Source organism: Microtus pennsylvanicus, chromosome 1 (assembly GCF_037038515.1).
Source record: "Microtus pennsylvanicus isolate mMicPen1 chromosome 1, mMicPen1.hap1, whole genome shotgun sequence".
Classification (NCBI taxonomy): domain Eukaryota; kingdom Metazoa; phylum Chordata; class Mammalia; order Rodentia; family Cricetidae; genus Microtus; species Microtus pennsylvanicus.
This window is the reverse complement of record NC_134579.1, coordinates 78,185,569-78,257,657: the sequence shown is the minus strand read 5'-3', so window position 1 is coordinate 78,257,657 and position 72,089 is coordinate 78,185,569. Positions and strand designations below refer to the sequence as shown.

The 72,089-nt window shown below is 39.4% G+C and overlaps 2 protein-coding genes across 2 annotated transcripts; one reads left to right on the top strand and one right to left on the bottom strand.

The window, feature by feature from the left end:
* Positions 1-25,516: 25,516 nt before the first annotated feature.
* Snai2 (snail family transcriptional repressor 2) lies at positions 25,517-28,997 on the bottom strand. The gene is made up of 3 exons (XM_075970595.1): positions 28,763-28,997; positions 27,581-28,126; positions 25,517-26,717 (listed from the first exon to the last, which is right to left on the bottom strand). Exons 1-3 carry the CDS (start codon positions 28,839-28,841, stop codon positions 26,536-26,538), a joined length of 807 nt encoding a protein of 268 aa, XP_075826710.1. The 5' UTR covers positions 28,842-28,997; the 3' UTR covers positions 25,517-26,535.
* LOC142845357 (vomeronasal type-2 receptor 116-like) lies at positions 28,840-59,414 on the top strand. The gene is made up of 5 exons (XM_075964022.1): positions 28,840-28,909; positions 29,009-29,424; positions 49,824-50,051; positions 52,328-52,451; positions 58,498-59,414. Exons 1-5 carry the CDS (start codon positions 28,840-28,842, stop codon positions 59,412-59,414), a joined length of 1,755 nt encoding a protein of 584 aa, XP_075820137.1.
* Positions 59,415-72,089: the final 12,675 nt, after the last annotated feature.

Sequence of the window (72,089 nt, the reverse complement as noted above, 5' to 3'; positions counted from 1 at the left end):
AGCAAACATAACAAAATACCATAAAGCAGAAACCATGAGATTTAACCTAGCAAGGCAACCAAACAGAAAGAAAAGAACCCCAAGAGCGGAAATAAGAATCAGAGATCCACTTGTTCACATACTCAGGAGTCCCATGAAAATGCTAAGCTAAGAGCTATAGGATCTGGTTCAGAGGACCTAGTACACAGACCCGTGTAGCCCTCTGCCTTTTTTGCTTCAGACTCTGTGAGTTCATGTGAGCTTTGCTCAGTAGACTTAGAGGGCCTTGTTCTGGTGTCCATCATCTCCTCTGCACTTATCCTATTTCTTCCTTTGCTTCTGCAGGGTTCCCTGAACTCTAAAGGAAGTGATTTGATGAAGACATCCCATTTAAAGCTGTGTGTTCCAAGGACTCTCCATAGCAATATCTGGCTGTGGTTCTCTGCCTCTGTTCCCACCTTCTGCAGAAGGAAGTTTTTCTGATGATGAATAAATGAGGTACTGATCTCTAGGTACAACAGAATGTCATTTTATTGATACTTCCCCATACCATTTTAGATCAGCTCTCTAGGTATAACAGAATGTCATTTTATTGATACTTCCCCATACCATTTTAGACCAGCATTGTTTGGTATTACTCTAGTTCTCTGTGCTATCTAGACTCTAGTTCTTGGTCATTCACATAGTTTTGGGCACGGGTTCTTTCTTGTGGAGTGGGACTTAAGACAAATAAGACATTGTTTGGCTAGTCGCCAGTTCTGTGCCATCACTACCATAACATGTATTGTAGAAAGGACAGTTTGCAGGTTCTTTTATGTCTGGGCTGTTTTTTTGTTTGTTTGTTTGTTTTGTTTTTTGTTTGTTTCTCTTTTGGTAGCCTGAAGATCATCTTCTCGCATCAAAGGCACTAAAATGTACAGGTGAAAGCTTCAAATGAGCACGAGCTAGACCTCCTCACACTCAATGTGTTGTCTTCAGCATTAGTGTCCCGCTGTCTGTTTACAGAGAGCAGTCCATTGCTTTAACAGCAGTCTGGATTCTTTAAGGAGTTCCATCAGACCCTATTGACCAACAACTCAGTTGAATGCAACCCAGTATTGGAAGTCTTGTTTGTTGATAAAAGATGGCTAGTTTGGATTTCAGATCCCCCATCATTAAGAGACCTCATTAGGATTAACTTCATATATTTTAGGAAGTTTCCACTGTGCTAGGTTTCCAAACCACTCTTCAAATGTCCCTCAAATCCTGATTTCTCTCCTTGCATTCCTACCCTCAACTTTATTTCTCTTCCCCTTCCCAATCTGTTTCTCCCATTCCTGCTCCACCATCCCCAATCCACCTGTAAAATTTATTCTATTTCTTCCTCCAAGGGAGATCCATGCATACCACTAGTCCCTTCTTCTATATCTAACATCTCTGGATCTGCAGATTGTAGTTGATTATCATTTATTTAACCCATAATATCAAATATAAGTAAATACATACCATATCTTTCTGGGTCTGGGTTACGTCACTAAGTATGAATCCTTTATAGTTCCATACATTTGGCTGAGAATTTTATAATGTCATTTTTTTAAAACAGCTAAATTCTATTCTGTAAATGTATCACATTTTCTTTACCAATTCTTCAGTTGAGTGCCATCTAGTTTGTTTCCAGTTTCTGGAATAGAGCAATAATTGACATGGTTGAGTGACAATCATACCACATGAACATATGCTCAACTATGTTCATAGCAGCATTATTTGTCATAGCCAGAGACTGGAAATAACCTAAATTTCCCTAGACTGAAGAATGGATAAAGAAAATGTGGTACATTTATACAATGGAGTATTACACAACAGAAAAATTAATGACATCTTGAAATTTGCAGGCAAATGGATGGATCTAGAAAACAGCACATTGAGTGAGGTAACCCAGACTCAGAAAGACAAATATCATATGTACTCACTCATAAGTGGCTTTTAGACATAAAGGAAAGAAAATCAGCCTACAATTTACAATCCCAGAGAACCTAGACAACAAAGAGGACCCTAAGAGAGACATACATGGATCTAACATACATGGGAAGTAGAAAAGGACAAGATCTCCTGAGTAAATTGGGAGCATGGGTATCATGGGAGAGGGTAAAAGGGGAGGGGAGAGAAAGAGAAGAGAATGAAGAAAAATATATAGCTCAAATAAAGCAATTTAAAAAAAAGAAAAAAACATGGTTGAATGAGTAACCTTGTGATAGGATAAAGTACCGTCTGAGTATAAGCTGGATATAGAGGTTGATTGGTTCCCATCTTTCTGGGAAACCACCATATTGATTTCCATACTGTCTGTACAAGTTTATATTCCCGCCAGCAATAGATGTGTATTTCGCTGACTCCATATTATCGCCATGAGTTGTGATGACAGCTGATGACATCCTGAGCTGTCACTTGTGTAATTGATTTTAACCATTCTGACAGGTGGAAAAAGAAAACTCATAGTAATTTTAATTTGCTTTTCCCTGATGGCTAAAGAAAGATATTTAACATTTCTTAAGTCAGGAATTTTTATCTTTGCTAATGCTGTAACCCTTTTCAATACAATTCCTTATATTGTGGTGATCCTTAACCACAAAATCATATCATCTCTATTTCATAACTGTAATTTTACTACTGTTTTGAGTAGTTATGTAAATTTATGATGTGCTAGATATATGTGACCCCCAAAGGGATTGCAACCCACAGTTTGAGAACCACTACTTTAAGTGTTTTTTCAGTCATTTGAGTTTTCTCTATAGAGAATTCTTTGCTTAGATCTTACCTCTTTTTTATAATTGGATTATTTGCTTTTTTGATATCTTGAGTTCTTTATATAAGTTAAATATTAGTCCTCCATCAGATGTGGAGTTGGTAAAAATCTTTCCAATTTGTTGGAACTACAGTGTCATTTGCGTTATAGAAACTATTTTAAGGTGCCAATTATAATAATTTATATAATAAAATATAATAATGCTGTATAATCAGTGTTCAGTTCAGAAAGTCTTTTTCTGGGCTGATGAGTTCAAAGCTATTCCTCACTTTTCTTCTGTCAGGTTCAGTGTATCTAGTTGTATGTTGAGATATTTGGTCCACTTGGATTTGAGTTTTGTGCATAGTGATAGATATGGATTTATTTGGATTCTGCTATAGGCAGCTATACATTTTGACCAGCACTAATTACTGAAGGTGCTCTCTTTTTTTCTAGTGTGTATTTCTAGCTTCTTTATAAAAAATCAGATGCCCATGAGTGTGTGGACTTACATCTCAGTCTTCAATTTAATACACTGCTGATTGTGTCTGTTTTGTGCAATACCCTGCTGCTTTTATTATAGCTCTGTAGTACAACTTGGAATAAGAAATGATGAGATCTCCAGCAGTTCTTTTATGATTCAAGATAGCTTTAGCTATTCTGAGTTTTTGTTGTTGTTATTTTTGTTGTTTTTCCATATGAAATTGAGAATTGTCCTTTCAAGGTCTGCAAAGAATTGTCTTAAAATTCTGATGGGGATTGCATTAAATTTGTAGACTGCTTTTTGTAGGATGGCCATTTCCTTTCCATCTCCTGATATTTTCTTCAAATTCTTTCTTTAAAGTTTTGATATTTTTATCATACAAATTATTCATTGCTTGGTTAGAGCTACCAAAAGATATTTTTTTTTGTTATCATTTGTAGCTATTGTGAAAGGCATTTCCCTGATTTCTTTCTGTGTCTGTCATTTGTACATAAGAGGACTCTTGACTTCTGTGAGTTAATTTTATATCCAGCTACTTTGCTGAAAGGTTTTTATCAGCTATAGTTGTTTCCCACTGGAATTTTTAGGGTCACATGTATGCCATCATATCGTTTGCAAGTAAAGAGACACTTTGACTTCATTCTTCCCAATTTATACTCCTTTGATCCCCTTTAATTATCTTATTACTCTAGCTAAGCCTTTAAATATTATATTGAATAGGTATGGAGAGAGTATACAACTTTCTTTCCCCCCTGATTTTAGTGAAATTGCTTTGAATTTCCCTACATTTAAATTGATGTTGGCTATAGGCCTGCTATAAACTGACTTTACTATGTTTAGGTATGTCCTTCTATTCCTAATCCCTCCAGTACTTTTTTCATGAAAAAGTGTGAAATTTTGTCAAAGGCCCTTTCTGTATCTAAATAGATGATCATGTGATTTTTTCTTTCAGTTTATTTACATGGCAGACTACACTTATTGGTTTTTTTTTAATTTTTTTATTTTTTTTATTGAAAAAAAATTTACGCCTCCTCCCAGCCTCCCACTCCTCTCGCCCTCCCCCTCCCAGCACTCTTCTCCCCCTCCCCCCACTCCTCTTCCCCTCCCCTACTCCTCTTCCCCTCCCCCCACTCCTCTCCCCCTCCCTCTTCAGTCTGAAGAGCAATCAGGGTTCCCGCTGTGGAAAGTCCAAAGTCCTCCCTCCTCCATCCTGGTCTAGGAAGGTGAACATCCAAACTGGCTAGGCTCCCACAAAGCCAAAACATGAAGTAGGATCAAAACCCAGTGCCATTGTCCTTGGCTTCTCAGCAGCCATCATTGTCCGCCATATTCAGAGAGTCCGGTTTTATCCCATGCCTTTTCAGTCCCAGTCCAGCTGGCCTTGGTGAGCTCCCAATAGATCAGCCCCACTGTCTCCGTGGGTGGGTGCACCCCTTGTGGTCCTGACTTCTTTGCTCATGTTCTCCCTCCTTCTGCTCCTCATTGGAGCCTTGGGAGCTCAGTCCAGTGCTCCAGTGTGGGTCTTTGTCTCTATCTCCATCCATCGCCAGATGAAGGTTCTATGGTGATATGCAAGATATTCATCAGTATGGCTATAGGATAGGATCATTTCAGGTTCCCTATCCTCAGCTGCCCAAGGAACTAACTGGGGACCTCGCCTTGGGCACCTGGGAGCCCTTCTAGGTCCAAGTCTCTTGCCAACCCTAAGATGGCTCCCTTAATTAAAATATGTGCTTCCCTGCTCCCCATCCAAACTTCTTTAATCCCAATCATCCTGTTTCCTCAAGTTCTCCCCATCCTACCCTTCTCACTTTTCTCTCCCCCTCTCCCCTTACCCCACTCCCATCCCACCCCCACACTTATTGGTTTTTATATATCAGGTCATCCCTGCATCTCTGGGATGAAGCCTACTTGATCGTGATGTGTTCCTGTATTTGGTTTGCAAGCATTTTATTAAGTATTTTTGTATCTATGTTCATAAGGGAAATTGATCTGTAGTTCTCTTTCTTTGTTAGGTCTGTATGTTATTTGGATTTCAGGGCAATTATGACCTCAAAATGATTTGGGCCATATTACTTTTATTTCTATTTTGTGAAATAATTTGAGGACCATTGTATTAACTCTACTTTAAAAATCAGGTAGAATTTTATGCTAAAACAGTCAGGTCCTGAGCTTGTTTTGGTTCAGAGATTTTAATGACTGCTTCTTTTTCATTAGGGGTTACAGGTCTATTTAACTTGTTTATCTGATCTTGACATAACTTTGGTAAGTGGTATGTATCAAAAAAAATATCCATTTCTTCTCGATTTTCCAATTTGGTGGAGTATAGCTTTCTAAAGTATGTCCTTGTGCTTCTCCAGATTTCCTCAGTGTCTGTTGTTATGCCCCCCTTTCATTCTTATCATTTCATTGGATATTCTCTCTGTCATTTACTTACTTTGCATAAAGGTTTGTTAATTCTAATTTTTAAAAAGCCAACGCTGTTTCATTGATTCTTTGTTTTGTTCTTTTTGTTTCTATCCTATTGATTTCAACCATGAGTTTGATTATTTGCTATCAAGTACTCTTGGTGATTACTTCCTTTTGTTCTAGAGCTTTCAGATATGCTTTTAAGTTGGTACTATGAAATCTCTTCAATTTTGAGTGGCTTTGTTTTTAATTACATACTTAGTACTATGAACTTGCCTCTTAGGACCACTTTCATTGTGTTTTGTAAGTTTGGATATGCTATATATTCATTTTCATTGAATTCTAGAAAGTATTTAATTTCTATGTTTGCTTTTATCTTGAACCATTTTTCATTCCGTAGAGACTTGGTCAGTTACCATAAGTTTGTGGTCTTCCTGTTGTTCCTATTGTTTTTTCATATTCAGCTTTAACCTCTGGTAGTCTGGTAAGATGCAGGGAGTTTTTCTTAATTTTCTTGTATCTGTTAAGACTTCCTTTGAGTCTGAGCATGTGGTCAATTTTGGAGAAAGTTTTGTAAGATGCAGAGAAGAAGGTATAATCTTTTATGTTTGGGTGAACTATTCTGACAGATTACTTTTTATAAGAACAAAAATGTCCTCAATTTAGTTACTACTATATGAGATTAAGATTGGAAATTTGTCCTGAGAAATCTTTCAAAGAATATTCTTTTACTTACTCAGCCGACATCTGTGTTTTGCTGAATGTGAGCCCGGACGTGTGGAGAGAGTCTGGGAGAGCCTATCTAGTGTGGGTGGGCTTGTGGAAAATGTGTGAAACCATATGACTGTGGAATCTACAAGCTTGCATAAAACACTGTAATGTTCTGATCTCATCCTGAACAAGGACAAGTCAAATACTCCTTCAAATGGCAATGGCCTAGCATGCCATAGAGGAAAACTAGAGCTGACTGGTTAGGGAAAAGGAAAATCTGGAGATCGTCACCTGTGAGCAAAGTCACAGAGGAAAGAATTGGTCTCAGATCACAGGAAAGCCGAGTGTGCAAGTCAAGAGCAGTTTAATTTTAAGATTATGTGTTCTGGATCCCTGTCTTTGCACTTGGGAGCTAGTTACAAGCACGAAGAAGACTTTAAAGGCTTGTTTAAAGTCAGCATTGGCTTCTGCTTAAATGTTACTCAAATTTTCACCAGAGTTGAAAGTGTCTCTTGGAAGCCATTTAATTTGTTACCCATCTCAACCGATCTTTAACATTTTTCTTATTTTGTTAGACAAGTGTTATTGCAGTGGTACCCAGTATTCTCTGGGAGGAAGGGGGGAACATCAGTGTGTGTAAGGGAAAGCTTGTGTACAGGAGGGGGATGGGAGGAACAATCTCTCTCTCTCTCTCTCTCTCTCTCTCTCTCTCTCTCTCTCTCTCTCTCTCTCTCTCTCTCTCCTTAAGACACAGAGCAGTGCATAGTGCATTTCAATTCTTTAACCATACACTCCCCTTCAGTGACACCAACAACTTCAACTACAACCTTACAGATGTTGCCATAGCTTCCTGAAACCTAGCTGGATTTTTCCTGGCATAAACAGTCAAGATATTTCCTTTTGGTAATGTAATGAAGATTGAGTATTGTTGCAACTTACAGATTGATGGTATTTAATGTATTTGTCCATTTAAAAGTGGAAAACAGAGTAGGACTTGTTTGGGCAGGTACATTGGAGTGCATGGTCTAGCCTAGCAGAAGGCAATAGAAGTGTAGGTTCCAAGGAGCATGCAAGTACTTAAGGGCCTATGCAGTTTTATGACCTTGTTCTGCTTCTTCTCATAATGGTGCTTTCCTCTAGGCTTAGTCTGTGCTTGGTAGCTCTGTGAAATGGAAAGAGTAACCACCCCATCCCACAGGGTTTGCTTGAGTATCGAACCACTTACTTTTCCATGACACTTAAGCCATGTCTGGTAATCAATGTTTATTTTCTTCCTTGTAATTTTAACATCCAGTACACATTTGATGACTGAGTATTTATTGAGTACATAAAAAAAGTGAGAACAGTAATGGAAGCGATTTGTGCCAATGGTATATTTTTGCTTATGGTACATGCTACCAATACAAAACACATAAACATAACACACATGTAGCCGATATACCCACATGCCACACATACATTGCACACATCATGTCCATGCATCATAATAAATACCATAAAATGTGCCCCTATGTATATATCATATATAGTAGTCACATGCATTATGCAAAGAAATATAACAAAAAGATACATTATGTACACACACATACACACACCTACTACCACATCATGTGTGAACCATGCCTCTATATACATCATGGACACATGTAGCTACCCTGCATCCCACACACACATACGCCACAATAAGCATACATCATACTGTGTCACACACATTAATACGTATGTATTGTATACCACATATCTGCATCCTCATCCATCCCATAAACACATACCACATTCATACATATACCACATAGCACAGGTACCACATTACACCCATGTCCTTTTCGAGATGAAGAAATATTCTGTCTCATTCTTGTTATGAACTCGCCTATGTGTCTGTTCCTAAGTGAATTCTTGATATCACAGCAAAGATTCACCATTAGCTATTCTCTAAACAAAGTCTGGAAGCAGGGTTCTGTGACGTGTTCAACAAAGAAAAATTTTAAGAGTTCTAATGGTTTTGAATATTGGATCACTCAAAAACAAAATCTGTGGTTCAGTAAAATTGAGCCCAACCAGTGTGCAGTGTCCTGTTGAGCCAGATACACTGATGTAGCATTTCCTGAGCAAAGCTCCTGGCTAGGATGTTGGGATCAGGGAAACACATGGTCGGATCTGAAAAGTAGAGCTTCCAATGATGCTGGGGAAGGCAGAGTGAGCAGCATTGCTGAAGTAGTCTGGCAGAGGTCAAAGGAAATCTTTGGACACAGCTTTTAAGTCATGTTAAATGAAAGCCTTCGACCATATTTATTAATGCAAGATGTAATGCTGAGGAGATCTGCATATTGTACATACAGATAAGAGTCTTACTACTTTGGTTGTACTTGGCACAGTTTGGCACAGCTGAAGAGCCAGATCCTCATAACACTGCTGGTATGTTTTCAAATAGACCTAAAGCCTACCTTGAACACTGTATTCCTATTCACTTTTAACATGGCGTCTTTAAGTGAATTTGAATATATCCTTTGTTAAAACATCTGAACAATTTGATAAACAAATACTGCCTCTGGGATCAGCAGTTTAGATTCACTCTGTCTGTAGGTAGTTTTTTCTAAGTGAAGGGGAAAATGAACATGTTCTTTATGTATGGTGGGGGTGTGCCAGGGTCTCTGAACTATATATCTGAAGACAGTGCAATGCCCTTTGAAATCATGACTGTGGCTTCCATCGCTGTTTACAGAAATTTGTACTGGTCAAATGTTAGCAGACGGGCCATTAAGGGGTCTTGTTCTGAAACTCAGTGGGTGACCTGATATTCGCAAGGTGACCACAATCTAAGATATGATGCCATGGCACCTACAGAGTAGCATTTATCTGTAGAGTGGGAAAGCTAGTGTCACAATAGTTGGGAAGAAAATAAGGCCTAAATGACAAAGTACATACTCAAATTTATGGAAGAATAAAAAAGCAGAGAATTCTTGGTGGACTTGAATGAAGTTATCCCAGAAACTATCCCTTGGTTGGAATGGAGGCACTCAGCTTCAGCATTGGCACTGCCTTTCAGAAGTCCATAATCGAACTTTCCTTTCATCATCAGAGATTTCTTCAACTACTTATCCACTGAGATGCACAATCCGGTGTCAAATGAAGACATAGACAACCAAGTCAACTACCTCTGGGCATATGTCTGAGAAGGGAAAACATTACTAAAGTTGATTTTTCAAATATTTATATTAAAACTGTACATTATAAAGGATAAAGTAGGTGTGGGTTGAACAGTGAGATGTGTAGAGTAAAATGACATGGAAAATTTTTATGTTTTTACAGAAAAATGAAGATGCAGTTTAAGTTCTTCTTAGTAATTCATGGAGGCATTTGGAAAACACCAAATGCAATATATGTTAAGTGCCAAACTTCTAATTCTTGGTAGAAAGTATCCTAACTGGAAATATGAAATAGATACTTAATGGGGTTTATTCAAAATTAGAGTACTTAAGAGGAAAGAAAGAGGGCGAAGAGAGCAGGGATATCTCTGAAGTTTAGTTCTGGTAAATATGAAAACAGACATGCTATCTTAGGTATAGAAATTTCAATATTTTAACATCAACAGCAAAGTACTTTCCAAAGAAAGAATTTCAGGTAAACATGCCTCACCTGGTCGACATGTTCGTCTGGGTTCCTGCAATGCTAATCCACTGATGTACACCTAAAGATTTCATAAAAGAAAAGAGTCATGCCGGGATGTCAAAACAATGCTTCCACTAAAGAACAATGACAGACTATTCACAAAATGAACTATAATTCTTCCAAAGAGAGAAGTAGAGACATTTGTACAAGCTTCCTTCATGTCTGTTTTTTTTTTTCAAAGTAAGAAAGAAGTGTAGCAGAGCAGCCTGAGCTGGGAGATGCAGCTACACAAGTGGGTGTGAAGCAGGGATGGTAAACCCTTCTGTCAGCACACCTTTCCCTTGCTCTCCCAGCCCCATTATCTCTGGCTAGCACAAGGTTTGTTTAGAATTTAAAAGGCATTTCTTCAATGAAATAGTCACTAATTTTTACCAATTATCAGATTCCAAGATACTGATCACTAATATATACATATCTATTGGTGTCAGCTTGCATATAGAACATATATAATATAAATACTCATATATGCAATTGCATATGTAATGTGTATATGTATATTATTTATTTGTTTATAAAAAGATCAAAAACCTGATAAGAAGGGAAAAAAAGGTGAACTCAAGTTTCTCTATATGCTTCAGAGGGAAAACTTTGTACACTATTCCATTTTTCTTTAAAACTGCCCTGGTCAGAGTGCGTGTGTGTGTGTGTGTGTGTGTGCATGCCTCTGTGTGTGAGAGACAGAGACAGACAGACAGACAGACAGACAGAGAGGGGCATGAGAGCAGAGAATGAGGAGATAAATATGTATGGCACCCCCCCTACCTGGGCACCTCCATACACACACCAGCTTGATACCTCTTTGCCTGTGAGGTCAGGAGAACACAGGCAGGTGTTGGGTCCCTCCCATCTTTTATGATATTCTGAGTGTCATAGGCTACAGATGTCTAGGAAATGAGAAATCTGCCACCCACATGGAATGGGAAGTTTTAGGAGGCTAAGGATGTGGACAGTGGACAGTTGATGCCTGAGAACGAGACTCAGAGTGATCTTCAGAGTTACTTGTTTATCCTTACTTTAAAAGGAAAAAAAATCAGAAAAGAACAACAAATCTGCTAATCTATTTGTTTCTTTTTGATATTTATAATAATTTATATGGAAGATTTTAAAATATGTCTTTAGAAGCCACAGTAAAACTAGAAGCAGACAAATGTTGGGTTTAATTGAGAGTTTTAATTTTCGTGTGAAGGGGGCACAATTTGGGTAGCTTGCCTTACTTTAGGACTGGTGATTTCAGCGTTCTGTGGGACATGGAAGAATGGACAATGAAAACATGGTACATTTATGATATGGAAAATTATTCAGGGCTTAATAAGAATTAAAGTATGAAAATTGCAGGTAAATGAACGGAGCTAGAAAATAAATCATCTTGAATGAGGTAACCCACACCCCAAAAGAGAAACACTACATGTTTCCTTTTATATGTAGATGTTAGCTTTTATCTTGAGATATATGTGCTTTTGATATAATGAGAGGTGAAGAAACTAGAAAGGGACCACAGGAAAGGAGAGGAACTTCTAAGCAGTGGGAAATAGAATATAGTGTTATAAAGGGGTAGAAGAAAATTGGAATAGGAATGATTAGAGGAAAATAGGAAAGGAAGGTCAGGGTGGTGGGAATATAAAGAAGGAAGGAAGATTAACACTAAGAGACTTTTTAAAAAGCTATATTGAAACCTACCACAGAAGAAGATTCCTAGTATAAATACATAAAAAGAGTTTAAATGGAGTTTTGCTATAATGGCGGGACAACTACCAACTAAATACTATAAGCCATCAATTAAAAGCCCATTACTAGGAAGAATTCACATTTTTATGAGTTGTTGACTGGTTGGGTCCCATAGACACCCATAGATTATAGGCTGTTGCAATTGCTCTTAGCTGTACTCTAGCATGCAGAAGTAACATCCTATAACTGAGGACATCACCTACTCATGGAGAAATAAAGAGGATAATTTATCTCTACTGCCTATCATTTTAGGATTGTAGTCCTAAAAGGTATTAGGTATGATATTGGAGGGAAAAGGTAATGACCAGTCTTACACAGACATGAACCCTGGGAGCTACAGTGATATATCTAGCCAGATAAATCGATTGGTACAAAAATAACACAAACATTACAGGAGTAACCAATCCCTTTCTTAGTGGATTTAAGGCCAGCTTCATGAACTAGTATCCATGCCTAATATTTTTAATGGGGCCAAGAATTTTTGGGTATACAGGTCATAGACCAGAAGAAGAACACACTACTATTGTTCTGCTAAATGGACATAGTACGAAAATGTCTACTAATGACATATTGCTATGCCCATATATCAGTACATCTCTCAATTCTCAGCAGTTCTGCTTAATTGGAGCATATGCCAATAAAAAAGAGACATACAAATGGCCAACATGTAGAGAATAAGAGACTTTGGAGTGCTCAGTCTTAAATGGACAGGAAATTTGTAAAAGTCAATAATAGCTGATAACTTCAATGAAACAGTATTTTATGTACACAACAGGGAAGACACATCTGCAAACTAACAGCAATTGTGACAACTTGCACAAGGCCAAGCCAAACAAAATCCGTGTATTAAGAGTATGCACATAGTCTCACCTTTAGTTAAGGAGATATTGTCATTTTACATCTACTTTGAAAGGCAGAGTCCATTTTCTTTAATGGTGTGGTCTATGGTATATTAATCATACTCCAGGGCAGATCCCGAGTAGTGTTAGCCAGCAAAAACTGGACATGGTTGATGGAAAAAAACGAAAGGAATCAGTTGGATGAGTAGAGAGGTAGGGATGTATCTGAGAGGAGTTTGGGGTAAATGTGTCAAGCTTTCTTATGTGACATCTTGAAAGAAATAATAAAAGTATTGTTTTAAAAATCTACATGAGGTGACAGCACTCTGCCCCAGAAGGAGGCACTAGTACAGATGCCTGTGTCCTTGTTTGAGGACGCAGATTCTGGCCTGCACATTGCTTTCTATGACTCTACTTAGAAAGAGGTGAGATATAGGTTTAGAGGAGTCCTTATTCTCTGCCTTTACCTGTGTGGCTCTTCCACCACTCAGAATTTCCCTGAAGAAACCTTTCATGACCATCTTTCTGCCCTTTCCACTTCAAAAAAGAATTCTAGAAATACTACGGATCTTTACAACTAACTCTTAATGTCAACTATCCCCACCTCTCTTTGGTCATGCTCACAGTATTTTGAGAATAAAACCACATACAAAATCCAAAAGGCAAAAATGTCTGATGGCCATAATGAGCTGTATATGTGGGCATATTTAGGGCAAGTGCTGGACTGTCCTGGACATGGGCCAAGCCTCTAAATATTATCAGTTCCATACTCAGTGGCCTGCAGAGCTGCTGTTCAGAGGCCTGCTCCAATAAGTCAGAGAAGTATACAACAGCCTTTTGATAAGAAGAGCACATTTTAAAACTGAGTTCTTAAAACACAAGTAGTCAAGCTTGAATTTGAAACAAGTGACTGGTGAGTCCCCTACAGCTTGTCTTTCAACTGCCTTCCACTAAACTTCCAGGAAAAACACCTCCTTTATTGGGAATAAATATCAATTATTATTTCAATTTGGTAGAAGAAAAATCTTTTTATTTTCCTACAGTGCCAATGTGTATTTCTTAAAGGATAGTGGCCTGGAACCTTAATGTTTACCGCACTTGTCCTCCAAAAATCCAGCTCCTTGAGATGACTCCAGTGAGTCTGGAGGGGAAATTAAAAATCTCCTGAGAGAAGTTTGCAAAGCCAGGCAGTAAACCTCTGCTTCTTTCTTTCTTTTTTTTTACAGTGTGCTCTCTCCAACTTGCTCTGGGCAAAATCCCCTTTCATCAAGCTGTGGGATAAATTCAAAGTGAGTAGCAGAAATGACAACTTATCTTTATTTCTACATGGAAATGTGGTTTCTCCAGATGTTTCTAATGTTCCAAATATTCAACCCTGAACAAGGCCACTGGTCTAAGAGGCTGTGCTCAGTGATGATGCTTCTGTGTTACACACATACACACACCACACACACCACACACAGACATACACACCACACACACACCACATATACACATACACACACACATACCACACACAGACACACACACACCACGTGCACACACACACATACACACCAGTGACATAGCTTAAATCTGAATACAAAAGAGCATCTGAAGTGAAACTTTTCTTCTTGGCCATGGTGACTGGTTAGACATAGATGCCAGGCAACTGCCTTGTTTATAGACTAACTAACAGTGTGAGAGCCACTATTCAACCCAGAGCATGGAGGAGTGGGTGAATCATTCCCAAGGCTGATTTCCAAGACCACAGTCAATCAGAACAGCAACCCAGAGGAGACATCAAGAGAACCCCACACCACAGGAAAATCTCCTGTGTGCTGAGGCTCTAGAGATCCAGAGCAAAGGGATGACGAGAGACAAAGCTTCCACAGCTGGCACATGGCTTAGCTAAAACAACTCTTTGGGATTGAACTTTCCCATAGGGAAGGGATAGAAGCTGTGGCCAGAAGATGAGGCCTTCGGAAGAGTGTTATGATAGTGTAGGCTACTGACTGTGGCGCCAGACATTTATAGATAATCAGCTATAGTATTTCTTTTTTATAAATCACATGTAGCATTCCTTCCATGTTGATGTTAGTGAGATCAGTGTGATATTTCACAGTGCACATTGACCAAACTCGGCATCCCACTATCTACCTTACACTGTTTCCCTAATTTTTAGTAATCATTGTTTAACATTATGATTTTTATTTTTGTAAACCTTCTAATATGAGAGATGGCATGTGGCATGTGTCATTCTATGTCTGGCATCATAACCTCCAGTTTTGTCAATTTACCTTCAGATATCAGGGTTTCATTCTTTAGGACTCAATAATATTCCAATGTATAACTGCTACAAGTTTTTATTTACCAAGGAAATCACCAAATGTTTTTGGAGTTGGGTAATATCTAAACACGTACAGATAGTTTCCTTGGTGTCATGTAGTAAGCATTTCTGTATTGAAATCATTTTCCTATGTTTGAAAAAGAAGGCCACGGATGGCTTTGGGACTTCTCTGCTGTCTCTAATGATGACTGGAAGAGTCAAGAGGGCAATTCTGTGAAAGCCCAATGCAGATGTAATTACTAAGTCGGTGACTTCATGTCTGCCCTTGAGTTGGGCAAGGAGGTCACTTTCATTCCTTCACTCCTGTTAAGGGATCAGGTCTGGAGACAGGGCTGAACCAGATACCTTGATTATAAAGGTCACATTTGGATAGTAACGCCCCAAATAATTGTCTCACTCAGGCATGGACACTCTCTGCATTCTCTAGGACGTCCTGACTCTCCAGTGTAACTCTTATTCAACCTCCTTTGCTAGGGGCATAGCTACCAAGAGTTAACGGGAAGGAATCAGCCATTCAACATAGTTGATGAGTATTCTACAACATTTTGGAATGAAAATGAAATGTCCTGGGCTTTTAGTACATATTTGGTAAAAAGGTTATTTTGTGAAGTCAAATGACTAACATGGAACACTTTTATTATCAGCTTTTAGCTTCTTCAGTCTTTTCAGTTTTTAGGCTCCAGTATTTACTTAGTACTTTAAAAATGTCACCTTGTGGTTCTGGATATCAAAAATGCTTCTGTGAACAACAAGCAATGCCAACACTCTATTGTCCTGTACTGTGAACAACAAACAATGCAAACACCCTGACTGGGTGTTTCTTTTCTCAATTTTCCTCCCTGAGTGAAGTGGCTGGAGTTTAGAAACAAATTCATGAATATAGGACTGTTTCCCACCAATGACATACAGGCACACATCTGTCTGCAACTGGATCCAAACAAATTGGTAATATTGATCATTGCCTTATCTGACAGCCCAGTGATTTCTATTTTTATTTCTTTAATCAATATAGAAAATAAAACAAAGATTTCCACCTATCAATCTAATTTCTCTTTCATTTCTGTGAATGACAGGTAGCACTCATTGTTATTAACTAGATAACTTACAGAAAGGAGATGAAGTAGACAGTGGGGACATCTAATCAAATCCTAGATGAATCGACTTCTTATATTTAACTCTACTGTACATGACCTACTCGTCCTTGTGGGAGTAGCTACCAGTGTCCACAGCAACCAAACCTTTGCTTAAATCTCAAGGAAATGTCAAATAAATTCTCATAATTCTAATTATCTCTATTTTTGTGTTTTGTGTCCAGTCCCAGATGAGAATGTTGGCAAGAGTAGTCATGGACATCAGGTGGCAATTGTGTTCATGAGTAAAATAAGTTAATTGATCCTAATCTCCACTTTCAGTTCTGATTATATAGACTTGGAAACACTACTTTTTGCTTTTCTGAATAAATGCATTTGCTTCTGTTTTAAAAACTATTTCACTGTTTCATAGATAAAGTTTGTGGAAAAGAATCAAAAGTTAAGCAGTGGGCGCAAGGGGAGGAAACAACAAGCCTTAGCACTGGAGCTGTAATTTGATGAACCACTTCTGACTTTATAAGTTGGCCTTGTAACTAGTTGTGCATGTTATGTATATGGAACAGTATTTTTTACAAGGTGTTCTCATACTGACTAGATGATCATGCACTTCAGTAGTCTGTAAATTTGAGGGTCAGCTTTATGTCTCTGGAGGTTGTGTATTTCACTGTATGGATATGCCATCCACACATATTCATCTATGAGGCAAACTTCTCATCATTTCTGATTTAGGCCACTTTATGTCAGTCAAGGACAAGGAAGAGATGAGAGACCCATGAGGGAAAGAAGAATACTTCTTTCCCGTAGATAAAATATTATTTTCAGTAGAGAAGAGGTGAATTTTAAACCCATTTTATAGCATCAACATGTATAAGTTTAACATCATATTCTACTTTAAGAAATAAAGTGCTTAGTTTTGATATCAGTGAGAATGAAATTCTGGCACATGTTGGCTAGAGGTTCCTGCACCTACCTATGATGTCTACCTTCACTGTTGCTGCCTGTCCTCTCAGCCTCCATGGAGTTGATGAGATAAAGGGCATCTTTATCTTAGGACCTTGTAAGGTGTTTGCAGTTTCAACTGTAGTCAGTGGGATGATCTCCCCTGGCTATTCCTTCTGCTGATAAAACAAGACCAGAACAGCCTGGATTAAGCCATGACTGCACCCATGGGTTGTTTTAAAGGGTAGTATAAAGGCAGAGGATTGTAGCTTAGTGGTGAAATGCCTGTCTCACACGTGTACAACTGCGGGTTCTGTTCCTAACAGTGCAAAAGAAAACAAAAAGAAAGAAACCAGACATGATTACTTTAAGCAGTCAACAGAAGTTAGTGCAGGACAACTAAATATGTAGGCACCCTCTTATCAAAGACTTAAAAGTTTTAAGATTAATACACACAGAGAGAGGTGGGGTGGGAGGGTTGGAAGGAACAAGCTTTTAAAGTGAAGCCAGGCTGGAGACTCTTGGAAAATTACCTAAGCTGTTTTATCTGCCATGGACATAAGCAGCTATGCGAGGTAGGACCCTCACAGTAACATAGTCCTCCTTGATCCAGCAGTACATACTGGTAATAGACTCATGTGGAACTATAGAGGCTATAGAGTTTTTCCTAATTGTAAAAATCCAAGAGTTGCATTTTAGAATAAAGTTTTTTTTTCTAATTTTTTTTATTGCCTTGTTTTGCCACAGGGAAGCAAATGCACATTGATCTTTATAAATTTAAGAAAACGAGGTCAGGGCTAGGTGTGGTGGTGCACGTCTTTGTTCCGTACACCCAAGGAGGAAAGGCAGGCAGGTCTCTATGAGTTCAAGGCCAGTCTGGTCAGGCATAACAAGTTCCAGGCCAATGAAGAGAAACAAAGTGAGACCCCATTGCAAACAACAAAAAAGAAAACAAAACAAACTCAACCAGCAACAACAAAACCAACTATAAAAGGATACAAACAGAAAAACAAGAAAGGAAGTAGATTTGCTTGCCTTACAGGCACAGAGAAGCCAGGTTTGCTTGATGCTGCCCCAAAGCCATCACAGTTAGGGGGTTCTTCAGGTACAGCTTCACTCCATAGACTCTTTCCCTCAGAGAGAGATGTTGACACATGGTGTGCCCTCCACACGTATTTTTAAACACGACTGTTTCTGAAAGGAATTGATAAATAATTGGGAATCACAAAACCTGTGGGAGACTCTTTCTTTGGTAATTCAAGAGTCTTGATTAATAATTCTTCCACTGTGCAGCTGATGCAGCCTCAGACCGCGAGGAGGCAATAGTCAATGGACAATAGAGAGAGAAAGGCTTCTAACTGTAAAAAACCCAATCCACATGCACTGCTAGTAATCACAGCTATCTCCTGCTCTTTGCCCCCACCTCCTCTTTGCTCCAGCATCCTCAGAGTAGGGTTCCCCACCCCCACTGTGTCAGACTCACCTGGGAACAGACTGGCACAGCTATCTCTGAGCCCTCTCATTAGACAGTCTGGAGACAAACCAGCAGAGGATCCTCACCACGCTTGTAGATTTCCTGACAAAGCCCACGTTCCATCGAAGCACATGGTGAGATGCAGAAGAATGCCTTAACCCACTTATTTGTATAACTTCTATTTATGCCCAAGCACTGCAGGAGGAGTGATGGAGGAAGGTCATTGGTTAAAAAATAAAGAAACTGCATTGGCCCATTTTATTGGTTAGAACATAGGTGGGTGGAGTAAACAGAACAGAATGCTGAGAGGAAGAGGAATGTGAGCTCAGAGAGACGCCATGCTCCCCTCTCCCGGGCAGACGCACGCGATGAAGCAAGCTGCCAGGTCAGACATGATAAATCTTTCCCGGTAAGACTGGTGCTACACAGTTTATTAGAGATGGGTTGATCGGGATATCAGAATTAGCCAGTAAGGGCTAGAGCTAATGGTCCAAGCAGTGTTTAAAAGAATACAATTTGTGTGTTGTTATTTTTGGGCATAAGCTAGCCAGGCGGCCGGGGTGCTGGGGATGCAGCCCCGCCGCTCCTATTCCTACAGAGGAGGGCACAGTTTGGTTGGCAAACAAGTCCTAACTATCTCACTACCCACTGCCCTAAAGACAGCCATTGACCTTCTGTGATGTCTTCTTCCACATATACGGGATGGTTTTCACTGATGACAAGTGAGGCTTGGGGACTGAACCGGATGTGCATCTGCCATAAAAGGAAGCTGACACTAGCTGGTTATCTGCATGCTAGGGAATAAGTAATGCTGTTCTGTGTGGCACTGTTTCCCAAGAAGGAAAGCTGACTTTTTAGCTCCTTTCTGATCAGTTATAGTCATTGGACTCAAACTTTCACTTCGTTTAGCTTTTGTAGCCTTAGGCTGTGACACTTTTATTTATTTATTTATTTATTTATTTTGCAAAGCATGGTTTTAAAATTAGAGTGTTCTATACAAAATTTGAGAACACAATGCAGAAATTATACTGGTAATTACACAGATAATAATACGAATCCTTCTCAACACTAAATCTCACCATAGCATAAGCAAGAGGTAACTCCTTCATATATATGCATATGTATACAATGTATCCGACAGAAACAAAATGAAGAGGGATTTGTTTTGCCTCAGAGTATCAGGGGATTTCAGTTTGCCATGTTGGGGAAGGAATGGCTGTGAAGGCAGCTCAGTGTGGGCCGGTAAGTGCATGAGCAGTCAGGTTGGACACACTATGGTGCCAGCTACAACTGGAGGCATGAATAACCTTCAAAGGGCCTCCTCTAGTGTCCTAAATTTACTAAGATGGCCTCACTTCTTCAATATTCTAGAACCCCCCCCCCAAGAAATACCACTTGCAAGTGGTTTAAACACATGGTCCTGTGTAGGACAGTTTAGTTTTAAACCATCACACACACACACTACTAGGAGTATATGTTGGTTGGTTTTATGTCATCTTGACACAAACCTGAATCATTCAAGGAGAATCCCAGTTGAGACACTCTCTTCATAAGACTTGCCTGTAGGGAAGTCTGTAGGGTGTTTTCATAATGAATGTTTGATATGAGAGGGTCCAGCCCTAGAGAGGTAGTGCCACCGCTGGAGAGGTTGTCCTGGAATGTATAAGAAAGATGACCGAGCACACTAGGAGGGGAAAGTCAGTAAGTAGTGACTCCTCTGTGGCTTCCGTATCAGTTCCTACTTCCAGGCTCCTGCCCCGCTTGAGTTTCTGCTATGATTTCCCTCAGTGAGGGACTGTTAGCTGCTGTAGAAGTCCTGAGATAGGGAGTGTGAGGTAAGCTGACCAGTGCACCCTGACAGAGATTTTTGGGAGCCTCTCTGCTCTTCTTCATGTTGCAATAATATGTGGTCTCTAGGATCTGTGGAGAGAGTTACCTGGAAGGGTAAGATAAAATGAGCCGTTTTCCCCTGAAATTTCTTTTGGTTATAGTGTTTTCTTACAGAATTAGAAACCCCAGCTAAGACAGAGAGGAAAGCTTCTTACAAACGCATACTAATTTTTGCAAGTGAATGTCTATTTGCAATGTTATATACTAACTAATAAATGAATAAAATAAGATTAAATGAATAATAGTATCCCAAGATCTGGAGAAAAGCACACCAGATACTACCCACTTGGCAAAATGGCAAATGTGTGTGTGTGTGTGTGTGAGAGAGAGAGAGAGAGAGAGAGAGAGAGAGAGAGAGAGAGAGAGAGAGAGAGAGAGAGAGAGGCCAGTCAGGAGAAGCATGAGCCTTTCTCAGGAGAGTGTCCTCAGATTCTCCCAGAAGAAGCCCTGAACTGCTGAACTGCACAGAGGATACTCTTTTGTGACCATAACTGGAAACCTCCGACTGGTGTGTGAGGTACCTTCATTCCAAGTTCTGGTGCAGACATTTGTCTGAAATCAGCAGGAGACCTGAGATGGTGCGTTTAAAGTAGCCTGACCAGTGCACGGACTGACAGGCAGACCAAAGAAAGCTTCTACTCATGGTTAGTGGCACAATTGCACGTGGTTCCCAAACTTTCATGAGAGATTACACTTAGAGGCCTCATGCTGAGTACTAAGCCAACCAGCCTCCCAGTTATTAGTGAACCAGTAAGAACTGGTATGACACCTCCCACTCCCTCCCCTTGTTAAATCATTTAAGCCTTGTCAGGACTCCACTACAAGAGAAATTAAATAGAACCAAAAGGCAGTCTTGTCAGTCTGCTGCAGGGTCCCTCAAAAATCCGCAGGGTTCTCCTTCCAGGACCCTCTAGTGCCAAATCCAGAGATGTTCAAGGGCCTCAAAAATTAGTAGTGTTTGCACACAGGCTACTAACTCTTGTGTATAGTGTAAATTATTTCTCAATCATGTACAATGCCTAATACAATATAAGTGTATGTAAGAAACTGTTTTACTGTATTATTTAGGAAACAATTATTAAAACATTTCTATATATTTAATACTGAGGCAGTTTTTTACAAAAACAATTTTGATATGGTTGAATCCATGGATTTGTCAACAGAGGATTGGCGATGCATCAGGAAGTGCGGTGTTGCTGATTATTGAGGAAGTAAAGAAGACAGGAAAAGAAAAGGGTTGGTATTGGTAGAAATCTCTGTGTTCTTGCTTCCCACCTCCCTCTTAGGTGTACATAGAGAATAAACACTTTCTAGGCTCCACTTGTGCCTCACCGTTCTCCCCAGTGACCACTTAAGCTGTATATAGTTACTCAAGAAGCCAGGACCTTGAACTGGGCTTAAAGACCTGCTACTTCCTGGGTGCAGGTAAGACCTGCCCTTTGCAGAGGACATCATCTGGGGTAGAAATGCTGACTTTTGAGCCCCTCAGAGCCAGCTAGCAGTATATTAGCAACCCATGCAGAGGACAAGACACACTGAAATCCCTCATGCACTAGCCCTGAGCAGACAGGACCACAGACTGGAGAGCTCAACAAGCCAGGTATGGAAAGAGGCAAGCACCTTTTGTACTGGCCTTTCTGCTTATTCTCTGGGGGGAATATTTTAACACAATATAAGAATGTCGTATACCTCTTTACATCTTTATGTCTATATGGAGTGAAGTTGGAGCTTAGGGGAAATATGGTTGCGTTAATTGTCTTTGGTAAGAGAAATTATCACTGTTTTGTTCAGTTGGAAATTCCCTCCTCATTCCTTAGCGTCAGCTGAGTGTTTAAGTCCTCTGTTGCTCCATACCTGGAAGGCGCTTGACTCAAGCCCCAGAATAAACCAGGAGACAGGATCACATCCTCTCCACCATCCCAGCTGCTGAAGCAGACAAGTATCAGGCGTTACCTTCAGTTAGGGACAATTTAAAGGACCTCTGAACTATTTCCATGATTCCGTAAGAAGAAGCTGAGTGGATTCGACTGTTACAACCAACGAAGTGTAATGAAATGAAGTGGTTCACAGTGTTCAAATATTCCTGCTTTCCCTCCGAGCAGTCCTCCTGATCCTGCTATAAATACCCACCCTGTTCCCTTTGGAGTCAGAGGACATGGATATGCTGCCATTTCCTCTGCTAATCTCTCATTGTTTAGGAGTCTGGCCTGGTGCCACAGAGGAAAAGCTGCCATGCTTGCTGCTCTGTGCATGTGCTTTCCTCACGGGAATGATTGCTTCCTGGAGAGCTGAGGACCTGGGCCCACCGCTCACCAGCTATCGCCTCCTGTGCTGCTAGACCATGCAGACTCCCTGCTAGGAACAGGATTTCAGAGCCTCCCCATGCAGCTATCTTAGGTGAACGAGCCGCGACAGTTAGGCTGTCCTCTTGGGCAGAAAAGAACATCATCCTATTTGAAAATTGGTTCTTCCCTGGAGGAAAGAATACTGAATTTCAAATTAACTTTGTTGAAATGTTTCCTATATTTAAATAGGGACAGCTTCCAAGATGTGGCTGTTATCCAGAAAAGCCTTAAATTTTTCAAACTTTTGGTTGTCTTGTTACACCAAAGTCCCCACGTTTTAGCGGAGGAAGAAATGGCTGTTTTGCTTGGAAGACTTTTCAGTCTGAAAAGATAAAAGCAGGATGAGGAGTGCGGGTGTGGGAGGGAGCAGCAATGGCCTTCAGAAGATGAAGTGTTAACGCTCGGAGGATGGAAAGCAGCTGCTCTTCATCCCCACCGAGAACAGGCCAGAGGAAATGGGTTCCCATGTGAGATGTGGGCCTGAGGAGCTGTGTGGACAGCAAGGGGGTCCCAGGCTGGAGCAGGAGGAGCCAGCAGGATGTCTACAACGTGAGGGAGACTTCTGACGAGTGCTGATATCTGCAGTATAATTCCTGAATTGAGTGTCTCCCGAGTACAGCATTAACACATTCTTTTTCAGGATGTTACCATTGTCTTCCTTACCAAGCTTCTAACCAAGACCCAGGTTGTATACAAATGCACTACGTTAAGTGGAGGTGAGGAAACTTCCACATCTTCATGGTGTGGGAAGCATAGAAACTTGGGGGCAATAAGTCCAGTTATGCTTTTCTGCTCTGCAGCTTACCCCCTTTGCTACCTTGGGCCATTTTCAACCCAAGTTCGGTACCTATATCGGTGAAATATCAGTGTCCTGTGTTATTATCTCGGCAAATCACAGGCACAAGTGCATGTTCTACACAGCACCAGTGTGTACTATAGTTATACTCATATAGTAAGCATTAAATAACAGTCGTAGGGATCTTGTAGAAGCATTAATGCAAGGGCTCTTCAGTTTGTTGTCTGTGGTACTGATATGTTGTGCTTTAGGAAATGAAGGCACAGTGTGATCCCAAACTTGCATAAGGACATATTAGCAATGGGGGCAGGGATTTTCTTGAAAACTATCGTAACAGCAGTAATAAAGAAATATACTGACTCTCTGTGGACTATGTAAGTTTTTCTCCCAGTTCTGCTGCTTTTTCAGTCAATTCATTTAATCTTTACTAAAATGCCATGCTAGTGCTGTGCTGAGCACTGTGAGCTTGCACACTGAGAATGGCCCACATAGCGAAAAGGGAAGACAGCCACCAAAGCTTGTGACTTAGCAAGTGTCATCGCATGGATGGACAGAACATTTCCAAAGCTCTGTGAGTTGCAGAAGGGCAGATACGCCGTTAAAGTCACAGTTGCAAGTTCAGGTGTATTTAAAGATTAGCCTAATATCTACTGTACCTTCGGACCCCTGATACTTTTCTAACACTGGAATATTTAAATTAAGAATAAAATTAGGATGGTGGGGATATGATGCAAAAAAAAATGTGTTATTCTTTCCCTGAGAAATTAAATAATGAACAGATGTTTCCATCTGGAAAGGTAGCTGCTGAAATTTTGACACCAAGAAAATGCTTACACCTCTAACTAGTGAGAGAGGGAAATGGGGGTAACTGTGGCTCCTGAGGCAGCCACCAGAGCTGTCACAAAGACTTGACTCAGCTTTTCCCTTTACAGGACAGTCCTCGTGTTAGCTGGCTTGGAGACTCTCAGATTACGACCGCAGTATTTCTGTCCCAGGTACACATAATGCAGCTGGCTTTTTAGAGCGACTTTAAGATGCTCCAGAAAAATGATGGGCCATCACGTTCACCACATAAACAGCTGTGCCAGATAATTGTGCCTCCGAGAAATATGGCCTGAGATATCCAAAAACTCACAAAGTACAATATTCAGCTGGCATTTTCCATTAAATCCAAAGTTGATTAGACATACCATGGGCTCCAGTGTACGTGTAAGATGCTCCGAGAGGAAAGCACCAGCCTAGCAGTTATTATAGCTTCCATGGTAGTGGTCTATTAGTAACATCTTTTGAGATACTGATACCAACTTCGGCTTGACTCAGAAAAGTATGAAGAGAAAGAGATGATTTTACAAGTCCTGGTCATAAACACAGGGAGAACCTCCTGTCACAACAGCCCTCAGGTCTGGGTTCATTTATTCCTGGTACCCACATATGCACTTAGACAACATGAATTTGAATATGGAATGTTTGATTAGATAATATTTGATGAAATACATCCTGGGCTTGGGTGGAAACCTGCTTAACTTTATCATACCATAAAAGGACACTTTAGTTTTCTAGCTTACCCCTAAGGTCACCATACATCTTACCTACATTACTACCAATGGGCTTTTGTTTATACAGTCTAATTTTTCCAGTGTGTATATTACTTATGATAATTCTATTTCGCTCTTGTAGGCTTTTTATGCTTCTCTCTTTATCTCACTGAATAGCATTTCCTTTAGAAATCTTAAACTATTTCAATGGCACATGAAAAGACATAAATGATCATAATTTGTCTTCAAAAAGTCAGTAAAATTAACATTAGAATATTTTAACAAGTGTTTTTGACTATTCAGATGACCTTTTTTTGCCATAGAATCTTGCTAACAAGTTATCACCATGTTATCTTTTCTGCATGTGATAGTACTTAAAGCGTTTAAAAAGGCAGTTTACTATAATCTAGCACAAATTGATACTTTATATGTATAAAAATACCACTTATGCTTTCTCTTAACACAAAAACAAATTTCAGTATAGTATTTGATATTAAAACAAATGAAATGTTTGAAAATAGTATATGAGCAATCAATTTTAAACCAAAAAAATGTTTATTGTAAAAAAGAGACCTTGAAAGTTACTTTTTAAAAAAAGAACATTGATTTCACAAGTACTCAGGTTGTGTATAGGCACAGTTATGGACCACACCTCCCTTTCATACAGAGTTCATTCAGTCATATAAAAATAAACACAAATTTACATCAACTACACAATTCATAAAACAGGCACTTGGAGGGGAATTGTATTATTGCATTCACCATACGCATTTTCAAAAGTCTAAGTACATTACTGAATGTCTAAGATGCTCTCTTGCAATACATTGTCTTACTCATTACATTGTCTTATAAATCACTAAGATTCTCTTAAAAAGTAAGACATGGCACACGCACCAGGAATGTTTGAAGCTTCTCCTTCCCTTCTCTTCCAAGGCACACATGGCAAAAATAAAAACAAACCAAGAATATTTTAATACATTCTCTTGTGTTCTGTTCTTTTTCTCATATTTTTTTTTCGTAACAATACAGTTTAAAGCATTGTAGGTAATCCAGAAAAGGCTTTCATTCACCGATGGCAACCAGACATCCGACATGTAAGGAAGTAAACTTGGAGTACTTTATAAGGCACCTGAGATAGCATCTGGCAGGCTCTCTTCCTCGTGGAAACACAATTACAACTCTATTACGAAGCAATACTGTTCCTTTTGGTTGAAATGGTTTGGCAGCAATATAAATCTCCACACGCTTTCTTAGGAAAAAAAGATGCAATGTGCTTTTCACTTCATCTCTAACGAGAAAGGTTCTTGTCTGTTAGCCTTTCACTTAGCTGTCAGTAAATATCATTTCAAACTTCACATAGAAAGGATTCATCTTATGCAGATAGATTCTATTCTGTAGTTTTGTGTGTGTGTGTGTGTTTGTGGTGTGACTCATGTGTGTCTATACATATTCTTTGGTAGGTAAGCACAAGAGAAAATAAATGGCTTTGGACTTTCACTTGTCATTTGGCATTGGAGTGAAGAAATGCATTCTGTTCGGGTAAACACGGGTTGCGCCACTCAGTGCGCCACACAGCAGCCAGATTCCTCGTGTTTGTGCAGAAGAGACATTCTGGAGAAGGTTTTGGAGCAGTTTTTGCACTGGTATTTCTTTACATCCGAGTGGGTCTGCAGATGTGCCCTCAGGTTTGACCTGTCTGCAAAAGCTCTATTGCAGTGAGGGCAAGAGAAAGGCTTCTCCCCTGGTTGGTGGGGGGAAGGGTAAGAAGACAAAAAAAAAAGTCAGTCAGTGTTTTTACAGGGCACAAAGTCAAATAATATTAACATCAACAGTAGTTTATCAAAAGAATGAGAATTAACCTAGCCTGATTATATCACCCCATGTTGGGCAGCTGTATTTCTAGCCGGTCTTAAAAGACAAAAAAGCAAATTTTCCTTTAAAAATACCAGTTCTGCCAGATATGCAGAAGCAATTTAGCCAAAGAACTTTCTCTTGATAAGGGTTTCTGCTTCAACAGGTGCAGGCATGGTGAGCAGCTCCCCACATTCCCAGTATTTCTGTGTGGTGACTGAGGCTGTATAAACGCCATGCCTCCCTGCATATCCATTTGTGCTGAGGGTTTAAAAAAGTTTCAGCAGTGAGAAAATGAAACAACAAAACGACAAAATGAAACAAAATACCCAACCAAAAAAAATAATAAAAGAGTTGACAGATTTCACAGTGAAGATGTAGCCAAAAACTATGGGAAACCCCTCTGTTTATCAAATCAACACTAGGATCCAAGCACTTGTATTTGCTGACTACCAGGGGCTGTTCTGCAGAACACACATCAAGTACCCGGTTCCTGCTTTCTAACTGATCTTTGAGACCAAACCTCCTGCATGTACTTTCCAAAGTCTAAATGCTGTTTACAGTCTCTGAAGCAGACGCTGATAGCAAGAAATGGAGTACTTGCTGCTCTAACAAGCTCTGGAGCAGCCAGGAAGCAGCTGCCAGTGATTCACCTCATGAAAAGCACCCCATGTCACTATCTGAAGGCACCCCACAGACAGCCCTAACACACCCCTTTGAGCTGAGAGGCTTGGTTTTCTGTGTTTCTCTTACCTGTGTGAGTTCTAATGTGTCCTTGAAGCAGCCAGGGTCTGGAGAAAGCCTTGCCACAGATCTTGCAGACACAAGGCAAGGTGTGGGTCCGAATGTGCATCTTAAGGGCACCCAGGCTCACATATTCCTTGTCACAGTATTTGCAGCTGAAAGACTTCCTAGACTGGGCATCGCAATGCAGCTGCTTATGTTTGGCCAGCCCAGAGAAAGTAGAATAGGTCTTGTTGCATAAATTGCACTGAAACTTCTCAGCTTCAATGGCATGGGGGTCTGAGAGCTTGGATTGCAGTCTTTCCTCTTCATCACTAATGGGACTTTCCGAACCACTGTGGTCCTTGGATGAAGTGTCAGACGGAGGCGGGGGGCTTACTCGCCCCAAGGGTGAGGAGTATCCAGCAAGAGGAGAAAGGCCACTGGGCAGAGGGGAGTGGAATGGAGCTGCCGATGTCCACACAGTAATAGGGCTGTATGCTCCTGAGCTGAGGATCTCTGGTTTTGGAATGACGGGCATGGGGAAGCTCTCATAGAGATACGGGGAAATGATCACTAGGAGAAAGAAAAGGGAGAGAAAGGAAAGAAAAATAAGGCAAGATATTTTGAAAATATATGTGCACTGTCTGAGACAGCACATAACAACACACACAAGACTCCATAGTGAAAACAGACTCTCTTACAAGGACACACATTCATCTGGGCTTGTGTCCTTGTGTACGCTGACAGTTGTCCTGACTCTTCCTAATGGGTTTTCTGGAGGAGCCTTACTGTCCTCATTTAGAAAGAGCTAGACACTATTCTAAAACTTTCTGTAGAGTAGCTTTTCATTTCGTGCATGGGCTATTCCAAGCCTGCCACGACTGTGGGGGCAATAGCATGCAGGAATCCAGCTGCTTTCAAGTTCCTGGCTCCCCAAGGTAACAGTTCAGCCTCGGGGAAGGGTGCGCTCACCTCGGCGCACTCATTACGCCTGTACACCGCCTCTGAGAACCATACTGCACTACCGGAAGGAGGCTTTCCTTGTAAGCAAAGAACTCAAAAGTTTTGAATTAAAACTTAGTCTAGGTGATCCAGAGATTGGAAGGACTGTTTCAGTATAGCACCGAAAGGAAAGCAGCCCACTGTGTACCGAGTAAAGCAGTGGAACCGCGGTTCGGTCGCGCACAGATTTGCAGATCGTATTTTTACCTGTGTGTGTGTCCAGCTCGCTGTAGTTGGGCTTCTTGGAGGCGTTGAAATGTTTCTTGACCAGGAAGGAGCGCGGCATGGTGGCGGCGGGCGGGCGCGGGCGGATAACGGTCCAGGCGGCGGTCCTACAGCATCGCGGCGGCTCAGGTGCGGCGGGGGACAGGCGGGCGCCTCTGAAGTCACCGGGCTCCCTGCCCGACTGAGCTCTTCTGGACTGGGAGGGGTTTTCTCCCTGGCTTTTACTAGAAGCATCCAATCACAGCCGAGAGGTTCGGATTTCAGCTCCTCCTTGTGGGACAGCTGTGAACAGAGGAAGAATCTGTTGTCAGACTAAATTATTCTGGTTCAAAATGGGCTGTTCAAGGCATTTCAGCGGAGGCCTAAAATATATTAAATGTTTTCAAAGAGAAAAATTTCGGTTCTTGAACATTGCGGGAAGGCATTCCCGCGTGACCGCGGACGACTTGGCTTCCAGATGTGGGCCTTGCCGGGCGCGGCGTGGGCGGGAAGGAAGGGCCGCCCTCGGGACCGCGCAGCCTCTGGTGACCGGAGAGCCTATATTTGGAAGTAGCACTTGGAGGGGGTTTATTTGCACACGGGCCAACTATGGCCCTGATTTTTTGGAAAAGGGAGGAGAAGGCGCCCCGCAGCCGCCGTGGCTGGTCTGGCCAGCTCTAGGACCGCGCGCCGGGAAGTTAACTTGCTGGCTGCTGAGTTAGCCGCTTGAAAGGAATGCCTTGCAGTCTGTCCCAGGAACTGGAAGAGTACAAAGATAAAAGGGAAGCTTGGGCAGACTCCGACAATAGGCAGACTCTGGAAGAATCATGGAACGTTCTCAAGACGACATGAAGACTTACTTCCTTTGTAGCATGTAGGGTTTTAGTGAAAGAAAAACTTCATTTGTGAATCTTTACAGACAATTAATTCTTAAATAGTATCTGCTTTAATTTAGTGGTATTTTCTTTGGTAGGGGTTTTTAACACTCCGCCCAACCCCTGCTCCCCCACCACACAACTTTCCTGATTTGCATTAAAAGATGGGAAAGGGTTCTTTTGCAAGCTACTTGACTGGCAGCTAGACAGTCCAGTAGCCAGCCAATCCCTTGCATTTGCATATAGGAATAGGTCTAAAACTGCTCCGAAGTGACTCTTTTTAAAACTGCAGTTTTCGCCATACACGCAGACAATTCTGTTTTACTTCAGTGTTATCCCAACAAAATCCGAGAAACAAATCTCCCAGAAGACAACTGACTTCTTTTTAAAAGGTGCTGGAAGAGAACAGCGGAAAGAGAATACCACCGTCGGTGTTGAGACTTGTAAGAGAAAAGTGCATTGTCAGGCGGCATAACTTCTTAATCTGGGGATGAGAAAACAGGAGTGTGTGGGCGGGGCGGGGGGAGGGGAAACCCACAGACTTCCTGGGTTGATTTCAACGATTCCTGTCCCTTCTTCCAACAGTCACTGATTTAAACGTCAAGCACAGAAAGGAGTTCATATGAATCCTTATATTAAAGGAACTGAACCTTCAGGGGACAGGAAAACACGAGAATCCATTAGATATCTCCCTAGGCTACCATAAGTGCGGACGAGAGCCGGAATCTGAGCTGACCTAGTGGGTTTGTTCCTATTCAGGCACCTGTTTTATAGAGAAGAATTCTTCCCTTTGCCACCTAATTTCCTGCAAAACGCACCGTTTGTTAGAGATCTAATATCGTTAAGACAACACAAAGCCACAGGGCAACTGGGAATGTCAAAGGATGTTTAAGTATTTGTTTACTAATAATTATCACACACAAGATAACCTGTAAAATTAGTTCTTGCTATCTATCTAAAAATTTGGTAGTCATTCAATGTGGCTGGAAAAACAAAAGCAAAAAGAACCCTTGAATTTGAACCACAAATGCATAAACCAACCGAGTTTTGTGCCCAGGGGTCCCGGGCTGGGGGCTAAGTTAAGAGACTACAACAAAAATTCGTGTATTCTCTTCTGCAAGGAGCCTGTATGCTGGCTCCAGACTGCGCGGAAGGCTAGCCACGACATAGAGCCAGGTTTGTTCTAAACGCCTGAGGTCTGTTCCACCTGTCAGCAGGGGAGAGTCCACAGGCTGCTGACATAAATCACATTAAACAGGTGCTCTGCTCGGGCACAGCAGAGGACAATTGGTGCTAACCTGATATGGCAAAAATTCAAGAATGGAAGTCCAGCACACCCGAGGCCAGCTGAAGCACTCTGCTAGTGAAGGACAGGTTTTCTCCCTGCAAATGCTGGGCTTTTTATGGGTGAGGGTGCTGACCTTTTTGCTTTGCTTAGACAGCACCACTGTGTTTTAAATGTTTCATTCTGAATTCAAATAAAGAGAGAGAGAGAGAGAGAGAGAGAGAGAGACAGAGAGAGAGAGACAGAGAGAGACAGAGAGAGAGAGAGAGAGACAGAGAGAAAGAGACAGAGAGACAGAGAGAGAGAGACAGAGAGAGACAGAGAGAGAGAGAGGTGGCTTACAAGTAGCCTTTACTAATGCAGGGAACTAGTTAGTCCTAGGCAGGAGAGAAACTGGTGTTCCTTAAGTAGGCAGCTTAGAGAAGCGACTTAGAAAGAGATACTTCTTGTAGAGAACCCCAGCCAAGTGAAGCTAGAGCTACCCCGTAAATTAAATTAACTTAGGCTGTAAAATGTCATCTAAGGAAGGGAAGAGTACACAAACCCCCATGTGCTTCTGTAGTGGACCTCATCACCCCTCTGCAGGCTTAAGTGCACTGGGAGATAATCTTGACCTGTTTTCCAGGGAACTCATTCCTGGGTCCGATGGAACTCTAGAAAGTTCATGCCATCTCTTCACGTTCTTGCATTTCCTCTACTCTCTAACAAGCTGACCAGGATGGCTTGAATCTTTCCCACGAGGCTGCCTGGGGTCTTTCTTTATCCTGGCTGTAATTTTTCCCCAGGAAAGGCACAGTCCTGTTCTCCCAACAGAGAAACGCTTTGGTTGGAATAGCTGCTACTCACTTGTGCACTCTTAGGTCTCCACACAGGAAGAGTGGAGGCCGCCAGCTATATTTAGGAAATGAAGTATGTCTGTTGCCAGGTGATATTTCCAGGTCTTAAAGAAATGGGACATCACATGTAGTGTTGTGCTTCTCCGAAAAATTAATCATACTTCTTTGGAACTACAGCGTGTGGTTGGACCATTAATACCTGTGAACGGTGTGAAGTGATGAAAAGCCATTGGTTTGCCTACAGTATCTGGAAATTATCATAAAATATTATCGATTTAAATAACTGCTAGATAGGATCAAAATTTTGTCTTGTTAACTGAATCTTCATTGACAGTGGTGTGATATCTTTTGTTTATATATATTTATATCTTTATGTGAATTTGGATATATATTTTCATTCCTGATTTATCATTTGATAAAGTAAACTATCTCCAGAAATGGCATTTCCTTCTAGTATCTGGAATTCTCTGTGTGAAACCATGTTTATTACACATTCCTAATTAACTTTAGAATTAACTGGAGATAAATAGTCTCTAGCATAAAAAGCAAATTTGTCAGAATAATAGGATTTTGCTTATATACTTTGAACTCCATACTGAAGACTCTCTTTGGGATATAAAAGAAATTTCATAACCAGGGAGGACAGCCTGACATCATTTTCAGTGGTATTATTTCCCATCCCAATTTCAATAGATACACACACACACACGTCTAACTTTACTGGTGAAATTTACACACACACACACACAAAGAGAGAGAGATACAAATATATCATGTTAATGAAACCAGTAAAGTTAGACGTGTGTGTGTGTGTGTGTGTGTGTGTGTGTGTGTGTGTGTGTATTGAAATTGGGATGGGAAACAATACCACTGAAAATGATGTCAGGCTGTCCTCCCTGGTCAGGAATTTCCATCATTTCTTGTCTTTTCATAAGGAACCATTCACTAGACCCATAGCTACTAACACTCTGTCTTTCTTTATAAACACCTGCAGATGTGGTCAGTACTGTTCAAGATCCCTTAAATGGGGAGTATTCTTTCTCTTGAAGAACATTTTAATAAGCTGCTTTCTGCAATCCAACTGTATTCGGTGTCTTTTTCCTCTTAGAGGTTGATGGTTTCCTTTCCTGCTGGGCAGACTCAATGTGCACAGTGCTTCACCACATGCTCATCTCCTCGGTGCTTGGTTTGCACTTCTTGTAGAACAGTGATGATGCTATTGGATGATCAAGAAAGAGTAGAAAATTGTACACCTGCCTGAATTTTATACAAGGGCTTGAAGATACACGGTTGTAAAGAGACACCTAGTGGTCAGCTTTAGAAGTCATAGAACGTTATCTTCTTTTCTGTAACTTCTTGACAATGTCTGCCACCTACTGGAAAATAGGTTGGCATACTATAACTGTACATTAGCATTCTGATTTTGTTTTATAATCACTACAATTTCAAATGAACATTACTTGTTTTAAATTTATCAGAATATTTCTATTTTTCAAATGCATCATGTGACATTACACAACAAATTACTGTTTCTTTATAAGTGAACATAATTTCAGCATAATCAGGCACAAGGAATATTTTTGTTTTGTTTTTGAACCAGGGTCCCACTATATACTCATGGCTGACTTAAAACCCAATATGTAAACTTCTGCCCACCTCTGCTTCCCAAGTGCTGGGATTAAAGGCATGTACCAACCACACATAGCTATAAGAATGAATGAGACAAAAATAGCCTAATAAACAATTCTTCTGTAAGAATAATAAGTGCTGATAGCAACTGATCCCTCTCTATGTCCCCAGATGGTTAGCATGAGCTAACCATGATGCCATAAATTTTTCATGCATTATTTCAGTAATTATCCCTCAAATTGCTAATACCATAAGATATTATCTTTGTCTTTAGAAGAAATGAAGCTACAAATTTTCTATCAAATCTCATTGTATTAAATAACAAGCTTTGTTTAAATTTGATTCATCCCTTGAAATTTTCGTATAATGTGTCTTCATCATATCCATCCCCCATTCCCTCCCTCATCTCAACCACAACATATATCATCTCCTCAATTTCACTTCCTTTTTATTTTATTAATAATACACCGAGTTTAATTACTTTTTAAAATTTTTTTCAATTACATTTGTGCATCCACTGACCACATGCCCCAAGAAAAGTGACCTCTCTGCATCTAGTAACTATTAGCTGCCAATAACTCCCTTCAATGCTAAGGAGTTTAACTGGCTTGATCTTGTGGAGGTTTCATGCAGGTAACCACAGCTGCTTTGAATTCATGTATGAAGCAACAATGTGCTGTCCAGAGGACTTCATTTTGCAGCAGCACTCCTCTCTGTCTTACAGCTTACATTCTTTCTGCCTCCTCTTCCTCAGTATTTTCTGAGCCTCGGGAGGAGGTTGATATAGACACTTATGGATGTTTCTTCTCAGCTGTTTCCTTTCAGTATTTTGACCAGTTATGGGTCTCTGCACTAAACACTGCCTGCAGCAACTAGAAGCTTCTCTGATAAAAGTTAAAAGTGGCATAAATCTATGGTTGTAAACATTAAATATTCAGAAGGGAGTTTACAACATGCCAAATTATCAAAATAACATCAATAGGTTTTCCCCTAATACCTATGACTTTTGTAGCTTCTGTACCTGACATAAATCCCCTCCTATGGAACAGGACTGAATTCTAGCCAAGAGAGTGCTTGGTCATCCTGATAAACAGTCTTGTCACCATTACATCAATGGGTACATTTTAGCTGGTAGGTTTTATTGTAGCCTTCAGGGTAAAAGACATTGGTTTTTTTTTTTTTTAGTCTTCTCTCCAGATTCGCTCCTTTGGTCCACTCTGTGAAGTCACAGCTTGTGTTTTAGAGTTCCTCTCTTTTGGTCCACTCAGCAGGATACTCTCCTGCTGGCTGGCTAGATAAGTTAAAGCAGGTGGGGGAGGTGCTGGGGTTTTTCCCCACTATGGAGTCCTAGAGAGTGGAGTGTCCTGCCGGGAGCTGGTCACTCACCTCTTGGTCCTTTCTGTATTGGATCAAGCCGTGTTTCAGAGTTCCACCAAGGTTGCAGGAGCATAGGTGAGTTTGGGGCAGGATGGGGCTAGTAGCTTTCAGGGTCTGGTGGATGGGGGTCCAAATTAGGGCAGCCTACCTGTAGGTCAGGATGATTTTTTCTAGTTCACCTATTTATGTGAAAGTTTTATGATTTCAATTTTTTAGTGGATAATGGAATCGTTTTATAAATGTATCCCATTTTTAGGCACAAATTTGTTGTAGGATGTTTCTAATTTCTGGTGATTGTGAATAGAACAGGAATAAACATTATTGAGCAAGTGTCTCTGTGGTAGGATGAAGGATACTTTGGGTATATGCCCAAAAGTGGCATAACTGGATCTTAAAATAGAGTGATTCCCAGCTTTCTAAGCACCTGTCACCTTGATTTTCATAGAGATTGTACAGATTTGCAGTTCCACCAGCAAATGAGTGTTCCCCTACTCTAAATCCTTCTTAGCATGAGCTATCTTTTGTTTTATTGTTCTGGGTCATTTCAAAGTACTTTTGATTTCTATTTCCCTAATGGCTAAGGATTTTGAATGTTTCTTAGTTTCTCAGCCATTTGAAGTTCCTTTTTTTTTTTTTGAGAATTCTGTTTAGAACTGTACTCCATTTCTAATTTTACCATTTGTTTTCTCAAAGCCCAGGAATTTTTCAATTCTTTGGATATTTTGGATATTAGTCTTCTATTGAACATGGGATTGATATAAATCTTTTCTATAGACTTCCACTTCTTTCAAATGATGATGTCCTTTATTATGCAAATGGTTTTCAGTTTCATGAGGTCCCATTTATTGTTGACCATAATGCCTGTATTATCAGTATTATAGTCAGTTCTTTTTCCTATTCCAATGTGTTCAAGACTATTCCCCACTTTGTCGCCTACTAGTTTCAGTGTATCTTGTTTAATGTTGAGGGTTTTGATGCACTTTGAGGTTTGTGACAGCGATAAATATGAAACTATTAGCGTTATTCTGCATGTATCCATGTAATTTGACCAACACCACTTGTTGAAGATGTTGATTGTTATCCAGTGTTTGTTTCTGGATTCTCTCTCAATATCAGATGTCCATAGGTGCATGGACTTATTTAAGGACTTTCAATTCTATTCTATTGATCAATGTGTCTGTTTTGTGCCAATACCATCCTGTTTACATTACTACAGCTCTGTAGTACAACTTGGACTCAGTGATGGCAACACCTCCAGAAATTCTTTTATTTAATGTCCAGACTTGTTTTAGCTGTACATTTTTATGTGTGCCAGTTTCTGTAAGAAGCTGAAAATCATCCTTTCTATTTCTGTGAAGAATTGTGTTGTAATTTTAATGGGATCGCACTGAATCTGTAGACTGGTTTTTGTAGGATGACCTTTTTTCTTTTATTAAATTAATTCCACCAATCCATGAGTATGGTATATCGTCCCATCTTTTGATTTTTTTTTCAATTTTTTTCTTCGATGTCTTAAAAGTTTTATCAAACAAATCTTTCATTTACTTGATTAGAGTTACCCAAAGATATTTATATCTTGTGTACATATTTATCAGTTTGCATATACTAAATGAATCCTGAATTTATGGATTGTAATGAACTTGGATTTCTTTAATGTATTCCTTTTAAATTTTGAACACATTTTAATCACCTCTTGGTCCTCTCTGTATTATAACAAGCTGTGTTTCATAGTTCCACAAAGTTGCAGGAGGATAGGCAAGTTAATTACAAGTTTGTAATTACAAACTATGATTACATCACTTCTTGTATGTGATTCACAAAGAATTTGTTGAGAATTTTTGCTTCTATGTTTATGAGGCAAATTATTCTATTTTTTTATTTCATGTACATTAGGGAAAAACATCTTTTTAAAATGAGTTTAATTGTGTTGCTTCCCTTCTCTAATTTCTGGGAGAATTTAATGAGCATTGGTGTTAGCTATTTCTTACATATTTGATGGAATTCAGGAGTGAATCCATTTAATCCTTAGGATGTTTTTAGGTGAGAAAATTTTATTGCACATTTTATTTTCTTTTCATGGAATTATTTGAGTTATAATTCTTTCTTCAGTTTTTATAAGTTACATGTATCTAGGGACTCATCCATTTTAACTGATTTTTTTTGTTTTCTGGAATATATTGCAGTGAATACTAAAACCCAAGAGACAGATATTGGGGTTCAAGGTGAAGATCAGAAAAGCAACCAACTGCTAGAGAGCTCTTATCACTACAAAATCTTCAGACTGAAAAGTGAACAAGTTCTGTCTCATCCAGCCTTATAATCTCTCCAGTGTGGGTATTAAAGGCATGCACAACCACCACTTAGGCTCTATGGTTAAGTAGTGTGGTTTCTGGGATTAAAGGTGTATGCTATCATTTCCTGATCTGTATGGCTAATAAGGGTGGCTAGCTTTGCTTTTTGATATTCAGGTAATCTTTATTAAAACATAAATAAAAATATATATGTATGGAAATGTGATAAATACATCACCAATACCTAGCCAATTTGCATTTGAAAAATTCAGAGAAAATGCCCCATTATCTATCCCATCATGGTGAGTCTAAAGTCTTGTACCTAACTTAGTTTCTATCATAACTTGTATTACTATCCAAAACTATCTTTTGATATATCTCAACCTTAAACACTTTACACTTCTTTAGTGAATTTCTTTTCTGAGTCTTATAAGCAAGGCAAACTATAATATCCTACTCTTCAACTACCTCGGATACTCAAGACAGAAATAAAATTAGCTGAGTAAGAAGGAAGTGCAAGCAAGCAACTTCCAAAAATGTGAGAAATGACGGAAACAGCTGGCTGCCTGGACAGTCACCCAAAGTTCCTCTGCATTGTTCTGGCATCCATCTTCAGCCTATCACCTAGAATATTTGAGACTTTTTTGTGAAGAAGGATATACTGAAGAGATGTCCTACCTTGTCTTTTCAGAGTTCAGATGTCCTTTCTTTGTGTTCTGTTTGTTCAATTTGTATAGCATAGTATCAACAGACAAGGAAGAAATGCTTTCTTACCCAGTGGCTGTCTTTTGTTACAAAGAAAGTAAACTCCATATGGAGTTTCTTTGATGCCCATCTTCATCATCTCTGAAGTAGATTGGTTCTGCCAGGAGCAGACATGTCTCATTACCATAAAAAAAGAACCTATCATATTATAACATCTTAAATGCCACATTCTGTAGATCTCAGAAGTGTTTGAAGCTGACCAATCTATTCAAATTCAAATTATTTCTGCTTGACCTTGTAAACATACCTAATATGATTGCAAGTTTAATTGCAGGAGGGGACTAGTTACTAAACTACATTTTCTTTTTATCCTAAAGAGTTGGTAATAATAACTTTTTTTTTTATTTTCGAGACAGGGTTTCTCCGTAGCTTTTTGGTTCCTGTCCTGGAACTAGCTGGAGCTAGACCACACTGGCCTCGAACTCACAGAGATCCGCCTGCCTTGGTAATAATAACTTTTAATGACTATATACTTGCATTATGTTGTTAAATAAGCTGTATAGGTACAATACCTTTAACAAGATTAGAAAATGCATGTACAGTATGCTTCAAAAAAATTAATTTCCAATTTGTATCAATATACAAAATTTGTATCTAATATATGAAATTCCAATTCAATGTAACATACTTAAAACTAGTAGTTTCTTTCTAAAAGAGGATTTATTAACTACCATTTTATCATATCATATTTTTATCCTGTCTTTTTTCTTTTGGGGGTAGGTTCAATAATCTACCCTTTTATCCTATCATATCTGTATTCCTATTTTTTCTTTTCAAAACAAGAAACTTGAATCTAATTTATTTTGTTCAACTTACTTCCTGACCATAACCAATAACAACTTGTTACAAATCCCCCTAAAGTTTAACAAATATGCACAACCCATTGAATAACCAAAAACCATGCACCACAACTATTGATAATATGGACATCATGTTCTTAAATTTACTTCCTGCTATATAGAGGTGACATCATATTTAGGAGATTCTGAAAAGAAAATTTTGGGTTAAATGTCAAGTTCTGGGAGAGGTACCTGTATCATTTGTTGTCCAGTACAGTCGCTGTATCATGGGAAAGTAAAGGGATTGTCATGTGCTGGCTAGAGTAGTCTGTGAGACTGAATCATCTCAACTAGCCACCTAAAAAATTGTTCAGAGCAGTTTGTAATCCAAAGCTGGTCTTTAGGTGGTGTTTTTCAGTTTAGTGGTATTATCATAGTCCTAGAAGAATTCTCATTTTGGGTACCAATCCTCCTTTTGGAGACTTCATTAGGAGTTGTTATGGTTTACTGCAGAAACATGATAAACACTCAAACCTGAAATCACGTACAGGAAAATAGTTAAAACCTGTTTTTGAACTAGTTAGTACTCTATATGACCATTATTATCATGACACAAAGTTTAAAAAGTATATATTAATCTTATAAATTTTAAGATTATAATTATACCTTAAGAAAAGCTATTAAAGAGTCAATATAGAAACCAAAAGATTGTGAGATTAGTGGCAGTAAGATGGTCCTTAAATATTTGGTTTTTTTCTGTTCCATATTGAGGTGGCTTTTTTTACATGGCACAGAGATTTTGGATTTTACTTAAATGTGCATGATTGGGTTAGAGAAAGAGAGAGTCACACTCTAACCCCAAAGACAACTATAATCTTTAAATGGACTGGAACTACTAAATGATTATTTGCATTATATGTCTGTAGAAAATAGTGGAAACAAACATTTGGAAAGATGTATGAAATTTTATCCTATTGGAAATATGATATACCAATAGGCCAATTTACTCTTTTTTCTTGGGGCATTTTTTTTTCTGGATGATTTGTCTTTTTTATTAAGATGCCTCTTTTGTCCAATGGTCTTTGAATTCCTTAGCTAGATGCCTTTATTCTCCTAAAAACACAAAACAAAACCCTTCCCCTACCCTTATTTTAGGAAAGTTCACTTTGGCCAGTTATTTATGGTGAAGTGAAAAACATTTGTTACTTTTATATATAAGTTTAGATTAAATGGCTATGCTATTTATTAAACTACCATCTCTTTTATAAGAGGTCCCCCTGTTCAAATAGAATCTTTATCAATTCTAACAGTATCCATTGCTTTTCTTCTCTTGTGGAAACAAAAGCAAAATCCCTTCACAACATAACACATGTTGGTTTCAATTCTGAGGTCAAAACATCTTTAAAGTATATTGGTTGACTTAATTCCATAGGTTTTTCTACTATCAAATGGTTCTACAGAGCTGTTGTTCCTTTCTCTTTTGCATTTAGAAAATTCAAAGTTAATAAAGCATTATACAATATATTTCTTTGGGCCTGTGATATGCTTTCCATTATAATAAGCAAAAAAACCTGTTTCATTTTTTATAGGCATAAGCTGGAGCTTTGTCATTATTGTACAGGTATACCCATGAAGCCCATAACTTCTGGTAAATGTGTGTTTACTGAATCAGTCTTTTCCAAATTCAAAGCAGTTTTTGTCCATTGAAAATCTGAATAGGTATCAATGGTGTGTTGTACAGATTTTAGTTTTTCAAATTCTACAAAATGTAACACATCCATTTGTCTGATTTTATTCCTTTGAATACTCTTTGGGTTTTATGCAGTTAGTGGTGTTTGTTTGTGTAAAGAACAAGTAGCATTTTTCCTTATAGTTTCCTTGACTAGTTACCACGTGATGGAAAAGTCTTTATTTTTTAAAACCTTTGCTATTGGCATGATGTTTTAATGAAATTCTGAGTCTTTCAGCACATTTGTAATCAATAATTGATCGATTTTCCCATTACCTTGTGCTAGAGGATTTGGCAAACCTGTATGAGATTAGATGTGTGTTTTGTATAGGATGATTTCTATTCCTGGTTATATTATGTAACTGAATGATTAATAAAGTCAATTCTGTATCATCTGAAATAAATTCAGTGATTTTAATGTGCAAAACAACTCTTTCTGCATACTGTGAACTGGTAACCTTGGTGAGAGGTTCTTTAAAATCCCCTAGTAGCATGAGACTAGCATATAATTCTGACTTTTGGACAGAATCATAAAAGCTTTGATCCACTTTATTTAAATTTTATGATTTGCAAGCTGCCTTTACTGATTTATTTCCATAAGTATAGAATGCAGGGGCTCCAGTTAATTGGTGTTTCTTTCACAACCTTGAGATGGATCCAGCTAGTTCTCTTTATAAGTTGAATTCTCTTGTTTTCAGGATAGTTGTGGAGACACAGAACTGGCTTAGAGTGCAGGCTCCTCCTGGGACAGATGAGAAGAAGTTGGGAAATGGTTGCTTGGCAAACCAAGCATAGATGAAAGCAAACTTTCTCTGCCCATTTCTCAAATGTTTTGTCAAAATCTGTACCCTGGATGAGGAAGTGGCCTTTGAATTCAGTTCTTTATGCTCTACCAGTTACAAAGAAGTGCTTTGCTTCTGTATACTTTTTGCATTGTTTCTATGTACTTTTTTCATTTTTATTACTGTTATTAATTGAGGTATTTTTTCTTACAAGGTAAGACAAGAGTTTCTCATGATGATGTACATGAATAAAGGGGGGTTTCAGAGTTGAAGTAATGTTTTTTATTCTGTATAAAAAGCCATACAAAATAAAGCGTGTAATGCAGTTGTTCACAATCTGTATCCCCTATGTCCTGATTTGCACAAGACCCTTACTCAGGGACCCAAACGCACTAGACATTGACAGATAACTGCTGTTAATCTCTCTCAAAAAATTACTACAAGTTTTTTGCCAGGCTTCACTTTCTTCCCATAGTTTGTCAATTTCAATATTAGTGATTGGTACTACATTTTCTCTTTGTTCTATTACCATTAATTGGTAAAGCTTCAATTTTCTTTTTACAATTACCTCAAAAACTTTTCCACACAAGTTTTAATTTTTTACATAATTTATGAAGTGAAAAGGATCCTTTCTATTATAATATCTTCCCTCTGCATTAAAATACCTGTAGGGAAATGTTAGGAGGAGAATGTGACCAGAAGGCACTTAAGATTTGGATTCAAATGATTCACATGTGCATTCTGTAATTTCTCTTCTATCAAAGCCAATTCTCTATCAGTTTTAGCTGAGAGTTTCCTTCGACTATTTAAGTCCTTGCCACCATCTAAGGTTTTGTTTAAATTAATCAATTAATCAGGTTTTATCCCAAAAGTGGGCCATAGGAAATGGCTTTTTTTTTAAGTCACTGATTTTTTTTATTGAGAAAAGGAAAAAAAAACTTTCCCCCTCCTCCCAGCCTCCCATTTCCCTCCCCCTCCTCATTCCTTCTGCCCCTCCCCCCAATCCTCTCCCCCTCCCTCTCCAGTCCAAAGAGCAGTCGGGGTTCCCTGCCCTGTGGAAAGTCCAAGGTCCTCCCCCCTCTGCCCATGTCTAGGAAGGTGAACATCCAAACTGGCTAGGCCCCCTCAAAGCCAGAACATGAAGTAGGATCAAAACCCCGTGACATTGTCCTTGGCTTCTTCTCATCAGCCCTCATTGTTCGCCATGTTCAGAGAGTCCGGTTTTATCCCATGCTTTTTCAGTCATAGTCCAGCTGGCCTTGGTGAGCTCCCAATAGATCAGCCCCACTGTCTCAGTGGGTGGGTGCACCCCTCGTGGTCCTGACTTCCTTGCTCATCTTCTCCCTCCTTCCGCTCCTCATTGGGACCTTGGGAGCTCAGTCCAGTGCTCCAGTGTGGGTCTCTGTCTCTATCTCCATCCATCACCAGATGAAGGTTCTATGGTGATATGCAAGATATTCGTCAGTATTGCTATAGGATAGGGTGGTTTCAGGTTGCCTATCCTCAGCTGCCCAAGGAACTAACTGGGGACATCGCCTTGGGCTTCTTGGAGCCACTCTAGGTTCAAGTCTCTTGCCAGCCTAAGGTGGCTCCCTTAACTAAGAATTGTGCTTCCGTGCTGCCGTATCCAGCCTTCCTTTATCCCAATCATCCTGTTTCCCCAAGTTCCCCCCATCCTACCCTTCTCACTTTTCTCTCCCCATCTCCCCTTACCCACAACCCACCCCACCCGGAAGATCCACTTTCCTCCCCCACAATATTGTCTACTTCCCATAGGCAAGAGGGTAACTATATGTTTTTCCTTGGGTTCACTTTCTTATTTAGCTTCTTTAGGTTCACCAATTGTAGACTCCGTGACCCTTATTTATGGCTAGAAACCAATTATGAGTGAGTACATCCCATGTTCATCTTTTTGGGCCTGGGATACCTCACTCAGGATAGTGTTTTCTATTTCCATCCATTTGCATGCAAAATTCGAGAAGTCATTGTTTTTTACCGCAGCGTAGTACTCTAATGTGTATATATTCCATACTTTCTTCATCCATTCTTCCATTGAAGGACATCTAGGTTGTTTACAGGTTCTGGCTATTACAAATAATACTGCTATGAACATAGTTGAACAAATGCTTTTGTCATATGATAGGGCATCTCTTGGGTATATTCCCAGGAGTGGTATTGCTGGGTCCAGGGGTAGGTTGATCCCGAATTTCCTGAGAAACCGAAACACTGACTTCTATAGTGGTTGCACAAGATTGCATTCCCACCAGCAATGGATGAGGGTACCCCTTCCTCCACAGCCTCTCCAGCAAAGGCTATCATTGGTGGTTTTGATTTTAGCCATTCTGACATGTGTAAGATGATATCTCAAAGTTATTTTGATTTGCATTTCCCTGATTGCTAAGGAGGTTGAGCATGACCTTAAGTGTCTTTTAGCCATTTGAACTTCTTCTATTGAGAATTCTCTGTTCAGATCAGTGCCCCATTTTTTAATTGGGTTAATTAGCATTTTAAAGTCTAGTTTCCTGAGTTCTCTATATATTTTGGAGATCAGACCTTTGTCTGTTGTGGGGTTGGTGAAGATCTTCTCCCAGTCAGTAGGTTGCCTTTTTGTCTTGGTGACAGTGTCCTTTGCTTTACAGAAGCTTCTCAGTTTTAGTAGGTCCCATTTATTCAATGTTGCCCTTAATGTCTGAGCTGTTGGGGTTACACATAGGAAGCGATCTCTTGTGCCCATCTGATGAAGGGTACTTCCCAATTTCTCTTCTATCAGGTTCAATGTGTTCTGACTGATAGTGAGGTCTTTAATCCATTTGGACTTGAGTTTTGTGCATGGTGATAGATATGGGTCTATTTTCATTCTTCTACAGGTTGAAGTCCAGTTATGCCAGCACCATTTGTTGAAGATGTTTTCTTTCTTCCATTGTATACTTTTGCCTCCTTTATCAAAAATGAGGTGTTCATAGGTTTGTGGGTTAAAATTCGGGTCTTCTATACAATTCCATTGGTCGACTTCTCTGTTTTTATACCAGTACCACACTGTTTTCATCACTGTAGCTCTGTAATAGAGTTTGAAGTCAGGGATGGTAATGCCTCCAGACAATCCTTTATTGTATAGGATTGATTTGGTTATCCTGGGTTTTTTGTTTTTCCATATAAAGTTGATTATTGTCCTCTCAAGATCTGTGAAGAATTTTGATGGGACCTTAATGGGGATTGCATTGAATCTATAAATTGCCTTTGGTAGAATTGCCATTTTTACTATGTTGATCCTCCCAATCCAAGAGCAAGGGAGGTTCTTCCATTTTCTGGTATACTCCTCAGTTTCTTTCTTCAATGCCTTAAAGTTCTTGTCAAATAGATCTTTCACTTCCTTGGTTAGAGTTACCCCAAGATATTTTATGCTGTTTGTGGCTATCGTGAAAGGTGAAGCTTCTCTGATTTCCCTCTCTGCTTCCATATCCTTTGTGTATAAGAGTGCAACTGATTTTTTGGAGTTGATCTTGTATCCTGCCACATTACTAAAGCTGTTTATCAGCTGTAAAAGTTCTTTGGTGGAGTTTTGGGGGTCGCTTATGTATACTATCATATCATCTGCAAATACCGAAAGTTTAACTTCTTCCTTTCCAATTCGAATCACCTTGACCCCTTTATGTTGTCTTATTGCTATTGCTAGAACTTCAAGCACTATATTGAAGAGGTATGGCGAGAGTGGACAGCCTTGTCATGTTCCTGAGTTTAATGGGATGGCTTTGAGTTTCTCTCCATTTAATTTGATGTTAGCTGTCGGCTTGCTGTATATAGCTTTTATTATATTTAGGTATGACCCTTGTATCCCTAATCTCTCCAATACTTTTATCATAAAGGGATGTTGAATTTTGTCAAATGCTTTTTCAGCATCTAATGAGATGACCATATGGTCTTTTTCTTTCAGTTTATTTATATGATGGATTACATTGATAGATTTTCGTATGTTGAACCAGCCCTGCATCCCTGGGATGAAGCCTACTTGATCATAATGGATAATTTTTCTAATGTGTTCTTGGATTCGGTTTGCCAGTATTTTGTTGAGGATTTTTGCATCGATGTTCATGAGTGAGATCGGCCTATAATTCTCTTTCTTGGTTGAGTCTTTGTGCGGTTTTGGTATCAGAGTAACTGTAGCTTCATAAAAGGAATTTGGCAGTGCCTCTTCTGTTTCTATATTGTGAAATACATTAAGGAGTATAGGTATTAGGTCTTCTTGGAAGTTCTGGTAGAATTCCGCATTGAAACCATCTGGTCCTGGGCTTTTTTTGGTAGGGAGGTTTTTGATAACCTCTTCTAATTCTTCGCGACTAACAGGTCTATTTAGATTGTTCACCTGGTCCTTATTTAACTTTGGTAAATAATATTTATCTCAGAAAGTATCCATTTCCTTTACATTTTCCAGTTTTGTGGCATATAGGCTTTTGTAGTAAGATCTAATGATTCTCTGAATTTCCTCTGTGTCTGTGGTTATGTCCCCCTTTTCATTTCTGATCTTATTAATTTGCAAATTCTCTCTCTGCCGTTTGATTAGTTTGGATAGGGGTTTGTCAATCTTGTTGATTTTCTCCAGGAACCAGCTTTTTGTTTCATTTATTCTTTGGATTGTTCTCTGTGTTTCTATTTTATTGATTTCAGCCCTCAGTTTGATTATTTCCAGTCTTCTACTCCTCCTAGGTGAGTCTGCTTCTTTTTTTTCTAGAGCTTTCAGGTGGGCTGTTAAGTCTCCTATGTGAGCTTTCTCTGTTTTCTTTAAGTGGGCACTTAGTGCTATGAACTTTCCTCTTAGGACTGCTTTCATAGTGTCCCATAAGTTTGAGTATGTTGTTTCTTTATTTTCATTGAATTCCAGGAAGACTTTAATTTCTTTCTTTATTTCTTCCTTAATCCAGGTATGGTTCAGTAGTTGGCTGTTCAGTTTCCATGACTTTGTAGGCTTTCCGGGGGTAGCATTGTTGTTGAATTCTAACTTTAATCCATGGTTATCTGATAAGACACAGGTGGTTAGTAATATTTTTTTGTAACTGTGGATGTTTGCTTTGTTACCGACTATGTGGTCGATTTTCGAGAAGGTTCCATGAGCTGCAGAGAAGAAGGGATATTCTTTCCTATTTGGGTGGAATGTTCTATAGATGTCTGTTAAGTCCATTTGCTTCATTACCTCCATTAATTCTCTTATTTCTCTTGTTAGGTTTCTGTCTGATTGACCTGTCCATTGGTGAGAGAGGAGTGTTGAAGTCTCCTACTATTAGTGTGTGCGGTTTGATGGCTGCCTTGAATTTTAGCAATGTTTCTTTTATGTATGTGGGTGCTTTTATATTAGGGGCATAGATGTTCAGGATTGAGACTTCATCCTGATGAACTGTTCCTGTTATGGATATAAAATGCCCCTCTCCATCTCTTCTGATTGATTTAAGTTTGAAGTCAACTTTGTTAGAGATTAGTATGGCCACACCTGCTTGTTTCTTAGGTCCATTTGCTTGATAGGCCTTTTCCCAACCCTTTACTCTGAGTAGGTGCCTGTCTTTGTGGTTGAGGTGTGTTTCTTGTAAACAGCAGAATGTTGGATCCTGTTTTCGTATCCAATCTCTAAGCCTGTGCCTTTTTATAGGTGAGTTGAGTCCATTGACATTAAGTGATATTAATGACCAGTGGTTGTTACCTCCGGTCATTTTTTTTTAGTCGTAGAGTTTGTGTGTTTCCCTTCTTTGGTTTGTGTTGATGAAGGGTCTCTAGAAGTCTGAGTTATTGTGGTCATTGTTGGACTCCTTGGTTAGTGATTTTCCTTCTATTACTTTCTGTAAGGCTGGATTTGTGGCTGCATATTGTTTGAATTTGTTTTTATCCTGGAAAATTTTATTTTCTCCATTTATAGTGAACGAAAGTTTGGCTGGGTATAGTAATCTGGGCTTGCATTCATGGTCTCTCAGTTTCTGCAGTACATCTATCCAGGACCTTCTGGCTTTCATGGTTTCCATGGAAAAGTCAGGTGTAAGTCTGATAGGTTTACCTTTGTAAGTAATTTGGCCTTTTTCCTTTGCCGCTCTTAATATTTTTTCCTTATTCTGTATGCTTTGTGTTTTGATAATTATATGGCGAGGGGATTTTTTTTTTTATCCAGCCTATTTGGTGTTCTGTATGCTTCTTGCACCTTCATAGGTATATCTTTCTTTAGGTTGGGAAAGTTTTCTTCTATAATTTTATTAAATATATTTTCTGGACCATTGAGCTGCACTTCTTCTCCTTCTTCTACTCCTATTATTCTTAGGTTTGGTCTTTTTATTGTGTCCCATATTTCCTGAATGTTTTGTGATGAGAGTTTGTTGGACTTGCTGTTATCTTTGATCATAGTGTTTATTTTCTCTATGGTATCTTCAGAATCTGAGAGTCTTTCTTCTATCTCTTGTATTCTGCTGGTTATGCTTGTTTCTGTAGTCTCTATTTGTTTACCTAGATTTTCCATGTCCAGCCGGCCCTCTGTTTGTGTTTTCTTCTTTGCCTCCATTTCAGTTTTCAAGTCTTGAACTGTTTTCATTATCTGTTTGATTGTTTTTCCTTGGTTTTCTAGGGTATCGTTCACTGATTTATTCAATTCTTCAAACTTTCTGTTATATTTCTCATCCATTTCTATAAGGGCGTTTTTTACATGCTGTTTAAGGGCGTCAATCACTTTCATGAAGTCAATCTTTTCTCCTTCTTAATTAAGGTGTTCATGTCCTTCCGTTGTGAGGTCGCTGGTTTCTGGTGGCTTCATGTTGCTTTTCAGTTTGTTGGGCGAATTCTTGCCTTGGCGTCTGCCCATCTCTTCTTCCAAATGCTCCCTTATGGATCTTCTTTTACCAGATCAGGTCTCCTTGCCTACCCAACGCGGCCTCCCCAATGTTGGCTCTCCTGGCACCAAGGGATCAGGTCTCCGTGCCCAACACTGGCTCATCTAGCGGGGAGAGATCAGGCCTCTGTGCTGGTTGGGCAGCTCGCAAACAAAGTGCCTACCCTGCTTGGTGCAGGCAGGCCACAGAAACAAAGGAACTGGAGCCTGCCCAGGCGCCCCGAGGACTGGGACCTAGCACCCAGACAGGCTGGGCTGGGCGATGCCACGCGCCGAAAGAGGGCAGTGGGGCCAAAGTGGGGGGGGGCTCTGGACGGAAGCTGGGTGGGCCAGGAAGAAAGAGGCAGTACCCAGGGAATAGAGGCCCTGCAGAGAGCCCAAGAAGGACAGGAGGCCAAGGAACCCCCGAGTTCCCCGTCCCCGGCTGGCGCCGCGGGCCAGAAACTCACCCCAATGCTGGTTCTCCTGGGGCCGAGAGATCAGGCCTCTGTGCTGGTTGGGCAGCTAGCAAACAAAGCGCCTACCCTGCTTGGTGCAGGCAGGCCACAGAAACAAAGGAACTGCAGCCAGCCCGGGCGCCCCGAGGACTGGGACCCAGCGCCCAATGCCATGCGCCGAAAGAGGGCAGTGGGGCCGAAGTGGGGAGGGCTCTGGACGGAAGCTGGGTGGGCCGGGAAGAAAGAGGCAATACCCAGGGAATAGAGGCCCTGCAGAGAGCCCACGAAGGACAGGGGGCCTCAGAACCCCCGAGCTCGTCATCCCAGGCTGGCGCCGTGGGCCTGAAACTCACCCCAATGCTGGTTCTCCTGGGGCCGAGAGATCAGGCCTCCGTGCTGGTTGGGCAGCTCGCAAACAAAGCGCCTACCCTGCTTGGTGCAGGCAGGCCACAGAAACAAAGGAACTGGAGCCCACCCGGGCGCCCCGAGGACTGGGACCTAGCACCCAGACAGGCTGGGCTGGGCGATGCGGTAATTAAGCTTTTTTTCATTTATTTTCCCCCAAAGCCAAGGGTGATGATTTCTTAAAATCCTGCCTAATACCTTTACTTACTAAATATGATGGATGATGAATAATAAAAACTTCAATTTTAGGTGGTTTCTGTTTCTATTCTATTTTCATCTCAAGGAGTTTATTTTTTCTTAGAAATACACACCAAATGATATTCATTTATATTTTATATCTCATAGTTTTTCTTCAGGGATTTATTAAGTTATGTGTTCTCAAGATGCTTTTGTGTTTTTGTTTTGTTTGCTTTGATGTTTGTTATTATCCCTGGAGAGGTCATTATTTATTTAATGAAAAAAAGAACAACTAAACTCAGAGAGTTAGGCCCCAACTTGTTCAGAGATACTACTGTTCATTGTATTGAATTAAACTTATACATCCAGCTTGAATTTATTTTCTTTTCCAAAGTTTTATATTTAATAAAACTAAAAACAGAAATTTTAAAAAGGATATAAAAGCTAGCCAATAGGAAGCTAGATTTAATAGACCAAGCCTTGATTTAATTAATACAGTTTCAGTGTGGTTATTTAGGGAGTCTGGGTGGCCAGGAAATGAACAAGTGGCCTCCTACTACAACTAAATTTTGTTAGACAAACTGACAATTGCCAGGTTTTCTTTCACTTACTTTTTATCTTGGTGCTTGTTATTGAGAGCTACTATCTATTAACAAGATTGTTATTTTCAAAAATATCATAATATATTAGCTATCCATAGGCTGCGATTTGCCTTATATTCTTGATACCTATGTTAAATTTACTTTATGCATCAAGAATTTAAACTATACAAAACTTTCCCAAACACTTCAGTTATTTGTCTTCACTCTGGTACCAACTTCATAAAATAATACATCTTTTTTAGCTGCACCCTTTTCTAAAAGACAAGCAGTTTACTAATCATGCTGGAGAACAAGTGAATTTGAATGAGAAAATGAAACTGAATGCAGAGTATGACATTCTCAACTATTGGAACTTTCCAGAAGGTCTAGGACTTAAAGTAAAAGTTGGACAGTTTTCCCCATATGGTCCACTTGGTCAACAATTATCTTTATCTGAGGACATGATAGAATGGGCCACAGGAATTACAGAGGTGAGTTGGGTATAATTATAATACAATTAACTACACATAGTAAAACAAATCTTGATAAGGACCTCGTAACCAAAATCTATTTACAATGGACCTTCTTATAAAGAAAAGAGTAATTTCTTCTAATAAAGTCTCATTTCAGGGAAGAGTCCATTCCCAAGAATCTCAATGTTATTTTTGTAGAACTTTTATGTCCTATTTCTTTGTTTGAAAACTTTCTATTTTATTGGTCTTTTGCTTTATGTGTGTTTGTTTCATTGGGGTTTTCTCTTTTCAGTTTTGTTTCCTTGTTTTGTAAACATAGAGAAAGAAAGGGCATAGAGTTGAACAAAGGGTGAGATAGGGAGATCTAAGAGGAATTGAAGGAAGAAAGATACATGATCAGAATATTTTCTGTGAATACGTCTTTTAATGTTTTATACTAAACTATATATATTTTAATCTTTTCTTTTGCCTTGCAGTTTTGTGATTTTTTATGTACTGATATTTTTAAGTTTTCTATATAAATTTAAAAAATATTACTGGATATTAAAAATATAAATATATGAAATAGTATATGTTGTTTTTTAGGACCCATATAAAATTAAGGATACTACTATTTCTGTGAAGAATGAAATAGGAATTTTAAATTGATATTGCATTGATTCTGTAAATAGTTTTTGGTAGAATGGTCATTTCCACAATATTACCTCTATCAATCCTTGAGCATGGGATGTCCTAACATCTTTATGAGGAAATTCAATTACAATAACAAATACAGAGATTTGACGGAAATATTCATGTTAACTTGAAGTAGAATACACTTTTGTATTTTCTTTTTTTCCTAACATGGTTCAGAGACAGCATCATTAGAGTACTGATTGGAGAAGATATACTTCGCAGATTTTAGAGCTAAGGGTGTCCATCATTCCTTCAATAGTAAATTGAGGAAGGAATTGGAGAAATGGAAATGGAGAGTAAAGTAGGAATAAGAAGCACAGTGCATGGTTTAGGGCCACGAATGATAGTGGAGGAAATATTTCATAGCGGTTCACCAAAGCAGCGGTAGGGGTGATTTCTGCTCGGGCAATGGTTTCCAGGATGCCAGGCAGGAATCTCAGCTTCAAGCTTCTCTGCCTCATTTCAGCTCCCATCTGCTCACCCAGTTTTTCTCCACCCATCAATCCACTCATGGCTAGCAAACGGGGTTGACATGTTCCAGCTGCTGTTTTCTAGTGTCCATGACCAACTGCCCCTCATTGACGGCTACTTTTGTCCTTGACCTGGTGCGAGCAAGATGGTGAAGCAGCACTAGCTTGACTGTTCCTTTGGAAACAAAAGCGTCATGTAGGCTTATTTTATTTTCCTTTAATTCTTTCTCTGCTAAAAGTAGAGTCTATTTGGTTTTAACTGTGACTCTTGTAACTCTTGTCTTTCACTGACTCTCACAGAGGCAGCTTTTAATCCATTATCATACCCAACAATCCCTTGAACCATGTATGTGCTTTTTAAACTCTATACTTCTAATTTAAGAAAGAGAATTTTTTATATACCATATGTAATGAGATCATGTTCATTTACCAATATGCACCTAAATGCTCACACATTTCATATGAAAATATGTACAGCATCTGTTGGGGGTTGTCATTACTGACAGATCTTTAGGTTGAATTTGGTGGTTTCTGGGACTTGTTTAGCTATTACTTTTGACTGATAAGGCACTATGGTGTGCTTTGTGACAGTAGAAGACATTCACCTCATGACAGCAACATTAGAGGTAGGATGAGTCCATTGTCTCAACACACCTTCCAGTGGCAAGCCTCCAATCACTAACTTTCTCACCTTTTAAAAAACATTTTGTTTTTATTTTTTTACTATTTATATGAATGTGAAGGAAGGGATTATCTTATCTGCATGTCAAGTGCAGGTGCCTATGGATGCCAAAAGAGGCTGTTGGATTCCCTGTAGCTGGAGTTAACAGGCAATTTTGACCCATGCAATGTGAGTCTGGGAATCAAATTCATGACCTCTGCAAGAGCATCCCATGCTGTTAATACTGAACCATTTCTCCACCCCAATACTTCTCCACTTACAGGCTTCAGCATGTCTCAGCAGCATCATAGGCTGAAGGTCATCACTGTTAAGGCAGTGTGTATGTCCAAGCTACAGCAACATCCATCCAATTGGTTGTTTATGGATACAAAAACTATGTTCACTAATGTTCCAGTTCTATGAATAATGTGCTCAGTATAGTAGTAAGTGAAAATATGAATTATAACTTGCTCACTGATTTTCCTAAGACTCCCCAGTCTATCTGCAGTGAAAGTTGTAGTCCTGGATTCAGAAAATCCCTCCCAGAAGGAAATGTGGCTTGTTGTTTTGACTGCACTCTGTGTCCAGAGAATGAGATTTCCAATGAGACTGGTAAGGGTGTTTTATGGAAAAATTCTCTACTTCTAATTAATAGCATTTTTATGAAGTGTCTCACATTTGTACTTCCAACTCTTTACACACTGAGCCATCTCCCTAGCCTAAGATATTAAGCAAAGTGTAGTGATATACACCTTTTACACTCAGGAGACAGAGGCAGGCCAATATCTGTGAGGTTATAACCAATTACTCAGGAGGCTGAGACAAGAGGTTTATTGCAAGTTCAAGGCCATCCTAGGTATCAAAAGGGATCTCATTTCAAACAGAAGTCAGGGAAAGTTTTAAAAAAATTTACAGTAACTCAAAAAAAAAAAGAATGGATAATGGGGCATGATATAGAATGTTAGCAGGAATCCAGTGAGAACCAGTTAACTTTCATTAATATATACTGTATTGTTAAGACTACTGATTTCTTCAATATTTAATTACTGATTAATACCTTTAAGTGTTCAAATGCATGAATATAAATGATGTGATGCTGAGGTCAATCACCTCTATAATGAAAACTTTTTAGAGACAGGGTCTCTCTTGTAGATGGAACAGCGGGCCACTTCCCACCGCCCAGCTCCCAGTCACCAGCTAGCTTTACCCAAAATAATTACATGGAAACTGTATTCTTTTAAACACTGCTGGGCCCATTAATTCTAGCCTCTTATTGGCTAACTCATATATCTTGATTAACCCATTTTTATTAATTTGTGTAGCACCACGAGGTGGTGGCTTACTGGGAAGGATCTTAACCTGCATCCATCTTGGAGAGGAGAGCTCTAGTGTCTTCCTCATCGCCTTCTTCCCAGCATTCTGTTCTGTCTACTCTGCCTACCTAATTTTCTGTCCTATCAAAGGGCCAAGGCAGTTTCTTTATTAACCAATGAAGGTAACACATAGACAGATGACCCTCCTCCATCACTCTCTATGTAATCCTGGCTGTCCTGCAACTCACTATGTAGATCAAGCTGCCCCTAAATTTCTAAAGATCCACTGCCTCTGTCTTCCAAGTACCAGAACTAAAGAAAGACATATGCCACTTTGCCTGGCCTATAATGGTAAACTCTTTAAATTCACTTTTTAAATAAAAAGTGTAATCATCTTTCTGGGAATTAAACTAAGGTTGTGGGCTTGGTGGCAGGCACCTTTTTTTCAGCAAGCCACCTTGAAGGCTCTCTAATGTATTTTTTTAAAGTCTTTGATTAGTGGAGTTGGGCATTTAGCTCAATTGATAGAGTGCTTGCCTAGGTTTCAACTCCAGCACTGTATATGCTGTATTTGGTGACACACACCTAATTTCAGCACTTGAGAGAAGGAGAAAAGAGGATCAGAAGACCAAGGTCATCCTCAGAAACATAGTAAACACAACAGACTATCTCAAAATAAAGTATTTTGTTAGTGTATATTTGGTGTAGAATATAATGGGTTTTATGAATATTTGTTCACATATAACATACAGTGTGACTATATTTACATCCACATCCTACCTTATCCCCCTCCTTCCTTCTAGAAGTTCTTCTTCTGGCCAAGTAGTTCACCTCCGTGTGTGTGTGTGTGTGTGTGTGTGTGTGTGTGTGTGTGTGTGTGTATGTAAAATCTAGACTGCAATAATGAATCATGCAATAATTGTCTTTGGAAACCTGATTTATTTATTTCATTACATAAGGTACAACCATACATAATTCTAGTTCTGGGGGATGTGATGCCCTCTGAAGACACCAACTATACACATGGTACAAGCAAAACCCCCATACATATAAAATAGATAAACCTAAAGAAAAATTAAATAATAATAAAACATAAAATGTATTTTTGTATAATTGTGTTATAAAGGGCACACAAGTCTAGCTCACTGCTCTATTGATCTGAGGAGACACTGTGATCACAACAACTCTTATAAAGAAAGCATTTTAGTTGGGGCCTGTTTACATTTTCAGAGGTTTACTCCATTATAACCATGGCAGGAAACATGGTAACACACCAGCAGACATGGTGCAGGCAGAGTAGCTGAGGGCTCTACATCTGAATCTGCAGAAAGCAGGAAGAGAGCCACTGGGATTGGCTTTTGCTTTTGAAAGCTCACAATCCATCCCCAGTGACATACTTCCTCCAACAAAGCCATACCTACTCCACAAGGGCACTCCTCCTAATCTTTCTCAAGTAGTACTCCTCTCTGATGACTAAGCATTCAAGACTATGAGGTCATTCTTTTTCAAACCACCACATTCCACTCCCTGCCTTCCCGTAGGGTTGGAGCCATATTATAATGTAAAATGCATTTAGTCTAATTTTAAAAGTCCCCATAATATCAACGTCTAGTGCGTTGGGGTCCCTGGGTAAGGGTCTCATGCAAATCAGGACACAGGGGATGCAAAGTGTGAACAACTGCATAATAAGCTTTATTTTGTATGGCCTTTTATGCAGACCAAAAAGCATTGCCTCAACTCTGAAACTCCCCCTTTACTCACGTACATGATCATGAGAAACTCTTACCTCTCCTTGCAAGATTCAATACCTCAATTAATAACAGTAATAAAAAGTACATAGAGAAGAAGTACATAGAAACAAGGCAAAAAGTATACAGAAGCAAAGCACTCCTTTGTAACTGGTAGAGCGTGAAGAACTGAGCTCAAAGGCCACTTCCTTATCCAGGGTACAGATTCTGACAGAACGTTTGAGAAATGGGCAGAAAAAGTTTGCTTTCATCTATGCTTGGTTTGCCAAGCAATCGTTTCCCAACTTTGTCTCATCTGTCCCAGGAGGAGCCTGAACTCTAAGCCAGTTCTGTGTCTCCACACCATAATCTATAACATTCTTAATACTGTTTACAAGCCCAAAGTTTACTCTCTTCTGAGACTCATGCAATCTCTTTAACTGTAACCCATGTAAAAATTAAAATAAAAAACAGGTCACATACTTCCAACATACAATCGCACAGAATGTACATTACCATTTCAAAAGAGAGGAAAGGAAGCATACTGAGGAAATACTAGACCAAAGAAAGACCAAAAGTCAACAGAGTCAACTCTAAATTCTTCATCTCCATATCTGATGTCAAAACACTTTTCAGCACTCTAACTCCTTCCAGCTTTGTTAACTGCAACACACCTGTCTCTCTCTCTCTTTGGCTGATTCCACACCCAGTCTGCAACTTTCCTCGGCAGGTATCTTATAACTCTGGCATCTCCAACATCTTTGGGTCTCCAACAAATCTAGACTTCACCTTTACAACTTCATACAATGGCCTTTCTGGGCTTCCATGCATACTCCTGACACACACCTAATCTCACCAGCATTCCTTAGCTGTGGAGGGAGGTACCACACAAGGATATATCTCTTTCATATATCCTTGACTCTAAAAGTCAGAACCATGTATTCAAAGCTGACAAGTTCTACTATTTGCTAGGCCTGAACATGGCCCCTACTTCCATTACATTTGTACTAGTTTTCTGTTGTTATGGTTTCCTTCACTGCTTAAGCTTTTCTTTCATTTCTTTTCAAAAGTTGGAAGACTTTCTGGGTGGGGTCTTCCCGGGGTCACAACTCCCATTATTAATTTTAGCATGGGGCTTTCTTTAAATGTTTATCTCTGTCTTAGTTAGAGTCTCTATTGCTGTGAAGAGACATCATGACCATGGCAACTCTTATAAAAGAAAATACTTAACTGGTGCTGGCTCATTGTTCAGAGGCTTAGTCCACTGTCATCATGATGGGAAACATGGTAGCACACAGGCATACATAGTGCTACAGAGGTAGCTGAGTTCTACATCTGGATCTGCAGGCAGCAAGAAAAGAACTGAGTGAGACATACTGAGACCTCAGAGCCCACCCCCTAGTTACACACTTCTTCCAATCAAGCCATACCCATTCCAACAAGGCCAAACCTCCTAATAGGGACCTATGGACCTATGGAGGGGACATTTTTATTCAAACCACCTCCATCCCCTTGAGTACTATATTTAGCTTGTTTACACTTCATGGTGCACTTTTTTCCTCAAAGTGTACATATTGTACTTTTCCTTGTTCATCTTGCTCCTTTTTATTATAGATCTACGTAAGGGTGACCACTAATAACCATGTAACACAATCACTTTTAGGTGGTCTTGAAATCTCCTCTTCCAGTGTCATTAATCTAAAACTCTTCAATTTAACATCAGGCAGATTTTGGGGCAAGAGCAGAAAATAGCCACATACTTCTACAAAATACAAGAAAAATTTCCAAGCTATTTATTAATATTCTCCTCTGAAACCTCTTGAGACAGGCCATCAAATCTACACTGCTCACATCACCACAGTCTTCCATGCTCCTATTAGGATGGCCCATTAAGCCCCACTTAAATCATCCAACCACTCTTCTAATCCTCCAACAAACATCATGGTCAGTCCTATCACAGAAAAAAAACACACTCCTGGTATCATCATCTGTCTTAGTCATTGTTCTAATGCTGTGAATCAACACCATAACCACAGCAGCTCTTATAAGAGAAACCATTTAATTAAGACTTGCTTATAGGCTCAGAAGTTTAGTCCATTATCATCATGGCTAGAAACAGGGCAGCATGAAGTTGGACATTGTGCTCGAAGCATAGCTGAGAGTTCAACATCTGGATCTGCAGGCAGTAGGAAGAGAACCACTTGGCCTGGCTTGGATTTTGAAACTTCAAAACCTACCCCCAGTGACACACTTCCTCCAACAAGATCACATGTCCTAATCCTTCCCAAGTAGTGCCACTCCCTGGCATCTAAGTATCCAAATGTTTGTGGCCTTTGAGGGTCATTATTACTCAAACCACCCCAATACACATGGCATGCATGTGGAAATTAGAAGACCACTGTAGGAGATCATCTGTAACTGCAACTCCAGGGGATCTTAGGCTATCTGTATCATTTGCACAAACCCACACACATGCACACATACACAAAACTAAAATTTTTAAGTCTACTTAATAAAAATTAATCTTTAAAAACAATCCAATATCCAATGTTTATATATGAAGTTAATTCCTTCCGACAAATTTTATGATAACACCTTTAAACTCCTTTGTTTGTTGCCAGAAAAGATGTCTCAAAGGCCAGGGTATGCCCTAACTTGCCAAGTAGCTGAGTCTGGCTTTGTACTCCTATTCCTCCTGATTCTACCTCCCAAATGCAAGAGCTACAGACATGTGGCAAACTGTTAAAATGCAATATTTACTTATTTAAAACACCTTCAGATAGAAGAAAAACAATCAGAGAAGTCAGTTCACTGGGTAGCTCCATTTGAACCCCATATCTGAGAATACCACTACAAAGAAAGGACTTGAGAAGACCCGTCTTACCTCACTAAACTTATTTTTCAAAATCAAGAGTGTGGTGTGTGTGTGTGTGTGTGTGTGTGTGTGTGTGTGTGTGTGTGCGTGTGTGTGTGTGTGTGTGTGTGTGTCCAGGAGTGTGGGTGTGCACGTGTCATGGTGCACAGATGGAATTGGAGTCAGTCATCACCCTCACTCTGCCTGAGATCGCGTTTCTTCACAGATGCATCAGCCAGGCCAGATGCCCCACGAGCTCCTGGAAAATATTGTCTAACTCTCATCTTATAGCAGGGGTGCACTGGGATTATAGAGGCTTGTGCTACAGCATCCAGCTTTTATGTGGACCCTGGGAATCCAAACTCAAATTATCAGGCTTAGGCAGCAAGCTGTTTATCCAGTGAATCAGCTCTCCCCAGCCCAGGAAATATTTTACATGAATGCAATATTGTGATCAAATTGAAGTTGGATATTGTAAGTAAGTATGTAAGTTTCTGAAAAGTGGAAAATAATAACACTATTTTTGATATTTGAATATCAGAATATTCAAAACAACACACAATTGAATAAAGAGGAGAAACTGTAGCTTTGTTCATGTCACATTGCAGGAAATACATGGTAGTCACGTTATTCCCCATAAAGCATTCTTTCGTTTGGTGTCTGAAGTAACAAGGGATGTCTGTTAGGCTAAACTACTCAAGTGAGTGGTTAAAGAGGACAAAAGAAAACTAACCTGAAATAACAAATATACATGCTTTCACCAGATGCAGATCAGTGTGTGAAGTGTTTAGATCATCAATATGCCAACACAGACCGAAACCATTGCCTCCAGAAATCTACGACCTTCCTGGACTATGACGATCCCCTGGGGAGAGGGCTGTCATGCATAGCCTTGTACTTCTCTGCACTGTCAGCTCTCGTTCTTGGGATCTTTCTGAAGCAGCAAGACACGCCCATCGTGAAGGCAAATAACTGCACTCTCAGCTACATCCTGCTCATCACCCTTAACTGCTGTTTTCTCTGCTCTTTTCTCTTCATTGGCCACCCCAACACAACCATTTGCATCCTGCAGCAGACCACATTTGGAGTGTTGTTCACTGTGGCTGTTTCCACTGTCTTAGCCAAAACTATTACTGTGATTCTGGCCTACAAGGTCACTGCCCCAGGAAGAAGAATCAGGTGGTTGTTGGTAACACGGGCACCTAACTTCATTGTTCCCATCTGCACCTTGTTCCAGATTATCTTGTGTGGGGTCTGGCTGGGAAAATCTCCCCTCTTCATTGACACAGATGCACACTCTGAGCGTGAACACATTATCATCCTGTGCAACAAGGGCTCAGTCACTGCTTTCTACTGTGTGCTGGGATATCTGGGAGCTCTGGCCTTGGGAAGCTTCACTGTGGCTTTCCTGGCCAGAAACCTACCTGACACCTTCAATGAAGCCAAGTTCCTGACATTCAGCATGCTGGTGTTCTGCAGTGTCTGGGTCACCTTCCTCCCTGTCTACCACAGCACCAAAGGGAAGGTCATGGTGGCTGTGGAGGTCTTCTCCATCTTGGCATCCAGCGCAGGGCTCCTAGGTTGTATCTTTGCCCCCAAGTGCTACATTATTTTGTTCAGACCACAGATGAACTCTATTCAGGGTCTCAGGAACAAAATACATTATAGGTACAAGGCTTAATAAATTTAGTATTAACTTTCAAGTTAGCACATGAAGGAGATTTCATTATTACATTTTCATACATATATTTGTTCCTATTCATCTGTCTCACAAACTGATACTGCATCCCCTCTATTGACCTCTTCCTGTTTCTTCCTTATCTTAAAACAATCCTCATTTTTACACTCATGTCTGTGTGTTTCTTTACTCCCCGCCCCTTCCCACCTTCCATACTTCCACTCCTTTCTTGGAATCCTTCCACTTTAAGAATGAAGGAAGAGAAAGAGAGAGAGAGAGAGAGAGAGAGAGAGAGAGAATGCCAGCCCCCCTTGTGGTATTTATACTTATGACTATGGCTTAGGTGACCAAATAAACAGTTTCGGTTCCAAAATTTTTCTTTTAAATGTTATGGCTTTGCTCTTATTTAAGGCTGAAGAAATGCCACTGTGAATATGCTTCATATTTACTTTATCCACTCACCTGCTTATGGATATCTGCATGCTTCTTTTATTACTAAAACTAAAGTACAGCAATAATTGTGGATGTCCAATTATCTCTGTAGATGCCTTCTGGGTCTATATATCTAGGAGTTGTATGATGGATTGAATGGTACTTCTCTTTGTAATTTTGTTACTAACTTCTACTCTGCTTTCTACAGTGGTACAAATATCCTACTAAACATGTAACAAAATTGATTAAGGAAAAAATGGGGTGTGGGATCAGCTTTCTAAGAAGACCTGTGAACTTGTGGTGCTGACTATCCCTATGATCTAAGCCGCTGCTGAAATTCACCACCACCACTTCTTCAAAATCCAGGAGAGACGTACAAACTTACACATGTGTGACTATAACCACAAAATATAAGAAACATAACAAAGAAAGACAACATAATTTTCTGAAAAAGTTCAACTGGTGAACTCAACATTCTGAAATAGGTAAATGATCAGAACTTTTCAGAAGTTTTCTTGAAAAAAAAAAAACAAAAGATCAAAGACCTGAACGAGGATATCCATAGGCAGATTTATTCCATACATACCTTCAATACCTATAAAGAAAGTCATTAATACAGAAGAAAATGGCAGCAAGACAAAGGAAAACTATAACAGGAAGAACAGGCTGTTTGTTCTGGGTGCCCTGCTAGTTTGACCCCAAAATAATCACACAGAAATTGTATTAATTAAATCACTGCCTGGCCCATTATCTCTAGCCTCTATTGGCTAACTCTTACATCTTAGTTTAACCCATTTCCATTAATCTGTATTACCATGAGGTCATGGCTTACCTGGAAAGATTTAACATGTCTGACTTGGTAGCTCCATGGCAGCTCTCTCTCTCTGCTTTCTTCCTCCCAGAATTCAGTTCTGTCTTCTCTGCCTACCTAAGTTCTGCCCTATCAGGCCAAGCAGTTTCTTTATTAATTAACCAATGAAAGCAACACACAAACAGAAGTACCTCATATACCAGAAAACAATCAGCAGCATGAGAGAAAACTTCAACAATGACACTGAGATGAGGAGGGACAACAAAAGTATTGAAAATGAAAAAATAAATTAAAAAAAGCAGAGTGGGAAGCATGAACAATGGACTCAAAGAAGCAAAAGAAAGACTTCCAGATGGAGAAGGATGAAAATATAATAATGCAGATACCAAGAATCGAAAAATAAATGAGCATGACCACAATGTCCATGAGAGATCAAACCCAAGAACCCACAGGACTAGAAGGAGTAACATAAACCCAAATGGTGCAGGATATTCATTCAACAATATTACAGCAAAAAAAAAACCAAGCCTAGAAACCATTCAGACATTCAAACACAAAACACATTTAGAACCCCAAACAGACATGACCAGAGAACAACCTTCCCATGGCATAGGACAGTCAAGATGTCAAAAATACATAGCAAAGAAACAATATTAAATGCTGTCAAGGAAAAAAACACCAAATCACCTACAAAAGCAAATAACAGAGTAATATTAGCAAACTAAAAGCCAGAAAGTCATGAAATGGTATCTTTCAAGTCCCAAAAGCAGATTAATTGCCAGTCAGGACTACTATGCCAGGCAAGTGATCTTCTAAATTTGAGAAAAAAGAAGGACATTTCAAGGTAAACACAACTGGGGGAGTTCAGTAACACCACGCCAGCACTGCAAAGGACACTAAAAGAATACTATATACAATGGAAGATATTTCAATCACTAATTCAGAGGAAAGAATAGATTTCATGTTCAGACAAGCTGAACAAAGGTAAGCTGGAAGGAGTCCATTATATCCAACAACATAAACCAGATATGAATGTGGGATGGCATAAAGAACAGACAATAACCAAACTGACAGGAAAAAACAGAAATTAATAGCTATTTCTCATCAATAATTTCTGTGTAATGGACTCAACTCATCAATAATGTTACAGACCAGAAGGATGGATTAAAAATGTAAAAGGAAGCTGGGCGGTGGTGGTGCACGCCTTTAATTCCAGCACTCGGGAGGCAGAGGCAGGGGGATCTCTGTGAGTTCAAGACCAGCCTGGTCTACAAGAGCTAGTTCCAGGACAGGCTCCAAAACCACAGAGAAACCCTGTCTCAAAAAACAAAAAAAAAAATGTAAAAGGAATATGGAGAATGGTGTAAAGTTACTGCTTGACAGGGGTTGGGAAGGAGGAAGTACAACTAAGAAGAACGTAGAGGACTGGGGGCTGTGAAATGACTCTATATGGTATTTCAGTGGTGAACACAGGTGGAAACCCACTGAAAGTAAGATACAAAATAGGAACCCTAGTTTGGTGTGACGATGAACACATGTATTTGTGGCATTTTGGAGACTGATGGGAGGGCAAGTTTAAGGGTAATCTGGGATACAGATAAAATCCTGAATTAAAAAAGAATAAGATGGAAAATATGAACACTAATGTGAAGTGTAGACTTTGGGTGAGGATGTGTCATTGTGGATTATAACAAATACACCACTGTGATGGAGGATGTTGACAGTGGGAGAGGCTTACACTTGATAGGGAAAGGGAACAATGAAACCTCTGTGCCTTCCTCTCAGTGTTCTAGTAAACATCAAGCTCTAAAGAATCCTTATAAAATAAAAATAAAATCTATTCATATATTTAAGAAAAAATGAAATTCAACTCTATAGTGTCTCCAAGAAACACACCTCATTGATAAAATCAAAAGATAGAAGACATTCTATCAAGAGCATTAAAACCAACCACACCAAATGTTGGAACTCCAACTTCATAAAATAAACATTAAATGGAAAAACAAGTCCTCATATGATATTAGTAGTGAATTCAATACCAAACTAGATAGGTCATCCAAACTAAGTCAACAAAGATGTGCCAGAGTTAAACTATGTCATAGATTAGATGGACTTAGCATATTCCTACAGAATATTCCATCCAATCAATATTAACCATTATATTTGGCTATATACATTCTTCTTAGCAGGGAATGATACCACCCAGAGTGGGCCGGTCTTCTCACTTCAATTAACCTAATCAAAATACTCCTTACAGGTATGCCTAGAGGCCCATCTTTCAGTTGACTCTATAGCTCAACAAGCTGACAATGGAGGTTAACCATCACAACTAATCCCATTTTTAGAATCCAGCATTACTCTGTACTAAGGATATTAGTAAGGGCAGTATGTTTTTTAAAGTTTGTTGGTCCCATTTTTTTGTTTTTACTTTTACATAAAAAGTAATGGGTTTATTGCAGCATCTTCATACCCTGAGTATTCTTATTAAATCACTCATTACTCATCCTTTCCACATTTTGTATGCAGTCTCCTTCTGGTTGATTCTCTTTTCCCTTCTGTTTCCATGTCATATGCATTACATTCTTCATCTCTTTTAAGATCATTTCCTTCTCTCTTATGATCCCTTATATTTTCATGACCTATAAACATATAAATGCAAACACATACATATGCACAAATATTTATAATTTAAAATCTAAGTTTTTGCTTTTCTAGGTTGGTTCTCCTTCACAGGCTGGCTTCAAAATGCTGTAAAATAATCTTTTTGTACATAATATGTTTCACTATAATTGGTTTAAGAAAAAGTTGAATTTTCAGTACAGAGAAAATGCTAGGAAGAGGAATGGCAGAGTTGTGAGGAAACACCAGGGATGCACAATAAGCAGCATGGGCTTCACAAAGTAAAGGTAACCAAGCCACAATAATGAACATTCATTAAAAGATATGGGTTAATTTAAGTTATAAGAACTAATTAAAATAAACACGTCTAAGCTATCAGCCAAGATTTCATAATTAATAAGAAGTCTCCGTGCCATGATATGGGAACTGGCTGGTAGGACAGAGGAAGATTTGCAGCATATGGCACCCAATGTGGGGCCATGTATATCTACATAAGGCCGGAAATAACTTTCCAGTGAGAGAGAATAAGAGAGATAGAGAGAGAAAGAGAGAGAACTTGCAAACATGATCTCCTGGAAGCCATGGTCTCTCAGATAGGCTCAGCACTAGTGGTTTACAGAGGCATGCCTCTTTTAAGAGGCTCTGCTACTAAGCACTTGAATGGGGTCCATGAGCATCAGGCAGCGCTCTACTTGGTGGCATGAGACTAGGTAGAAATGCTTGCAGCAGCGTGGACCCAGAAACTTGCCAATGTTGGGACAGTAAACATGGCTCTGGTCAGTACCTCCACAATTAGGCTAGAATCTCATAAAACTAAGTAGGTGGAGCTAGCTACCAGCACACCATGAGTGAAGCTACATTCTAAGATTTTTCTCCTGAAGACAAAAAAGGTTACATATAGGCATTAAACAAGTTCAGATGGAAAATAACCTCTAAACAAGATGCAGTGTCTTTAAAAATGTTTGTAGACATAAGGAAAAAATGGTATAGACACTTATAAAAAATAAGTAATTTAAAAATAATAGAGAAAATTCTTTAAAGAAAGAATAAGTCACATAGAGATATGAAATATGCAGGGAGTCTAATCCTGTATTATTATTATTGTTACTGTGCAGTCTAAATTTTTTATTGCTTATAAGCAAATGACAGCTGCTGCAAGACAGGACCATGAAAGGAATTTCTGAAATAAACAAGTCTGGAAACTTTAAGAATGCCTTAACTCTAAAATTAAAATCAAAAAAGTCTTGCTTTGGGGAAGAGGTTATGATTTTGTTTATACAGAAAACAAAAGGCTATGGATTTGCTTAAGTTTGATAGATGTCAAATTTGATAGGTGAAGACCCCCTGAAAGTCTGCTTACAGATTTAAAGAAATAAACTTAAAATAACTACAAGATAGTTAACGTATATTTTACGTGCTTGAACAAACAATGAAGACACATCTTTGGCAGGTTTATATACAAGACACAGCCCATCCTTGTGTTAATACAGTTATGTATGTTACCTTACAAAGTTTGTGTTTTTAAAGCAAGGGGATAAGACACCAATGAAAATGAATGATCCAGGTGATCCAACCTCTCAGAGTGCCTCTGTTGCAATTTGCTCAGAATTCTGCATCCAGAACAGCCTCAAGGCTGATGGCTGAGATGGTCCAGCCTCACAGACTATTCTAACCAGGATTTGACCATTATCCTATTTTCTCATTCCCCAAAGATGCCATTACCTACAGGCAACAAAAATCAGTTTAGAGAACACAATGCCTACATTCCTAAGAGGTGGAGTGGGTGTTTTGGTCATTTGTTGGGCTATGGATATTTGTCATCACTTGGAGGGTTACAAATTGTTACTGGTTATAGTCATAGAGAAAGTTAAATGAAGGAGATTAGATTCAAGTATCTCTTTCTGAAGGGAAAAGGGGAAGTATAATATAAAAATGAAGTAGAGAAATAAGCACTAGGCAGCCTGAGAATTTTCTGTGAATGAAGTGAAGGGAGGCCCCAGGCAGGGTTATATAGAGTGTGCACCATCCTCTCCTCCCCCACTGCACTGCTAGTCAAGTCCTGCTCTTCATCAGGACAGCCCTGGCCTGGGAATGTAGAAGGGGGAGCTACCAATGGGAAAACTCAACTTACCTAGTTTGTAAAAAACAACATAGAAGGACCCAGGTGGACTGTCACCTCTTCCCTGTGGGAACTCATCTTCCCAGCCACATCTGTCTGAGTTCTCTGCATAATCCCAGTCTCATCCACAGGAGCAAACTACAGCTAAAGAGTCTGTGTTCAGCAAAAGGATGACGCTGTGTCAGGCACCCAGTGATCTCCACCGCTTTGGGAAGTTCGTGGGAGCCTCTGCACCTATTCTGTGCCTTGGGAGCCTCCATAGAGGACAAGGTGCTGTTGTACAAATTAAGCATGCATAGAAAAGTGCTCTGAGCACATGAATTAAACCAGACATATGATTTCCAGCATGCTGGGAAAACAAGTTCACCCACAAGGCAAGCAGCACTGATCGCACTCAAATATAGCAAAACACACTTGAACTTTGTCAGTCCTGTGTTTTGAGATGAAACAAGGCCCTCAGCCCTTACAGGATGTAAATTGATGATGTGAGTGACAGCTAATGCATCATACAAAAACACTAACTGTGAACTTGCATCTTCCTGATATCCTTAAAATGAGAAGGGAATGACAGAAACCAGAAACCTAACAACATACCATACTGTTTTCACAAACTGAAAAGACAACAGACAGGGACAAGTGTGTCTGCACCATTGCCAGCAGCAGAAAATGTAAGTTCAAGCTTGTACAAGGCAGGTACAAAAATTATTTCTCCATATGTTCTATAAGAACCATGAAGGTTCAAAATAAAAATAATGGAAGAACTATTTCAAAATATGATCATACATACATATATGATCATATATACATAAAAATCTAAATGAATTATTGTGTTTACATGTATAAGTTATTATTAATTCATATTAAATTATATTCAAACTTTCTGTGGTGGTCTCCTTTCTCTCTTTATCTGTCTTCCTAAGTGGTGAATATAAAGATAAATAGAACCATACACATAGAGATAAAATAACCAAATACTAGGAATGGGTCCTTGGAAATCCAAAATTAACTAAAATTAATTATGTAAATATAAAAACAATACACAGGCAGTTTAATTGGATTTTGTATCACAGAGTGCAGATTCTAAATTAAATTTATCTCTAGCTAAAATTCATCAACTGACCAAATACCAGGGACTTAATTAATTCTTACCCTAAATAAAAGTTATACCTTTGTAACTACCATTAATACCCTGCCCATGATATTAGAAAGATGGTTTAATATCTGTTAGAAATGAAATATGTATTTCTACTGTTGTCCTACAGATCTTATCATGTCATGCCCCATGTCATACCCTGCCTCCATGCTGACCCTGGCCTGAAGTCTAGCCCAGCTTGTTGAGTTCACAGTCATAATCCTGCCCTCACCACAATCTTCAAAGTGGAACCAGAATACCATACCCCACACCCCAGGACAGTCTGAGGAGCCCAGCTCCTGCCCCAGCTTGCTGTGTCCACATCAGACACACAAACAACAAAAAGTACACATAACTCAATCTCTTCACAAAAACACAAACAATATGAAAGGTCAAAACAGGATGTCTCTGTCCACAAACCCACCTGTCCTCTAGAAATGGTCTCCAGTGAGAATTATGTAGTTAAAACCCCAGGACAGAGATCTTTCAAAGTACTATCATACACTAAATCATATTAATAAATAAATTTTTAGAAGACACAAATAAAGAGAATTAAAGAGAATAATGCTCGACTGATATCCAGGAAAAGACAAATGTAAGGCTGAATGAAATAAAAAAGCAATCCAGGACTTGAAAACCAAACAGTGAAGAGAGCTAAGTCTGAAATGAAGATGGAATTGAAAACTCAATATCCCAGTAACAGAACTCCAGGAAACACCTTACAAGTACAGGATAGAATATCATGTTACAAAGTAGAGGAATTAGGCAACACAAGTAAATATGAAAAAATTCAAATACTAGAAAGAAGTATGCAGGAATTTTTAGACGTTATGAAAATATAAAATACTTAAATTATAAGCATTGCTAAGGGAGTAGTCCAGGTCAATGGCATAGACCAGATCAAAAAAAATATGGAAGAAAACTTCCCCTAATTAAAGAAAGACATGCCCATACACAGAATACCAAATAGACAAGATGAAAATAAATAAGAAACTCCCTGAGTTCTACTATATGCATAACACTAAATATACATAACATAAAAAGAGTATTGAAAACTACAGAAGGAAAAAACACAAGCCACAAGTAAAGAAAACCTCATCAGAAAACCAGCTGATTTCTCAAATAAATCTTTGGAAGACAGAAGAGCCTGAAGCAGTGTACTTCAAATTGTAAAACACACTGCCAACCTAGATTCCTATACCCAGCAAAACTACCTACCATAGTTGATGTCAATAGGAGACACTTCTATGATACAAAAGATTAAATAAATTTATGTGCAACAAGCCAGCCCTGTAGAGAATGCTGGAAGCAAAAATTTGGTGTAAGAGAGAAATAAATATAGGCAAGAGACTGTGGAAAGAAAACAAAGCTAAAACTATAGAAATACAAACAGTCTAGGCACACAAACTACAACAAAATGCCTGAAATCAGCACACAATTTTCAATAATAGCTTTAAATATTAGTGGCCTTGAATTCTTACTCAAAAGACATAGATTAGTTGAATGGATTAAGAAACAAAATATATCATTTTGTTGCCTAAAAGAAACTCAGATCTAAGGGAAAACATCTTCTCAAAGTGAAAGGATGAAAAAATATTCCAAGCAAATAGGACCTGGAAGAAATCAGCATTGCTATCCTCATATCTGAGAAAAAATATTTCAAACTAGAATAAATGAAAGGAGATAAAGTTGGACAGTACATGCCAATCAAGAAAATAATCAAGAAAACATTTTGTACTTTTTAATTAAAAACTATCTTTTTTCATTTTACATACCAAAACCAGTTCCCACTCCCTCCCTTCCTACCTTACCCTTCTCTTTCCCACACCCCACCCCATGCACTGCTCAGAGAGAGTAAGGCACATTAATTTGAGGAAAGACCAAGGTCCTCCCTACTATATCGAGACTGAGCAAGGTATTCCTCCAAAGAGAACAGGTTCTAAAAAGCCAGTACAAACAGTAGGGATAAATCCTGCTGACAGTGTCAGTGCCCCCCCCCCAGGTCTGACAAAGCCATACAACTGTCACCCACATTCTAAGGTCCTAGTTGGTTCTATGCTGGTTCCTTCCCTGTCCTGCCAGAGTTGGTGAGCTCCTATAGCTCAGTTAAACTTTCAGTGGGTATCCCCACCATGGTCTGGACCTCTTTGCTCATATTCTCACTCTTTCCACTGTTTGACTGGACTTCGGGAGCTCAGTCCAGTGCTCAGTTGTGGCTCTCTGACACTGCTTCCATCAGTTCCTGGATTAAGGTTTTATGGTGACATTTAAGATAATTATCAATCTGACTACAGGGCAAGGCTAGTTCAGGCATTCCCCAATACTGCTTAGGGTCTTAGCTGTCTTTTGGACTCCTGGGAATTTCCCTAGTGCCAGCTTTCTTGCCTGTCCCGTAATGGCTCCATCAATCAAGATATCTCTTTCCTTGCTCTCCCTCCCTGTCCTTTCCCCATCTCAACCATTTTGTTTCTTCATATTCTCCTTCTTGCTCCCCTTCTTTCTTCCTCCCACCCCCTTGTGCCCTCCCTTCTCCTTCACTCCCACATTCCCAATTTTCTCAAGAGACCTTGTCTATTTCTCCTTCCCAGGGTGATCTATGTATGTTTCTCTTAAGGTTTACCTTGTTATGTAACCTCTCTGGGCCATGGACTATAGGCTGGTTATCTTACATCTTATATCCACTTATGAGGTAGTACACACCATGATTACCTTGAATAAAGTCTGTGTTACCTCACTCAGGATTTTTTTTCTAGTTCAATCCATTTGCATGCAAATTTCCAGATGTCATTTTTTTTTACCACTGCGTAATAATCCTCACGAGGATTCAACTGTCTCTTACCTCTAATCAGTGAAATTGACCACCCCACCCCCCCCACCCCCGTGAAGAGGCAGGGATACCACAATAAGACAAGAAGACCCTATGGAGCTTTAATTTCCTAGCTTAATTATCCAGTTAACAACCCTAATGGGCCAAAGAAAAAGAAGTAAGCCAGTAATTTCGGTTGGGGTGACCTCGGAGAATAAAACAACCTCCGAATGATTTTAACTAAGACCTACAAGTCAAAGTACTAAAAATCCAATTGACCCAATTTATTTGATCAACGGACCAAGTTACCCTAGGGATAACAGCGCAATCCTATTCAAGAGTCCATATCGACAATTAGGGTTTACGACCTCGATGTTGGATCCCAATGGTGCAGCAGCTACGTGATCTGAGTTCAGACCAGAGTAATCCAGGTCGGTTTCTATCTATTAACTATTTCTCCCAGTACGAAAGGACAAAAGAAATGAGGCCTCCTTAATATAAGCGCCTTCAAACTAATATATGAAATTATCTCAATTTAGTAAGTTTGTTTAACAACACCCTAGACAAGGGTTTTATTAGAGTGGCAGAGCCAGGAAATTGCATAAGATTTAAAACCTTGTCCCCAGAGGTTCAAATCCTCTCCCTAATAGTGTATTTCTCGATATCCTATACTCCTAGTTCCAGTACTGATTGCCATAGCATTCCTTACCCTAGTCGAACGAAAAATCCTAGGTTATATACAACTACGAAAAGGCGTAAACATTGTAGGACCCTACGGAATTCTTCAACCATTTGCAGACGCTATAAAATTATTCATTAAAGAACCTCTACGGCCCCTAGCTACTTCTACAACTCTATTCATTACCGCCCCAACATTATCTCTATCACTGGCCTTAAGCCTATGAATCCCTCTCCCCATACCACATCCCCTAGTTAACCTAAACCTAGGGATCCTATTTATTTTAGCCACATCAAGCCTTTCAGTATACTCCATCCAATGATCAGGCTGAGCATCTAACTCCAAATACTCAATATTCGGGGCCCTCCGAGCAGTTGCACAAACAATTTCATAAGAAGTAACAATAGCAATTATTCTCTTGTCTGTCCTCTTAATAAATGGGTCCTTCTCAATCCAATCCCTTATCTATACACAAGAACCATTATGACTCCTAGTCCCAGCCTGACCATTGGCCATCATATGATTTATCTCAACTCTAGCAGAAACAAACCAAGCCCCATTCGACTTAACAAAAGGAGAGTCAGAACTAGTTTCGGGATTCAACGTAGAGTATGCCGCTGGACCTTTCACCCTATTTTTCATAGCCGAATACATAAATATTATCCTAATGAATGCCCTTTCAACAATTGTATTTTGGGGCCCATTCCATGATTTTACCAACCCAGAACTCTACACCATAAACTTCATATTAAAAACCCTAATATTAACAGCCTTTTTCCTATGAATCCGAGCCTCCTACCCACGATTCCGATACGACCAACTAATGCACCTTCTATGAAAAAACTTCCTACCCTTAACTCTAGCTTTCTGCATATGACATATCTCCACCCCAATTTTCATAGCAAGCATTCCACCCTACACCTAGAAATATGTCTGAAAAAAGAGTTACTTTGATAGAGTAAATCATAGAGGTTTAAACCCTCTTATTTCTAGAACAATAGGAATTGAACCTATACTTGAGAATCCAAAATTCTCCGTGCTACCCATTACACCCCGTTCTAAAAGTAAGGTCAGCTAATAAAGCTATCGGGCCCATACCCTGAAAATGTTGGTTTAAACCCTTCCCATACTAATTAATCCAATCACACTTACAATTATCTACTTAACCATCATAACAGAGCCAGTAATTACCATATTGAGCTCCAATCTATTTGTTATATGAATTGGTCTAGAGATAAACTTGCCAACCCTTATTCCACTCATAATCAACAACCCCAACCCCCACTCCACGAAGCAGCAACTAAATATTTCCTCACACAAGCAACCGCCTCAATAATCCTCCTCCTCTCCATCCTTATAAACTTCAAACAACTAGGACTATGGACATTCCAACCAGAAACCAACAACACCATCATGACAATAACTTTTATCTCCCTAGCAATCAAGCTAGGCTTAGCCCCCTTTCACTCGTGACTTCCAGAAGTTACACAAGGTATCAAACTTAACGTAGGACTTATTCTTCTTACACGACAAAAAATGGCCCCACTATCCATCCTGTTCCAATGCTATGAACTGATTAACCCCAATCTACTGATCTTATCAGCCATTATTTCAGTATTAATTGGAGCGTGAAATGGACTTAACCAAACACAAACACGAAAAATCCTAGCTTACTCATCCATCGCCCACATAGGCTGAATAGTCTCTATTTTACCGTACAACCCATCACTAACAACCCTAAATTTCCTAATCTACATCATTATAACTATCCCCATATTTCTTATCTTCCACGCCCACTCATTTACATCAATCACTTCCATGTCACTTATATGAAATAAAATACCAATAGCTCTACCTATAATCTCATTAATTTTATTATCAACAGGAGGACTGCCACCACTCACAGGATTTTTACCTAAATGAGCTATTATCACTGAACTCATAAAAAATAATAACTAATCTTTAGCCACATTAATAGCAATAACCTCCCTAATCAAGCTATTCTTTTACACACGACTAATTTATTCAACCTCACTAACCACCTTCCCAAGCAATAACAACTCCAAAATATACATTCACC

Excerpts from the sequence above, each read along its gene's own strand:
- LOC142845357 (XM_075964022.1), top strand. The coding sequence starts at position 28,840 with ATGGTGGCGGCGGGCGGGCGCGGGCGGATAACGGTCCAGGCGGCGGTC. Across the intron at positions 28,910-29,008 it reads ACAGCATCGCGGCGGCTCAG|AAGCATCCAATCACAGCCGA; the intron begins GTGCGGCGGGGG and ends GGCTTTTACTAG. Across the intron at positions 29,425-49,823 it reads CCCCGCAGCCGCCGTGGCTG|CTGCACCCTTTTCTAAAAGA; the intron begins GTCTGGCCAGCT and ends CATCTTTTTTAG.
- Snai2 (XM_075970595.1), bottom strand. The coding sequence starts at position 28,841 with ATGCCGCGCTCCTTCCTGGTCAAGAAACATTTCAACGCCTCCAAGAAG. Across the intron at positions 28,127-28,762 it reads CGAGCTGGACACACACACAG|TGATCATTTCCCCGTATCTC; the intron begins GTAAAAATACGA and ends TCTTTCTCCTAG. Across the intron at positions 26,718-27,580 it reads ACACATTAGAACTCACACAG|GGGAGAAGCCTTTCTCTTGC; the intron begins GTAAGAGAAACA and ends CCCACCAACCAG.